This window comes from Panicum virgatum, chromosome 3K (assembly GCF_016808335.1).
Source record: "Panicum virgatum strain AP13 chromosome 3K, P.virgatum_v5, whole genome shotgun sequence".
Taxonomy (NCBI): domain Eukaryota; kingdom Viridiplantae; phylum Streptophyta; class Magnoliopsida; order Poales; family Poaceae; genus Panicum; species Panicum virgatum.
In genome coordinates this window covers 31,532,531-31,604,619 of record NC_053138.1, presented here as the reverse complement: position 1 = coordinate 31,604,619, position 72,089 = coordinate 31,532,531, and the positions used below count along the sequence as shown (strand labels likewise).

Here is a 72,089-nt window from a genome sequence, read left to right as displayed (position 1 = left end):
TTCTGATCTTCAGTGGTATGGCCTGTTCCTCAACATGTTAGTTGTAGCATGTAGTAATGCATCATCTTCTCTCACTCTTTGCACACATGACCACACACTTTAAGCCATTTTCTTGATCCATGTTTGAGACTATCTATCACTCACACTCGCACCTCTATTTTCACATCAAAATCAGTGTGTTTTCATGGCACATGCATCCACTAGAATATTTTGTTTAGGCTCAATCCTATCCTTGCTATGCTTAGGATATTTCTCATCTCTAGCATATGATCTCGTATATTTATTTATATATATATATATATCCCTGTCTTACTCTATCATCCTCCATCAATTCTCTATAGCAGATGGCAGGTGACAGAAAGGGCAAGGGCAAGGCAGTTGAGCAGCCAAAGAAGAAGCGTAATCGTGAGCAGCGCGATTGGGACCGTGCTCTTAGAGTGCCAGATACTCAGGGGCAGCCACAGTAGTCGCTTCAGATCCATGAGCGTCCTGCAGCAACTCAGGGAGAGTCACGGCTAGCTGCACCTCCCGCTCAGGGCACTCCACCACTACACCACTCAGGGCGTACGCACACTTCAGGGATTGCACCACAGATTCCTGCTCATTCTAGTCTCCGGACCCAGGGTGGTGCCACTCAGAGGACAGGAGCCCATGTTAAGCAGCAGTAGTAGTCGTCTAGTAGCTTAGACTCGGATGATGATGATGATTCAAAGCCACAGGTTCCACCACGGTTTATCCGTGATGTGAGAGGGCTAGTAGGGCCCAAGGTTAAGAAGATTCGATATGTGGAAGAGGAACAGTGGTTTCCAGAGGAGAGGGAACCAAATGTGGATCACCGCTTCTTCACTGTCTGGCAGGAGTCGTTCTACTATGCCTATATCAACTTGGGCGTTCAGTTCAGTGAGCACAGACTTCTTCACTGGGGAGCTCTTCGTGTGGCAGCAGGTGGAGTTCTGATACTCCCCTGCTTTGAGAGATACCCAGGACTGGTTCCACTACTCAGTGAGCGAGCTCAATATGTCCGTGAGTGGGTCCGCATCTTCTATGCCACACTGTTTTTTGGAGATGAGAGAGCTTACATTCAGTTCATGTTCAATGAGACTCAGTGGAGGTTAGACCGCGGTGATATAGCCAGACTCTTGGGTGTGACCATTCCAGATGAGCCATCCTCTCTTCACTTTATGTCTTATGGTGATGCTAAGCCTCCTCGTCATGCTCATGACATGGACTTCCCTTCATACGAGGATGTCAGTATCTTGTTCCAGCAGCCGTTCTTGCTAGGCACACCGAGGACTCCAGATAGGCTCACTCCAGTTGCTTACACTATTAACTTAGCTCTGAGGAGGAGTCTACTCTACAGGCAGGGGTACAATTAGGGTATCACAGCTTTGTAGCAGTGGCTCCTGGTTTACATCTTGGGGGGCCTAGAGTTTGATATTGTTGATCTATTTATATGTGAGCTTGAGGATGCCATTATGGATGGGATGACAGTTCACCATCAGTAGCCATATGCTCACTGGATCAGCGGGATCCTTGCTCAGATGAATGACAATGCACACATGTGTCAGCTTGAGAAGTCAAAGAATCACTTCAAGGAGTATTCACCAACATGTCCTCGTGATGGTCGCAGGGGCCCGAGAGGCCAGCACAGAGCAGAGGAGAGTATTCAGCAGAGGACCGAGGCAGAGGCCGATCCTATGGTAGAAGAGACCGAGTCACTTGCAGCTGCAGAGGCTCGCCTTCCATACTACCTCTTCAATGACTCAAAGGACTCGGAGGACGATGAGGACTTCATTCCTTCTATTCCAGTCCCTCTAGCCGCTCATGAAGACTATGAGGCAGGATCGTCAGGAGCAGGCATTGCAGTTTCAGCACCGCCTCCAATCACGGCAGCTCAGGTCACAGCTCCAGACACATTGTGATTCTTTAGACACTCACAGAGCAGTAGCATCATTCTGATGAGACTCAGAATAGGTTCTTAGCTGAGCAGGCTCGTCAGCAGGAGGCCCAGATGGTTATGTTTCCGGAGATGAGGCAGCAGTAGGAGGCCATGAGGCTATAGCTCCTTCAGCAACAGCAGATGCAGCAGCAGATGTTCACCTTCTTCTCAGGCTGCTTTGGGAGTATCTACAATCACTTGGAGCTGCCTCAGCCTCAGCTTCCCACTACTCAGCAGCTCCAGTACTACCCAGCTGGCCCTCCTCCACCTGTTGGTGGCTTTGTGCAGACACCCTTGGCCTCGTTCCTGATGTCTCCACTACTTCAGACAGGGGTGTTTGCAGCTCCAGCACCTCAGCGAAGTCCGATGACCGAGCTGCAGCGTGCACGGTACCTAGCGTAGCAGCAGTTTCTTCAGCATCTTCAATAGAGCTCAGCTCAGACTAGTCTGCCTACTTAAGTTGTCCTATCATTGCCAGACACCATGCTCTCTTTTGAGTCACCCTCGCCGTCTCAGCCGATTCGTCCGACCGATGTCTGTCCTTCTCCATCGGACTCCATTCCCATCACGTCTGCACCTTTGGCGGAGTCCACGAGTTTCGCTTCAGAGCCAGCCACGTCTTCGGCTCCTTCTACTTCTGCTGCTCCGTCGATCACTCATGACGTGTCTTCTGACTCTGCCGATGACTCTTCGGATGACGACCCCGATGTTCGTCCTTCTCCATCGTACTCCGCTCTCGTCACATCTACACCTTTGACGGAGTCCATGAGTGTCGCTTCAGAGCCAGCTGCATCTTCAACTCCTTCTACTTCTGCTACTCCGACAACCACTCTCGACATGTCTCTCGACTCTGCCGACGACTCTTCGGACGACGACCCTTACTGCTTCTTCAAGAAGCCCAAGACGATGACCCCATCTTCTCTAGTCCAGAACTAGGTCGTAGCTCTAGCCTTCCTTTTTGGTGCATTGTTGCCAAAGGGGGAGATAGATCGGGGGAGTAGAGATAGGGGGAGCCGGGTGGTTTGTGCGTGTTTGGATCTTCATGGATATTGTGTATGGACATGTTGTTTGGATATTGTATATGCTCTTGTGTTGACATGTCCCTACATGTGCTCTTCTTTCAGTAATGCATGCTTGTTTAGTTCCTTGTCTATCTTTTGTCTTGCATGTGTTGTTATCTAGCGCTTTCAATTTCATATCTTGCTATCTCAACTTTGGGTTGCCATCAATCTTGTGTTAGTAGCTTCACCTAGCGAAAGTTGGCCTTAGAAAGTTACACTTGATCAAGCTTAGTTCTAGAAAGCTCAAAGAAGTCAAATCAACACTTGGAAAAGGAAGAAAATCGAAGATGAAATCAATTCCAAGTCATTTGCACATGGGGCAGAAAACACGATCGGTTAAACCGACGCTCAAGCATCGGTGCAACAAGCACTGCTTCTGGATGACAAATAGAGGAAACCCTAAAGTGCCGGTTAAACTGCTGCCTGAGCACCGGTGCATTGACCAGCGCTTTTGGAGGTCAACTCAGAATCTCTGTAGCATCGGTTAAACCGACATTCACATTTGACATCATCGGTGCATTCATGCTGCTATTGCCTAGAGAGCCTATCCGACAGGATTGGACTTTCTTCAGCACCGGTTAAACCGACGCCACAACATTTGAACGATCGGTGCATTACATCAGCAGATTCCAATCAACTAGATTCCCTGGTTGTCTCGTGTCCTTTGCATTTACAGTCAGTATTTCAATTCCTTTGTGCTTGTTCTTTGCTCTTGTTTGCTTGTGAGCTGTTGACTAGGCCTTATTCTTGTTAGTGTATTCTTCAGCAGGTAAGATGAGCATGTTAGTGTGGTTACCCACCTAAGGACACTTTGTTAGTGTACTCTAGTTGATAGGAATCAAATGCATAGATTGGGCAACAATAGTGATAGGTTAAGGACTTGGTAGAAATTGAAAGAGTCCCAAATCAACCCGCCTTCTTGGGCAATGATCCTTTCAACATGGAGTACCTAAATAGTCGCATTGTCTTGGAGCACCAACCGCTGTTGAGTTGTTGATCAAGGCAGAGTTGGATCACCTCATCCTTCTTGCTAAAGCATTATATGTCTAAATGGCAAATATTCCAACAACTCCTCAGTGGTGCAATGGTAAGTCATGCACCAAATGAGAAAGGTCAGGGGATCGATTCCTTGTCACTCCATCTTTTTTTGTCGCAGTTTTTGGAGTATAAGAAATATCATTGCCAAATGAAACACAATCAAAGGACTAGTGCAGTGGTATGATTGCTTGCCAAGAATGGCCGCTCCCTATGTTCGAATCTCTCCCGCACCATCTTTTTTTTACGCAATAGTGATTGTTCAACTAATGAAAATAACGCCATGTATATCATGAATGAATGCATTGCCCATTATTTCAAGTTTAAATATCCCTGCCCTCATGTTAGGTTAATGGTCTATACGTCCACTGATCAAACGAGCTGTGAGAGTGTAGGTTTAGTAGCTGTCATGCTACGAGTACTAGTCTAGCCACTCAGACGAGACATGAGAGTGATCGGTTGACTTTGTTATCGCATTAATAGCCTGTTAGTCCACTCGGAGTCTTCATAGAGTGATCATCACATCGAAGTTTATACAACCACAAACGTTTTGTTTCTCATATATGAATGTTTATGACCAAAAATAACAAATTTAGCCTAACAACTGGACCATGATTCCCAACATGGATCATAATTTCATGAAAGCCACGTGTATTGGAGTGATCTCCAATATATAGTGGGTACCAAAAAAGATTCTTGAGGCCGCAGATAGAGTCGCAAGGATGAAAACCATATGTATGCACAAGGTTTGTAACACTCTAAGTTTCAAATTTTGAAAACACGTAAACTCTCTACAAAATATTTGAGTTTATTCGTAATTATCCTAATTTCATAAAAAAAATTACCTAAATTTATTTTATTATGTTCAATCTCGCTTGCTCTTGTTTGAATTCAAAATTGTTTGAATTGAATTTGGAATTCTAATTGAAAAGAAATTAAAAAAGCAAATCATGTCCCCTTCTCTCGTGGGCCATCGGCCCAGCTGTCCCGGCCGCCCTCCCTCTCAACCTGCCGCCGGCACCCTTCCCTCTATTCCCCGCACAATCCCATCCACGAATCCCTCTCTTCCCCTCCAATCCCGCCGCCGCGCCGCGATTCTCTCCCTCGATGTCCGCGCCACGCCCCAATAAATATGAGAGGCGCGCCACACCTTCTCTCTCTCTCTTTCTGCACACGCACACCTCACCACGCACCGCCGCTCCCTAAACCCTAGCCGCCGGGCAGCCATTGGAGCCGACCTCCAAGCCGCCACCGCCGCCGCCGCCGCCACCATCACCGCCGCCGCCCGCCGTCCACACCAAGATTCGACGCCAAAGAACACCATGATGACCACCACGACCTCGCAAGGAATGCCACCGGCCGGTTGTTGTCGTCCACCGTCGCTCCTGACGTCGTGCCGGCATCGCCGGACTCCGCCGAAGAAGCCTCACTGACGAGTGTTCCTTTTCCGGCCATCTTGAGACGTCGCGTGCTGTCTGATCTTCACAACCAATGTCCTTTTCTTTATTTGCAAAATTCACCAGGGAGGTGGAGAAGAGCAATAATCTTGTCACTGTCTACAGATGAAGCCAGGAAAAGCATCGGCTGCGAAGAAGATCGTTGGGGGCATCAAGAAGGTGTCCTCCTTGGCTGCAAAGAAGGAGCGCCCTTTCTGATTCAAAGAAGGACGATGTGGAGATTCGAGTTCAGACGAGGACCTGTCAGACGACAAGGTAGAGAACTTTTGTTATGTTGCATTTCTCTTTGCTGAAAAGAACCAATGTCATTACAGTAAACATGATTGATTGTGTATCGAATTGGATCTTTCTGATTGCAAGCAACTTGATTATGGCTGAATTTTTAAATTGTGTATGAATTAGATAATACTTTGAATTGGATCTTTCTTGGTTTGTTAGTTTACAGTGTTCATGATTTATGCTTTATTCTATCAGGACAGTCTTTATGTCGGTACTAAGCTGAAATTCTTTGTTTAGCATGTGCTTTATGGAACATATAGCATCTATTTAATAAATAATAAAAGCTTGCAACATTATGACTTTTAGGTGAAAGTACCATTTATTTCACTATTGTGGCAAAAATGAACTTTATCTCGGCAGTCCACACTCATTCATGAATGCACTTTATCTTCCACAGTTATCGCCTAGCCGATTCGTTCAAGAACTGAAGATCGAGGAGCTCCAAAAGCAAGTCGATGCCATGATAAGGGGGATCAAGAACCTGCAAAAGACGGTAGTCGCCATATCTAAGGAGATCCAGGATCTGAAAAAGCATGTCCATGCCAACATTGCCAAGATTTAGAAGCCTTAGAAGCCATGTCTAGCTTAATTTAATTTCCTTGTGGCTATGTTCTTGCAGTTTCCGTATACACTTAGTTCAAAGAACATTGCACTCTCGGTGAGATGGTGGCATCAACGTAATGCGCTTTAAATTATTTTTGCCATCAAATTGCCTGTGATGTGTCCAGATTAATTATGTTCAATGTTTTATTTATTCTGGGCCTCACTTAGTACCTGTGCATAACTCGAATTTGCATCAATCCTACTTGGTGCCTTACTCATCCCTGGACGAAAGATTCAGTCAGCAAAGTACACGGCCTCTGAGCACTACTTCTGGATGATAAACAGAGGAAAATCTTCAGCACCGGTTAAACCGCTGCCCAAGCACCGGTGCATTGACCAACACTTTTGTAGGTCAACACTGAATCTCTATATCACCGGTTAAACCGACGTGCACCTTTGACAACGTCGGTTCATTCATGCTGCTATTGCCCAGAGAGCATGTTTTCAGCAAGATTGGACTTCTTCAACACCGGTTAAATCGACGCACCATAGTTCAACCGTCAGTGCATTACGTCAGCAGATTCTTTGAGTCAATACCAACGGCTTCTATTTGGAATCAGATAGACTGGTTAAACCGACGCCCAACCACTGTGTGTTTGAGGAAATGGTAACTCTGATAGTGCTTCAACTCACTGACTTGTGTCTGAGGAAATGGTGACTCCCATAGTTCTTCAACGTTTTTGCACAGTAACATTGGTGCATTTAGCATTGTAACCTCTCTGTTTGTTCATAACAATAATAGTCGCTAGTGTGCTACTAATCCTCACCCACCCCATGTTTCAGTAGCTGTTGTTTTTTTCTTTCTGAACATTGGTTTTCAGTCATGAAGTGATTAGGATCATAGTTGTATCTCTGAACATTCCAGAGACCTATCTATCTGCCTTGTGCTGGCCGGCACGAGCAAGCAACATAGTATCTCTGAGAAGCAAGAAAATTCATTAAAGGAGCAACAGAAAAGTACATGCACTCCAAACCAACAAAAATAAAGCCGGTGCAACTGAAACAAATAACCCAGAACTTTTGGACCTGTGCAGTCAATGTGATATTGCAGCGCTTAACATAGAAATGGTTCCATCAGACACGTTATATCGATATATCACATGACACCTAACATCAGGCCAAAGAACAAGCCAATAAGTAACATTACAAAGCCACAACAGAATAAACTACACCTACTCCCTGAACTAAACTTGTTAGCCAGGAGCACTAATTGCTTATTCTTCTCCTCTAGGTCCTTCTCTTGTGCCTTTAGGACTAAAACCTTCTCTTTATTCTCACTGGACAGCAGGTCATTGATTTGCTTCAGCTCAGCAATCTCCAACGCTTTACTCCTCAATTCCCAAACAGCATTATGGAGATCCAAACTCATAAATGTTGTGTGCTCAGGATCATACCACACATAGAAGCCACAGTCCCCATCAGTCTATATAGCAGATAACAAACAAATCAGATGCCAAGTCAAATTGGACATGCACCAAAGCAAAATAAGCTAATTTCTTACCCTTGCTCGGCTGCATCTGTAGTACCTCCGACCAGGATTATCATCACTCCACGAAATCCACCGTGGTGCCTTTCTGTTGAACACACACCATGGTGGGCTCATAAGCCAGAGGGCCTTCTCTGTAGGGCACTAGTGGTCGCGACCTCGGAAGGCCACGGACACCACGACTGCCTGCACCCATCCTGGAACCTTGCGAGCTTGATTCTTGTGACATCCCGGCCCAACAAAGGATAAATTTGAGCCCACTAGTAGCCCAAGTGTGAGTGGCATGGCATGTGGGTGGGGAGTTGTCCCACCTTGCTAATTGAAAGTGAGTCTCGCCAACATATAAACCCAAGTGCCAAGTGCATTTAAACCCTGGGTTAACCCTTTTACGCGGAGCGAGGACGAAAGCGTAAGCGGTATTGGTGTGAGTGCGTGTCTTACTCAACGTGAGAGTAGGACTTAGCCATATTTGGGACTGGGGCGTTTACAATTGGTATTAGAGCCAACCCTCACGGTTACACGTGCGTGTGCGTGCTAGGGACACGGACATGTGGCGCATGGCGCGTGTGGATCCTTGTGTGGCCGCACGGCATGGCATATGTGCCGGTTCTAGACGGCGTGTGCTAAGAGGGAAAGTTCCTGGTCGACTGCCCTAGTGTGTGCGGGTATGTTGCTGAACGTGAGAGTAGGACTTAGCCATATTTGGGACTGGGGCGTTACAATTCTGCCATGACTGCAATAGAAATCAACAAAATAGCACATGCAAGTACTAACACAATAATTTTACACATGCATGAAAATAATTTGACATGCTTCTGCAAATGATATGGGGACACTATTTTTCCTTAGGAATTTTTTAACAATGTCATCAGCAGAGATACACAGGAGCACATAACATGACAACAAGGACATTTCCTAAAACACATCAAAAACCAACATTGATATACTGAGGATTTTAAAAGAACGTGATAAAATGAGATGAGTACTACCAGTGGAAGTACACAAACCAGAATTCAAATTATGTATCCATGACCACAACATCCTCCCAAACCATAGAACAAATTGACACAACCAACAGTATAATATTCACACTAGGAATGGGACATACAGCCCCTCATTCAGTCAGATGAAATCATACCAGATTTGTCATACAGCCCCTCACACTAGGAACGGGACATACAGCCCCTCATTCAGTCAGAACAAATCAGACGAAGAAGAAATGATGGCAGCATTAAGCACACAAAATGGATGATCCAGATAGAATTATTATCATGAAGTGGGCATGCCAAATGGATTTCTGTAACTAGCAAGTAAGATCACACAGTGCTAAGTAAGGCATAACATCACTATTTCACTGCGATCCAAAACTTTTGCTATTCAGAAGAGGAACCAGACACGGCACAATAGGGCCAGCGCACACCTGTAGACATGCTTGGGCTGGCAGCCGGGGACGAGCCACTGGGAGCGGGCACCATGCCAGGGACGACTGAGGTAGCTCGGACGGAGAGGGGCAACGGAGGTCCGCCACAGCACAGGGGCAGGTCCGGCGGCGATGGCCAAGGCAGCTCGGGCGGGGAGGGGTGAGACAGGTCAGGCGGCGATGAGCGAGGGGAGGGGCCAGGCAGGTCAGGCGGCAACGGGCGACAAATCGAATCGCCGGTCGACGGCGCCGCAGATCGAATCACCGGCGGTTAGGAAGGAACCCTAAGAACGATCATCTTTTCTTTTTCTTTAAAACAAATATTCATCTCACTATAGTATAATTATGAATTTACCCTTTTACCCTTGATTAAAAAACATAACTGCAGAAAAGGAATTGCCATGAATTTCCAAGAATTTCTAATCCTCTTAACTTTGGAGGCATTGGGAGGCGTTTCGGCACATATAGGCCCACCGTCTATAGACGCATCTAACGTCTGCCAACGCTTCCTCGTTGATGCCTCCAACGCCTTCAACTATATTGGGCCCACAAATCATAGACACATGAAACACCTCCCTACGCCTCCCCAAGCATTGTAAAATTTGCCATTTATTATACCTGCATACAAAAGTTCCTTTTGTGAAAAAATTCATGTAGACACAAGTTAAAGTTTTGTTATGTTATCTCTAACTATATGTGAACCAATATAATTTGCTGCTAAAAAATAGGAACACTTGGATGCTGACATAGCATGCTAACATGGCAAGATACATAGAATGAAGGACTAAATTGAGCTGTATACCTGTATGAAAAAGGTTGAGGACTGAAATGAACATTTTGAAAGTTTAGTGATGAAAATGACCCTCGACTAAAAGTTTGGCGACGAAATAGGCTATTTTGCTAAAGAAAACCCCATCTTTCTTTTTACTTTTGCATTGATATTCTATAGAAATTTAATCTATTTTTATCAACAAATTATACACTATGCATTGGTTTTCATTTTGTTGAGGGGGGCCATCACACCTGCCAGCCCCCTTAGTTCAGCCACTGATTGTGGGCATGAACTTATCACCTGCAATATATTACCATCGAAAAGGAAGGTTATGAAGGTTTCCCCTAAAAAAATTATATGCATGTAAAGGATATTTCAGGCTATACAAAGCCAAAATCATAAGAAACCAACGTTGATCGATTTAGACATTATGCAGCCTCGTCCAAAGCAAAGTTGAAGAAATTAGGGCGCGGAAGAAAATCAGATACTAGGTTACTCTTTAGTGCTAGATTAATGATCGAAAAGCGAGGACTAGGTTTAAAAGATTTGACAGGGGTTTTTAATCTGTAAGAGTAATGATCCATTGAATTATTTTTTAGTAAGAGTTGCAACTTTGAAAATATCATTCTTTATGTGTGATTGTTTCATTGACAATAATTATATTTATTCTTGATACTGTGCATGCTGTACTATAACTCAAATGTAATTTATTACTAGTGACATCTGCATGATCCGCTTATGTAATTGATGTATTTCTTTGTAGGCTCTGAATAGAGTAATCCAGGGATTCCCCATAAACACAATGACAAAACATAGAACATTAGACAAGCCAAAGTACGCATTTGTGCGGCAACAAGAATCTCTGATTATAATTTGCTTATATTTACAGTCAGATAATGTTCACCATCGACTCAGTACAAATGTCTGTTCATATATAATAAAGAAGTAACATTTATAAAATTAGAAATACATGCATTTAACCTTGGCTCCTAAGATGTCAGGTAATATGTACTTGCCCCAAATAATGAGTCTGTCAGGGTCGCCCGAGTGGAAGTTTGTTCTGCATCAAGGAAAGCATGTTGAAGCTCATATCTGCTGGCCTTAGCTGCACTGGTAGTGGCATGTTGCCACTGAGATAGTGCATGACTTGCCTCATGTTTGGCCTTGCATTGATAAACGGGTGTGAACACAGCAATCCTAACTTTAGTAGCAGGCATGCCTCATCAGCATCGTATGCACCTTGAAGCTTAGGATCCACTGCGCCAGTGAGTGATCCTTTATGCCAAAAATTTAGGACCCAATCAACCAACATCAGCTGCTTATTACTATCTTGTGCAGTTTGCTCGGTCGGTTTTCGCCCACATATGACCTCAAGAAGAAATATACCAAAGGAAAATACATCAGTACGTGGTGTTGCCTTGCTAGTGCGTGCCATTTCTGGAGCTAGGTATCCAATGGTACCGACAACATGTGTGGTTTGAGGATCCGCACCATGGTCATATAGTCTAGCAAGACCAAAATCACCTAAACGTCCATTCATTTCATCATCGAGGAGCACATTGCTTGGCTTGATATCCCGATGGAGTACTACTTTCTCCCATTCCTCATGGAGGTAAAGCAAACCAGAAGCAATCCCTTTTATTACTCGGAATCTTTGCTCCCAACTCAGGGTAGGCTTGTCTTCATCATATATATATTTTTCAAGACTTCCTCTTGACATGTACTCATACACTAAAATAAGCTCACCTTTTCGACGACAATAACCTAGTAACTGCACAAGATTACGATGTTGGAGTCGACCAATGCTTACAACCTCAGAAACAAATTCCTTTATGCCCTGGTTTGAGTCATGCGAGATTTTTTTCACAGCAACCACCTGTTTAGATATAGGAAGAACTCCCTTGTAAACCCTTCCAAAACCCCCTATGCCTAGCAGATTTTCGTTCTTGAATCCTTCAGTAGCACGAAACAAGTCCTTGTATGAAAATCTATGTGGTCCAAACTCTACTTCCCAATCTTCTCGTAGTTCAGCATACCTTAGTTGCCTTCGAATGAGAAGAATGAGAATGGTTCCTGCAAGAATGGCAAATGCAGCTGTGGCTATTGGCAGTACGATATTGAAAACCTTGGATTGAGGTCTGGGTCCTTCACGGGGTAACTTTGGCAGCTTGGTGATATCAATAGGAGGAGCAGGTCTATTCATGCCAAAACTCCAAGCAAGCACATATTGCCGTGCAATGAATGAACCTGTTGACGATGAGAAGCCGATATATACCTTATCTGTGAGAAGTACTCTTAATATGTTGTAAGTAATAGAGAGGAGTGGTTTGATTGGTTTGGCCATGTTCAGGGGAAGCTAAGGTCACATTGACCTGTGTGGTACCCCCATCATATTCCACCCACACCTGCATCATTTTGTAGCTTGCTAAAGTCAAGTTGTGGAAGTTACCGCTATTATCGTCGTAGTAGCCGGCGCTGCTGGAGTTCACAGAGTTTAGCCCATTGATGTCGACTCCAACATGATTGTTGTTTATGTCATAGAACTCATCATTTTTGTTGGTGTCGAGCTCAACAGCAAAGAAGTTGTTGGTTGCGTTGCCATTGTTGTATCCATTGGCGAGACCCATGTACTGGGCCTGCAATGCATCCGAGAAGTTGTTTCTTGCAGCAATGAGGAACGCAATGCCATGACCACAGATGGCAGATTGGATGCAGTAGATGGCAAATACGTATGTGACAGAAAACGATTGCACTGTCCCATTGGGCTTCTTGCGGAAGTGGAATGGAGTTGGGTGGAACGCATGGCCTTTGAGACAGAGGGTGCCATTGGTCAGTTGAAGTAGACCATTTGGTGTGATAGAGACCATACTATCGAGGGTGAGGTTAGCACCAGTGAAGCCGGAGTAGACAAATTGGTGCTTGCTGTTAACAAATGATGGAATGGTAAAGACAAAGAAGAACAGGACGTGAAGATTCATAAGGCAAAGCAAGGGATTCAACTCAGATATGAGTATTATAGTAGCTTGATGAAGATGCAAGGACGTAGGCTTGAATACTGAACTTAAATTGGCTTGAGAAGTTTATAGTTTCGCAGCGGATCAAGGCAATTTGTTACCAAGTCTAACACGGCATGGCATACTAGTAGTCAAAATCAAGAAACAAAAGTTAAACAGCTCGTGGAGCAAAATCAAGAAACAAAGAAAATAAAAAAGATTACACAAGATTACCCAATCAAAGAAAATCAAGACATAGAGGTTTTATATCTAGCTTTTGCTCTCAGAATAACTAAGGCAAACTCTCTCTTGAAGTGTTGCAGACAAGAATCTTGATTGGGTTGAACTCCTTTGAAGATAAGGTCATTTCATTGCATCCAAATACACCAACTCATGAGGATAATGACCTCAAGAATGGCACTCCCAGTTGCATCTTTAGACGTTCTAAAGTGACAAAAGGATCATCAATTCTACCTGAATTAAGTGACAACTCGATCTAACCATCTTGTACTAGTAGAAACTGGATATAAGTTGGGGAGAACAATTAACATTATGTTGATAAATTCTTTAGTTCCATTTTTGAACTCCTTTGTATGGACCTTTTTGTCCGACGTCTGCTTGGGTATCATAAGTTCCACAACGTTCCAACAACATAATCTCACGATTTTAACAACGCTGGAGAAATTTATATGGTCCCTCTTTTTTTCTTTAACAACAGACAATAGTTTGGTACCGATTAGTACCTAAGTACCTCTTGGTACCTCTTATGACTCAGATGTCGATTTCATCCTAATGGACGATCCTTGTTTGTTTCAACTATTGTAAAATTCCTCTTATACGATACAAAATCGTAGTAGTAAGTGAGTTTTTTAAATAAGAATATGAGGTATGATGAAATTAAATTTATATCACAAAAAGTATGTATTAATAAAATAATTCTTTGTCGGAGGCTTATCCTAACAAAAAAATAAACCTTGTATTTTTTTAAAAGAAGGGAACACTACCCTTCTCGGGCAGACAACTTGTCTGACTAGAAACACAATGAGTATTCTTCTATTTACTCTGGACATTGACTGAAAGGGGCACGCACTTTATTGTTCCACCGCCCTGATGTCACTACTAAAATAATATTTATAGAGGCGGATAAAAACACATTTTTAGGAGCGGGTAGCACACCTATTGTTAGTTTTCGCTACTAAAAATAGCTATTTGCAGGGGCGGGTGAGAGGGTGACCCGCCCCTGAAAATGGGTTCTCCTTTCTTGCGTGATTCTCTGCAACTTGAATGAATTTATTAAGTTCTTCACAGAAATAGGCGTCCGTCCTTTTTGCATTGTACATCCATATCCTATTCATCTCTGAACAGCAACAAATAATTTAAATAGAATAAATCAAATCATTTTCTTGAAAGAAATAGAGTCCTAAATTCACATAAGTATATACTTCTATATATGTATAGGTGTTGGAAAAAGTCAATTAACTATTACTAAATAAAAAAAGTTGATTTCCAACCAATTATTGTACCACTAAATATTGGAAAAAAAATCTAATATGCATGTGTGTAAAGATAGAAAAAATCAAATCTTTTAACTTGTACTAAATATATACTTCTATATATGCATAGGTGTGGGAAATAAGTCAATTTAACTTGTACTAAATAAAAACAATCAAAAACTCAACATATTATTTTACCACTAAATGTTGGGGGAAAAATCTAACATGCATCTTTGAAAAATAGGAAAAAAAATAAATCTTCTTCTTTCTCCTCCATAGATCTAGGGAGTTATTTACTTAAGAATGATGCTAAAAACTGTAGATCAAGTCAAAATAATTAAATAATCTTATTCTCCTACTATAATAGCACAACTTCATCCAAAAGTTTGAGCCAAATAGTGTCTCAAATGGCTAATCCAAACCATGTAGATTTAGAGCTAGTTAGAGGCAAAGAGAGCTCCATTTGAACCATAAATCTAACAAAAGAGCTTAGAAATGATAAGGAATTAGAGTTAACTTACCTCCTAGAGCCCCCAACTCGAAGGAAATCAAGTTGAAAAGCTCCCCCCCCCAACTCCGGTTTTTTTTTTCTCGGCTCTTGGAGGAGCTCCTCTCCCGAGCAAACAATAGAAGGTCGGGATGAGGAAGAAGGTGCCTAGATTTTTACAGATATTTTTAGGGGAGGGTTGGGGGTGAGCCGCCCCTAAAAATACCATTTGTAGGGGTGGCTCACCCTATCAGCCGCCTCCGAAAATGGGCGCCATTTTGAGGGGCGGATGGGGGGAGATGAACCGCCCCTACAAAGTTTTTTTTAGGGCCGGCTCAACCCCCGGCCGCCCTGAAAATGGTGCCCATTTGCAGTACCGGTGCTCCATTTGTAAGAACGGATGATATTTTGGTCCGCCCCTAAAAAAATTCGAGGTGTTGCTGCAAATCATTTTTTGTAGTAGTGTGTACTCCTATGTATTGACTATATACAGAGATATCGTTCAAGTTGTGGCTGATGAAGTTGCCTGAACTTAACCTGAATGCTCAGGCTAAATGCCATAATAATGTCATTGACAAGGATATATCAGTATTTTACTATTTCCATTGGTTCTGTAGAATCCTGATAGTCTGATGTAATCTCCTCTAGGTCATAGGACAAGGACCTAAGCTCCCAAGCATATTCTCTATATTGACTGCCTATATGTTGAATGACTTTCGAGTTGTGGCTGATGAGGATTACCTCGGGTTTATGAAACCTTGAATGGTCAGGCTGTTTACAAGTGCTCGTATTGTAACCACATTATTTCTCGCGATAATGTCCTTGACAGGGATACTTCGATATATGTGATCTTCTCTAGTTCTCTGGTCAGGTTTATTTGGTCATCAGGAATTCAGGATTACCCTCTGCTCTTACTTCATGTAGACGACAACTAAATGAGGCCGGAATAGAGGCACGACCTTGCCATCAGAACAGTGACATATCAGGTGTCAGGAACAAGTCGCCCGTTCGCGGCACCAATGAGATCAATGCAGTCATCAGTACGCTCCCAACCTGAATTTTCATATTGTCCTTACTCTTTTATTCCCTGATATAAAAAAAATTAATTTTTTAAAGCCACAAAAATCAGCCTGCGGGTATCAGTTACAATAACAATTAACACAAAATGTAAAAAGTTTTATGTTGGTCGAGGACCTTCCATTAGGCATCAGCTCATCTTTCATAAATTCCCCAAACTTAGGGTAACTATCTTCAAGTCCTTGCAGTTTTCGTAATTTGCCATAATATCATCTCTAGGCCTGTTGCACGTTAAAATCATGAGTTGTTTCATAGTGCATATATTTTCGTTTAACTCTTCAATTGAAATTTCAAAAGCACTTCAACAACTTCATAAAGTTCGGAGATGATGTAGCTTCTGCATGTTCAGTTTTAAAATGTTGTCGGACACGTTATCCAAGTTTCTTCACATGGATCTCTTTTGGTTGAGCTGACCAATGTCCAGTTAGGTTCAAAGAATTTAAAAGAATGCAATAAATACTTAAACAACGGCGGGTACTGCCAGCATATATAGAAGAAGCAGCGTAACCCCGGCGGTCTGGCCCATTAATTTGGCCCAATAGGGGTACTCGGGACTGGGCCTGATTGTGATTTATTACACCATACTTAGCCTGGCTAGATATCCATAGTTTCAATAGCACTAAAAACTCTGCCACAAGAAATCATGTCTAAGCGAAGGGATAGGGAGAGAAAAGGATATAAAAAGGAGAAATCTATTTTACAACCAGCCACAGCTAGTGCTTAGAGCGCGGCCTGCTGCAATCCAGGAGGTGAGAGGTGGGCTGCCGTGGCCCATGCACAGTTTTCTTTATTCCACTTCTAAAAAATATGATTACTTTCTTATATAATTTCCATTTTTAATTATGATCGCACCACTACATTTTTCATGATTAGATCTACAAAATAAGACCTATGATGTATATATTTTGAAATATTTTTTTATGTATTGGCAACTTATATTAAACGGTTGTAGCTACTTATATGTTAAGTATGTAGCAAATTATGTGTAAGTATCTTAATAAATTATGAATATAAATTGCTACAAAATAATATTTACCCTCATGTTGTTTACCTACATGATGTCCAAATAAGTTGGCACATTGACTCTACATAAGTTGACACTAGGTACAGTATATAAATTTTCATACTGTCTGAACACAACTTGTCACATAATTCTATAGATAAGTTGATATATTTATTTTCTTATAAATATCCTACTGTGCAAGTAGACATGAGATTATATGTTACTATGTAGTCATAAGTTAACTTATGGTATAGTAGTTGACAAAGTATTTACACAAATTGATACAAAATATCTATATAAGTTGCTAATACCTCTATATATAAATTGACGAAGAACATAAAATTATTCTAAAGATATGTAAAGTAGGGCTTGTTTCTTAGATAAAAATGTAAAGAATCTAACGGTGCAAACGGATTTGAAAACAAACGCTTAATGACAATGTTATCACCAATCAAAGAAAATAGAACAAAGTATCCTCTTAAGATTCCACTGTATGCACATGATTTGCTCTGGATAGGCACATTCTAGGATTTCGCGTTGCATGCATGCAATTTGCTCTGGAGAGGGGTTGTGCGATCGCCTCCAAGCATGATTGGTCGCGCATTAACGCGGTCATCCAATGATAATTTATTTGGACATGGTCAGCACAGTTTGTTCTTCATGTTCACTTTCTTTTGCAATTCCTTGAATCTCTACTTAATTAGTAACTGAATTTAGTAGGAAAAGGGTTTATTTAGATGTAAGTTGTTGTGGAGAATTATCAACTTTTTTGGAACACATTTGCTATTTTCTACTATTTAATTTAATTACTGCATGATTATGGAAAGAAATTCTAATTTGAACTACATGTGCCACCAAATTGATTCAAAAATTATGTAAAATTCATATTCAGTTGTATTCCATTTGTTGTAGCCCATTTCGTTTATATATATGAAAAAATTTAACTTCCATCTAGAGGCAATTCAAACTTATATCCCCAAACCATAATCCAATAATTGCAGTAATATTTCAATTTGCTTAGAAAATTGTAAATTTTGGCATGGGATCATGTTATGGATGGAAAAGCTTAACAAAAAAGTTTCACATGATTTCACAACTTTTTGAATATACATTGTTCACGAAAAGAACATGTGTTCATATTGTTGCATATACTTCAACTTAAACTTTGAAGTTTGCACATCATAGTTCATTTCTTTCCTCATATACATTTCAATTTTGGGTATTGCCTTTCCTTTTCCATACTAATGATATTTATGCATTTAACATTGCCACCTTTTATGAAAAAATCTTTTTTTTCTATTTATTAAAAACCATTCCAAAGCATAATGTGGCTAACCTGGAGTATTCGGGCTTGAGCCCGGAGTATCCGAGATTGGGATCGGATATACGAACCCTTGTCTGGAGTATCCGGACTTAAACCCGGAGTATCCAGGATTGGGATCGGATGTCCGAACCCTTGTCCGGAGTATCCAGGCATGGGTATGTGGATATGCAAATATGCCTTTGCAAATAATAAACCACTGTAACTTTTATATCAAGTCAAATATGTCTATGAAATTGCTCACGTGGCTGTGCCAAGGTGTTCTTTTAAAAAAATAATTTTTAGTTTATGGCCATCACCTTCCATTAATTTCATCATGTGATATTGTCACAAAGTTGGAGAAAAAATATTTTTTAATTTATGACGATCATTTTCGATCGCTTTCGTCATGAACTATTGTCACAAAGATTGTAAAAGGTGTATGGTGACGGTTGTTCATGACTAAATCACATCTTTGTCACAAGCGCTTGTCATCTAAAGAAAAATTGTCATAACGCATCAGTTCTATGACTAAAAAGTGCTTTGTTATATGAAAATTATCATAGAAGGCCTAATTTCTTGTAGTGGTAGGCGCAGCGCCATGGTAAGGATTGCACGTCTTAGTCTTGAAGACCACGGTTCGATGCTTGTTAAGCTCCTCATCCTATCTTTTTATTTTCCACAAATTAAAATATGGATTTTAATTGTATAAAAAGAATTATACCAAGCACATTCATGAATGATGCCGCAGCATACTGGTTTGGTGTGCTGGTCTGGTATCGAAGGTTCGAAGGCTTGATGCCCTTTTTTTCGCCAATTTTTTCTACCTTTTTTTCACCATTTTCCATTTTTTCTCCCAATCGCAGGCATATTACAGGGACATATTTATTTTGTTACATTAAAATTATGGTTGCGTATGGTGGATTCTAAATTTAAATTTATCACAGATTACATAATTTTTTATAGTGGTTCTATCTATTTTGGTACTGATTTTTGTCTGATGGACGATCCTCTTTATTTCAACCATGATAAAATTTATCTTAATATATATATGTTTCGATAAAAAAATAGCACACATCGGGTTTCCTGACAAATACGAGCAACTGTCACCGTTGGATCAAAGTGGACGGTTGGATCACGGACCGGCGTGCCCGGAAGCTGCGCTTGTGCGGCGCTCCCTCCGCTTCTGGCTTTCCTCCTGCTTCTGTTATCCGTTTGTCGCCTCCTGCTTCCTAAACAAAAATCAGGCACCGCCGCCTTGCGCTGCGCGCCGATGGGCGCCGCCGGTCTCCTGGCACCGGTATCCAAACCTCTTCCTTTCTCCTTCCGGCTCCCTTTCCGTTTCTTTTGGTTTTGTTCGTGGGACTCACAAGTAGCAGGTTTATTGGTTTTTTTTCCGTCTTCATTATCTTTTTATTTTTTGAGGTTAGAATTCAAGCCTTCTCGGGCAATGGAGCGCAAGTTTTTATTAGTCTTGATTCGGGATCGTAGGGATTATATTTGATAAGCTTAGGAATGAACAACTATTCTTTTCCAATATCCTTGATTTTGCAATCTTGCAGTACTTTATTCAGGCAATAAGCTCGTCATTGAACATCAGAACATGACTACATTGCAGGGATGGGTGCAACAGTTCAGACATAGTGATGATATCAAATCATTTGGTTCAAAAATGACTCTCCATGGAACCCACAAGGCATTCAGTTTTCGATGCTTCGCTGCCAATGGGCGTGGCTTTGGCGCGGATTCGACTAACAAGAGAAAAGTAGGCAGCTTCAATGCTCCATTTCCCTCCCTGTTTCCTTCCATCTGCAGCATACTACACGTCTGACAAGCACTAGTTTGAGTGCAAAGACAAATGAAACCATCTTCCAACACGAGTAGAGATTCTTAATTCCGTTAAATTTCAGTGATGAAGTTGTACATCTTGTCCAGTAATTAGGAAAGCCAACTTGCATTGTATCTGAAGGAATTGGAGTCTCTGATGGTCTGTTATGTCTTCTCTTTTCTTCCAGATTAAAAGCAAGAGGAGGCCAAAAGATGTTGCGGTGGAACCGAGGTAACTCACCTTGGGCATTCTATTATAGGATTTATTTTCTTCGCATTAAAAATGAAGTCTATTTTTATCAGGAACTTTATGGTTTGATGATTGGCACATTATTTTTTAGAAGAAAAGTGTGTCTTATATTTTGCAACAGCTCATATGGTTATGTGATAGATAAGTGAATCATGCATCTAAATCCAGAATTTTTAATTTGTTTTTTGTTTAATGGTATTAGTTATTTCCTTTTTTTCTTATAGTATGTTGCTCGATTGCTCTGACTAAGGATTTCAGAAACTCTTTCATCAAATCCGTTTGCTCGATGCGTTCTAACTAATTATGTTACTTGCTCATATGCTTTTTAGAACTTTAAAGTACTTCTATGTTGTTTTATACATATAACATTATTTGTTTCATTAGTTATCAAAAATTTTATTTTCATGCAGTAAGGTAATATCTGGAAATCCAAAGAACATGGACCAATGTAAGTTGACTTCAATTTTCAGTTAACTTCATGTACTGTGGTACTAGTCCCTTGCTAATAAGTTTTTTTCTGCATTATCCTCATGATGACTAAGTTTTTCCTGAAATTGCAAAAGTATTTGATCACTGACAAAAGTTCATTTAGGCTTTATCTTATCCATCTTATTCGCCAGATATAGAGAGGATGATACAATTGTTGATTGACTCGCTTGGATTATTCCCCTACTAATATGCATTCATTGATCATGACACCTTTGTTTTCCATTAACCTGAACCACTAAGTTGTAAGATCCTATATATATGTTGGTTTATCTTTTTTTTCATTTAGCTTATATGAATAATGACTACAATCATCATTGCTAGTTTTATCATGTGGTTGTATCTCATTGACTTGTTTAATGTACGCGAATTCACTAGTATTTCATAGATTGGCAAATATTTCTAAAAGCTGTTTGTCATCCCTGATTGTTTTGATGCACTCATGTGCATATGCGTCTGTAAATGCAGCTCCACAAAAATGAGAATTTACCGAAGGTCAACCATTAAGATTTAAAACATGTTTCTGCTTTTAACTTTGATGTTTCGTAGATATGTCTATTTTTTGTTATCTTACCTATTTTCACGTTTTCTCTATGATGAACTCACCTAATTTTGCTTTTACCAGCTGTATTTCTCAATATTTGGTCATCCATTGTTCTTAGGGGTGCCAGAATTAAGAACTGGAAGTGAAAATAGATCTGGTAAACAAGTCATGGATAAGAAATTTCTGCAAAAAGTGGAAGCAGTTAGAAGGTAATTACATAAATCATCAATCAACATGCTACATCTAGTGAAAAGAAGGTTCACTTGTCATAGGATTAAGTTCTACAGCTACAGTACTAGCTATTTTTGAAAATATAAGTACAAATGTTGCTCATTCTTGATGATTTATATATGGGACTCATAATGCTCATCTAATATATTACAAATATTTTTTCTCTTTCTTGGTATATATAACTAGAAATGTTTCTGATTATTAACAATCTAAAAATGGGACTCAGAAGGCTTGGATAATTTATTACAAAATATAAAATAATCATGTCAGGTATTTGCCTGAGTATTCCACATTTAATCAGGCTCATCGTGGCATGTTGCGCCCTTGGATGTCTGACATTTGTATTGTCAAGGCTTCGACTGCACATGTTCCAGTTCTGCCTAGACGTCCATAGGACCAATGCCGCTTTGTATCTTTGAGGTTCAATTGGAAACTTCTTCAGTTTCTATGACTTATTCAGAAACATTCCTTACTTGAAGGCATGTGTACATCAATGCAATTTGGATAGTATATATCATAATTTGCATCATAGGTCCTAGCTTGTGATAATAGCTACACTCGTAGTTACTAAATAGGCGCTGAAAATGTATTGTTTGGTATACTGCTTGTAAGCATTGTTGTACTTTAGCAGTTTCTGGTGTTCTCAGCTAGGTTGCTTGTGCTCTGTTCTTTTATGTTCTGTATAGGTCTGCACTTGAGAAAAAGAAAGCTGAAGAGAACAAAGATTATCAAGCTATTGATTATGATTTTCCAATTGAGTCAGATAAAAGTACAATGGGCTTTGGTACAAGGGTTAGTATTTGTTCTATGGACTTTCTCATGTTTCCTGTATTATTTAATCTTCGGATCATATGTTTATCAGAATTCTCTCAGTAGGTCGGAATTGGCATTGCAGTTGTTGTCTTTGGACTAGTCTTCGCTTTTGGGGATTTCCTTCCTTATGGAAGGTAAATCTTCATCTACTACACAAATGGGCCACCAATAGTCTGTTCCTTCGTTGCCGTTCTCTCCATAGCAATTGCATTTCATATTAATTTTCTTATTTGTGCGGGTTATTATGTTCTGCTATACTAAACATTTTCATGTAGCAATTTTCACTTGCCAATATAGTTCAATTCATTATATAACTGGCATTCTGTCCTTATTGAATGTCTTAGGACCATGCAGAATGGTGGTGTTATAATATTCTGCTACACATTCAAGTCATGTTTCTTATTTGGTGAATTTTCTAACAAAATAGGATTATGAACCTGGGATGTTCTAATAGAAGTTTTCAAAATTGCAATTGAAGTCAAATTTCTGAACATAAAAATTCAAAATTGTTGATTGGAAGTTCCAACCTCAGTCTGATGTTTGACCTACTGTTAGAACCTCAGTTGTTTTTTCTTTTAAAGTCAAACCTGGATGATTTGCATAAGAATTGAAGGGGAAGGGCGTTGATTCTTAAGGCAATCAGCAGTGATTGTAGTAATGGAATAGAATATAGATACACATGTAAATGAATATTTTTTTGCACATGTTATGACTATCATGTAACTCCTACACTCTTCCTTTCAGTGTGAGTCCTAGCAAAGAAAGTGCAGTAGTTAAACAAAAGCTTTCTCAAGAGGAAGAAGCAAAATTTAAGGTAACATTTTCCCCAAATATTGCACATGGTTCTCAAAATGCTACCATGTTTTGCTTCTGATGTTATGATTGTTTTAGAATTGAAGGACCAAAGAACTCTATTCCTTTGGATTGTTATTCAGTTTGCTTTTTGATAATTGTTATCATATTATGATATTATCAGTTTTCTTACTAGAGTGAACTACAAGGTTTTGAAGCAACACTGAGTAAGTCACCTAATGACCCTACCGCTCTTGAGGTGAACTGTCATCCCTATGACTTATTGAACTGTCGACCTTTTTGTTAACATATCAAATTAGTACTCCATGATAGATAAATAGTAGTTGTGATAGCCATTAGGATGTGAACAAAACACAATTACTCCATGATTCGTTCTTGTTCAGATTCTCTCTACTAGAACTGTTACCTTCATTCAATGATAGCCATTAGGATCTAATTCAATGAAGGGTTTGAGTCTCGCATTTTCTTAAATCAAAGAGGGAGTGCAGTCCACAACTTCCCATCCAGTTTTTTTTAATCACTATAGGTTCTTCCTATCTCCACGATTGATTTGTCCTTGGGGTGATGTGTGTCACTACAACTGGTTAATTTCCAACCGGTTGTGATGGGCAAGGAGTGATGCTAACTCTTCAGTTACTCTTCTCCATTCCAAAATTTAAGGTGTTCTAGTTTTATCAAGCCAAACTTCTCTAAGTTTGTCAAAGTTTATAGAAAAGGCCACCATGAAGTTTCATTAAATCTACCATAAATTATACCTGATATATAGTACATTTATTTGGTATCAATGTTATTGAAAGTTGGAAAATTTGACTTAGGAGAAAATAAAAGCATCTTACATTTTGGAGGAATATTGAATTGGAATCTTGACAGCCAATTAAGTGGCTATATAAAAACTTGGCAATAATATCAATTTTGCTTCAATGGCATGGAAACCACATCTTGTGGAACTGGAGAGAAGATACAACATATGGAATAGCCAATTTCATCCTTAAATTTTCAGCCGAAGCTTAACTTCATCCCTAAATTTTCAAAATAACCAATTTAGTCCACAAACTTCTCCATGGGGCTCAATTTAATCGTTCATCCTAAGTAGCATGCTATGTTGGCACGCCTTTTCACATCTAGTCAGCTATGGTTTATAAAAAAAATTAACATTTCTATAATGTACAGTTTTTTTATCATTATAGAAGTTTCATCTTGACAAAACTAAAATAATGTACAATTTTTAAGGAAGGGAATTGATCCGAATATATTTATTTAGAGCCCTTTTACAATGCTTGGAAATACTTCCTAACGCCTCGCAACGCCTCCCAATGCCTACGCAAAATAGTTATTTTGGTTGATTTTTTCACCCGGGGGCAGTATGGTCAGTGCACATCCTCAAATAAAAAAGGGCACTACCGTCCGGCGCCCGGTCCATGAACGCTCGCATGTCGCGGACGCCTTGTCCTCGCCCTCTCATGGTGATCGCCGGCCGCCTCCAGGACACCGCCTCCCTCCGCGCTCCCGGCGGCCTCCTGCAGCATGCCTGCCTCCCTCCAGGCTGCTCCGGCCGGCCTCGAGGATGCCGCCTCCCTCCGCGCTCCCGGCGGCCTCCTCGAGGCTGCTCCGGCCGGCCTCCATGACACCGCCTCCCTCCATGCTCCCGGCAGCCTCCTGCAGCACGCCTGCCTCCCTCCAGGCTGCTCCGGCTGGCCTCAAGGACGCTGCCCCCCTCCACGCTCCCGGCGGCCTCCTCCAACACGCCTGCCTCCATCCGGGCTACTTCGGCTGGCCGCCAGAGCACTGCCGCGTGGTCACTTGGTGATCTCCCGCGCCCCAGTCCCCTGCACCATCACCTGGTACGCACTCATCCCTCCATTAATTTGCATCCTGAACCCTAAAATCAGCAAGCCCTAATTTGCTTCTCTATGATTGTCGTATGATACAGTTAGTATTTGCTAATTATTGTTCAATTGCATTTTTTCCTGTCACATGTAATTTGCTATTCCCCTGCACCGCCCATGGTAATTACACTTGTGCATTAGTAGTGTTAAACCATTTACATGTAAATTGTTTGATGCCATAAAATAGTTTCAAGAAAAACAACAAACAACATATTCAATCTAGTAAATAAGCACTGTGTGTGAAATTTAGACCTCCAAATGAAATGTCATCTCTGTCCAGATAGGCTGGGCATGCTCATTTTGCATGATATTACTGTTGTTGGTTATCATGTTTGTTGTGCCTTACTCAAGAATAAAATATACCCCAATCAGGGTGTTTTCCATTCCTCTGAATATGTCTACTCTTATGTATTTGTTTGATACCTATAGGATCCAATTTTATTGATGCAGGAGGGAATGCCGGGTCTTGAGTACAATGAAATTGTTAGGAAGGTGTTTCACGATGAAGAACAAGGATACGAGTTTTATAACAACTACGTTAAGGGGAAAGGATTTTGTATCAGGAAAGACTATTGTGAGTGAGACATTGACCACAATGAGAGGATTCTTCGGCATTTTGTTTGCAGTTATGAAGGTTTCCGCGAAGAGAAGGAGCTGAAGAGTGAGAATAAGAAGCGGAAGCAGCGGAATATTACTCGTTTTGGATGCCCTGCTAAACTTGTGATGCTCAAACAGTCATCAGTTACCTGACAGAATGCAGACGTAGGGATCCTGATTTCTTCTTTGACTACAAGACTGATGAGAAAGGGCACCTCAAGGTACTGCTCTAGTGTGATACTCAAAGTCTGCTTGATTATACAACATTTGGTGATGTCATAGTATTTGATATTACACACAAAATGAACCGGTACAACACGCCCCTTGTTCCTTTTATCAGGGTAAATCAGCATGGCAGCACAGTTCTTTTTGCTTGTGGAGTTACTTCCAAGGAGACAACTGAGTCATATGTGTGGATGCTTAACACATTCTCTTATGCCATGGCTCAGAAGCATCCGGTTTCTGTGATCACTGATGGAGACCTTGCTATGCAGAGAGCAATCGGGCTGGTGTGGCTGAGTTCATCACATAGGCAATGCATATGGCATATTGAGCAGTGCATTGTGCGTAATCTTCACAATGATGATATCAAAAATGATTTGATGCATTTCCTTTATGATTGTTGCTCCATAGAAGAGATTGAGAGAAAATGGCTCCAATTCTTGAATAAGCATAACGTTACGGATTCAGAGTCGTGGCTGTATGAGATGTATGAGAGGAGGCACGTCTAGTGTGCTGCGTATCATGTTGGTAAGTGCTATTTAGGACTGCATAGCTACCAGTGGAGTGAGAGCCTAAACTCTAGGCTTCAGGTAAATCTGGATTTTAAAATGACACTATTTCAGCTGGTAGAGCACTTTGACTACTGCCTTTCGTAGCTGCGCGTTAATGAAGCGATTCTAGACCTTGTAGCATCGAGTTCTTTGCCATACTTAGAACCAGATGCTTCAATTATTGAGAAAGCAGCTGCGAAATCATTCACACCAAGTGTTTTTGCCACGGTGCAGTTCAACATAAAAGTAGCCACAATGTGTTTTGCAAGACAAATTGAAGATGATGGCTATGATACGATTAAGTATATTGTTTGCAGGAAGGATAAAGGAGACATAGAATACTATGTGGAATGTGAGATATGTGTTGATGAAAGCAACCTGAAGGGAATTCATTGTTCTTGTCTTAAGTTGCAGTCCCTTGGAACTCTATGCTCACACATCTTCTTTGTATTGGGTGATCTTAAAGAATGACAGCTTCCAAACTGCTGTGTTTTAAAAAGGTGGACAAGGGGGGCCAAGAGTGCATTTCCTCCTATAAGGAATAGTAGCATGTATGACTATACAGATAGCCTACAAAAGTACCGTGAGCTATGCAATATCGGTCACACTGCATCCTTTGTAGCATCTCGTTCACCCGAAGCATATGAATGGCTCAAACGCATTCTGGAAGAGGAAGCTGCTATGATCCTACCAAATGGAGGAGAGAACAGAGGCAAGAGGTACGGTCTGGTGCTTCTGCAAGCCCTAGATGTTGACTCTACCGAGTCCAAAGATGTCTTGGATCCCATGTATGTTCCTAGCAGAGGGGCCCTGAAGAAAAAGTTGAAGTCAAATAAGAATAAAGCTAAGAGGAAGTGTACCCTGTGTAAGGGTGAGGGTCACAATCGGTGAAAATGCTACATGAGAGAAGAGGTAGTAAAGAGTAATGTTTATCTTTCCTAAAAAGTGCCTCTCTGTGAGGATTATCTAGTTATGGCTAATGTTACTCTTTATTTGTAGGAAACAAATCTCCCTGAAGATGTGCCGGATTTATGATTTGCCAATGACTATAACTGTATATCAGGTTTCTGCACTATCCATGAAGCTGATTTGTTCACTGTACTATCACTAATAAAATCCACACTGGAGATCGGTAATAATTGCTGCATTTGACATTTGCACACCGATACTATTGTTAGAGAGCACCTGAATGAACAAAAAAAAAACAAAACGGTGGCCAAACTACTTGATAAGAACTTAGCATTTAGGGCGAGGTCCAAGAGGAGTTTTTTGTTGTTTGAAAACATTCTTGTCCTAGTGTTCCTTTATTTAAATGGCTCCCCAGTCCCTGATAGTCAAAGCAAGTCAAGTCCCTAATAGTCAAAGCAAGTCAAGTTCTTCAAGTATGACTTAATTTGTAAAATGAGGATCTATTAGTAATAATAGTGTATGATCATTTGGTTGACAACCTAGGACAAACAGAGGAACTCCTTCAGCACCAGTTAAACTGCTGTCCAAGGACCGGTGCATTGACCAGCTCTTCTGGAGGTCAACTGGGAACCTCTGTAGCACTTGTTAAACCGACGTTCACCATGGCAGCATTGGTGCATTCATGCTGCTATTACCTAGAGAGCATGTTTTTAGCAGGATTGGACCTTCTATAGCACCAGTTAAACCGATAGGCCAACGGTTCAACCATCGGTGCATTACATCAGTAGCGTCTTTGTGTGAGAGTTCCAACGGCTACTATTTGGAATCAGAGAGACCGGTTAAACCGATGCCCAACTAGCTTTGTAACCAACGCTCCATACTTTTTGCTGAGTGACTTGTGTTTGAGGAAATGGTTACTCCGATAGTGCTTCAACGTTTTGCACAGAAACTTTGGTGCGTTTAGCATTGTAACCTCTCTGTTTGTTAATAACAATAACAGTCGCTAGTGTGCTACTAATCCTCACCAACATCGTCTCCAGATGCCTCGCAAGCTCAAAATTGTTCAATCATGTAAACAATAATTCAAGCATGCAAGGAGTTCAGAAACAAACATCCCAAATTTGTTCAAACATTGTTTCCACATGATTCTTTCACCACCTTACAACTATAAAAATTGAACGCCAAAAATGAACTACTTCAAGTCATATACATGCATAGAAACTACTTCCATGAACAGAAAGTTGCCAACTTTAACCATTCAGGCCTCGAAGCATAGCATTTTTCTTCCTAAGATGTTCCAGCAGTTGTGCCCAATCTGGAAAAAAGACAAGAAGTTGATGTCATTCAGTGATGGATCATAACCAAACCTCTAGGTAATATATACTACAAACATGCCGACCTCCAGGAGCATTCCAGGGGAAGCCAAATATGAATCTGATGATCACGAGGATTTATGCAAGGGCTTAAGTTTGGTTGTAGATTATCTAGATTACAAGATGATATTCAATGGAATTAACAACGAGTGCAAAACTTACTCATCAGCGCGTTATTTCTTCATCACAGGAGACATGTCATCTTGTTCAGGTACCTCCTCAATGCGGCCATCGACATTAGACTGCCATGGACGGCCTTCGTCATCAGACTACCATGCATAGCCATCCTCAGCATAAAATCCAGCTCCATTCACTATGTACAGATGAGATATCTTTGTCTTTCTTTGAGTATGTGCATCGACCATTTTGTCTACATCTTCTTGTCCGTCAATCTGTACTAATGCAATTGATGGTTCACTACCAGGAGCAGGATTGAGGTAGTACAACAGTGCGCCTCCTCTATATCCAAAATATTTCATCAAATGATGTAAGATGCTGAAATACTCAATGGTGCTTGGCTCTATAATTGCTAACTCTGACAACTCTTCTCGACTGTCATAGTACTTCTCTAGATCCGAATAAATTTCTTTCACTCCGTGAAGCTTAAACCACATTACCACATGCTGCATGTAATGATTAGATGAATAAGAATCATTTTAGCACAACGAGTAACAAAAATTATACGATAATTTCATATACCGGGCCACATTCGTTATGATTTATTGGAGGCATGTATCTCCATGGTATATGGATCATATCTTCTTCCTGAAATCCAAACATTCGAGGCGTTCAGATGGTTATCTATATAATATAAAATATAAAAATAGTACCATAGTTACCTCTACATTCATGTTGGCACGGGCCTCCTCTCGTTGGATCAAGGACTCAATCAGGGTCTTCAACTTTAAGCGCTCATTGTCCAAGTCCTCCAATTGTGCCCTTGCCTGCTCAATCCTCGAATCAAAGTTTTCTCGCTCGTTCTTCAGGTTGGCATCATTTTCTTTACGGGACTTTTGTAAGGCTTCATTTGAGAGAGAATGCTCTTGCTATATCTTCTGGTCATAAGTGGCACGCAGATCATTTAACGGTTTGTTCAGCATGACAATCTGTTTTGTGCGCACTCTTTTGGCCAATTCAAAATGCTTAGTCTCTACCACTTTGTCAAACTGGGCACGCTGAAGTGATATGTAGTTGTCATATTCACATCGTTGTTCTCTCCTCCTGATGTCAGCTTCAACACGATCTTGCTGCATATCTAAAACCATTTCGTGCCGATCTGCCTTCTGTTTGCTAACCATTTCCTCCACCTCTTCCAGGGACCTCCGAACTCGTTGCATGTCATTGCTACGATCCATGACACCTAGGGTTTAAGAAACAAGAATAAGATGCTACATTCAAACCCTTTGAAGGTATGAAATCATGCTATGCTTGTACAAGCGTTGTATTAATAACTATACAAGATTATAAGATTAACAAGCATAAATATTCAAGCAGCATGCTCATCCATGAATGGATATAGTAACATAAGTATATTGCCACAATATGGAAAATTCTTCTTGTCTAGGTTAATTGTTAACTACCTTGGAAAATACCTGTAAACAATACGCACCTACCATTGAGTTTCTAGTTTGTACCATTAAGTTTTAGTTTCAGACCACAGGTGAAAATTGAAAAATATCAGTACTCTTGAGTATTTATCACTATCAGGTACCAACTGTTCAAATATCACAAAACAAATTATTCCAGTAGATAGGATAGATAAAATACTGATTAAAGATCCGCCATGAAACGATCAGGTTTATCATTTTCTTTCCCTATAAATCAAACATTTTGTTGATTCCATCTGAAGATGCTAACGTACATTAGATATTTTTTTCTCCAAATAACACTTAAGGATATGCCCTCAAAATATCAATATCATGCAAGTTAAAGGTTATCATGATATTTTGTTTGGAATCAGTAGTATGGTATCATGCTAAACAATCCTATAATGAAGTAATTATAATACTGGAGAAGCATAAAAGTTAAGCCACATACGTGCAGGGTAGCATTAGATGCGAGATTTTCAAATCAACTAGCAACTCAAATACCATGGTCTCAGTCTACCAATTCAGTGATTAATCCCCAGCTGATGAATGTGACCACGACAGCCTCGCTCACCCTCCAACACGAAACTTCTGCACACGGTTCCAGCTCCGCGTGAACCCCGCAACCAAATCCCCACCCAGAACACCGCTATGGTTTTGATGGCGCCTTACCTCGTACAGGATCTCGGCGACGCACGCCAGGGGGTCAGGGGCGGCTCGGCCGCTTGGGGGCTCCTCGCGAAGGGTGTCTGGGATCTCTTGTGGACAGAGGCGGTTAGGCACGGCGCAGGGTGGCGGCAGCCAAGGAACAGAGGTGGTGGCTGCGACTTACCGATGCGGATGCGGGGGCGAGCTAGGGGTGCGGCAGCAGGGTTGACCTCCCTTAAATACGGCAGCGGGTTGACCTACGGGTGCACGGGCGGCCTCTTTTGGTGTGCGGGCTCAGAAACAGGGGCGGCGGCGGCGGCCTTGGTTCGGGGCGCGCGGCGGAGGTGGGCGCCGATGGACGGACCCCACCCGCCAGCGAGAACGGGGTGGTGGGCCATCGCGAAGAGGTAAGGAGGGGGGGAGAGGAAAGAGGCCGGACCGGATTGAAGGCCGGCAACCCAATAGAGAAGGAGGGGTTGGCCATTTTTGTTTCTTATGAATTAGAAATCTAAATTCAATTCAAATAGTTTTGAATTCAAACAAAATCAAGTACGATTCAATACAATAAAATAATTTCTGGCAGAATTAATGCAATTAATATGTTCTTACCTTATATTCAATAATATTATACATATAATATTGTTATTTACCTTTATGAAATTAGGATAAAATCTAGAAAATATAAATAATTTCTAATAAACTCAAATATTTTGTGAATATTTTATTTAGTATCCAAATTTGTAACTTATAGTGTTACAAACCTTGTGCATACCGATGGTTGTGATATCCTTGCGACTCTATCTGCGGCCTCAACAATCTTTATGGGTACCCCTATATATCTGAGATCACTCCATCACACATGTGGCTTTAATGAAATTATGATCCATATTGGGAATCATGGTCCAGTTGTTAGGCTTAATTAGGGGATGAATGGACTATGACATAGTGTGAGACACATATCCATATTGAGACATATCCGTGTTGATTTTCATACAGCTATTGAATTAGATGTGGTAAAACATTGTTCCTACTAAATGCTGTAGTGTGCATATCAATTAGCATCCAGCAGGCATGGTAAAACAAGTGCATCATGGAATTACTTATGGCAAAAATAACATTGTGGATGTAGAATTAGAAAAAAAATAACATGAGATAGAAATACATTGCCTTTCGGAGGGGTAAGAGCCCAACCGGAGCCGCCGTCCATCTCTGTCTCACGGTGAACTATAGCTTCCCACGGCAACTTTGGCCAATAAGCCACTATTACAAAAATGATTTGTAACAATACCCCGATTTTTTTAGGGGGCAGCCCAAAAAGTCTCCCGTTCTTACAAATGGCTCTACATAAGTATACATATATAAATTAATTTTCCATTTCCTTCATTTTAAAACAGGGCTTACCAGTTCTACGTTCATAAAGGAGGAGCTCGTCCCGCCGTCAAACCATAGGAAATGACTATACGCACAAGGTTCCCGTGCCACAAGCAACCCGCAGATTCTGTGTACTGTGGGTACTACATGTGCGAGCATCTGAGGGTGCAAGGGAGATATACTACTGATCCCGAATGTGTAAGACGCTACTCTTTATTAGGGAAATATGCTTATGTGTACATTGTTTTTTACTGTAACTAGTACTTGGTTGATTAATTTTACTATGGATTCAATAATTGCAGATTCACCCATAGGCACACGGTGGCCGGCTCCACGAGGAACAACTTCTAGATGTAGTCGATGATTTATGTCATTTCATTATGCATGAAGTGGTCAATGTGAGGGGCAAATATTTTCACGAAGCACAAGATTTGGCAATGGAAAATAAATACATTGGACTTCGTAAGTGGCACAATCAAGAGCACCGTGCCGCCTCTAGTAGCATTCCTAGGGAGGAATAGAGGAAACACAATGTGCACTTTAATGATGTACTCTAATGATGTTTGATTTTCATATAATTTAATTTTGTATGCATAAGTATATTTGGTTACCGAACATATTCCACGTCTCGATCTCGAACTAGATTGAGAGATCAAAATTGGCGGGAATACAAATCGCAAAAAATAGCGGGAAATATAATTAAAAATTTTAAATTCAAATTAGTAGCGGGAAATATAATTAATATTTTCAAATTCAAATCGGTGAATTGTATTGGCGGGTGTGAACTTATTTCCAGGGGCGGGTCACCCCCTCGCCCGCCCCTGGAAATGCCTTTCTAGGGGCGGCTCACCTCCCGAGCTGCCCCTACAAATGATTTGTAGGGGCCGCTAGGGGGGTGAGCCACCCCTACAAATCCATTTGTAGGGGCGACCGTCCCTACAAATCAATTTCCAGGGGCGGGTAACACACCCGCCCCTGCAACTAGCTATTTTTAGCAGCGAAAATTAGCAACAAGTGCACTACCCGCCTCTAAAAATGTATTTTTATCTGGCTCTACAAATGCTTTTTGTAGCAGTGAGCTGTGCCACGAGCAAGGTCTCATCTCACTGATCGGCATGCTCTCTCCAGTATTGGGTGAATCGCCGCCGGTTGCTGAGAACGTGACCTCACCGCCGCTTATCGTGTCGCCAGGGTGGCCGCCTCTGTTCTGCTGCGTTACGGTCTCTCCTGCACACCAACCATGGATGATACGGCAAAAGATGCATCCCAGACCCGAACTCCGATGCAGGATATTGATGCTACGGCACAAGATGGAGGCCAGCCCTGTACTCCGACTGCAACCGGCAACCAGGTTCAAAACGAGTCTCATACATGTAATTGATGCATCCGTACTTCAGATATTAGATGTATGAATTTGTGTGTGTTCAGGCACACTAGGATAGGTGAACTACCACCACATTCACCACTAATGAGATGCACACTAATTTGATGCAGAGACCAAGGGTACCAACCGTAGTTCTAAAAAAGAGCGAGATGGCAGCAGTAATCAAGTAATCTCCATATCTAATTCCCAGTTTTTCTGTAAGTTGCCTCTACGTTTTTAGAACCATATCATCAACCAAATGTTTGCTGCAGGATGCATCTTTTCGTTTAATACACTCACCTGTTAGATTCGAAAAAGTCATACTAGATTTATCAGAAGAACGCAAGGAAGCTATTAAGGATATTGGATTTGGGGGGCTGCTTAGAATGCCAAAGATGACTGTCAGGAAATCCATGATAGTCGACATTGCAAAAACATACCAAGTAAGCAACCGAACTTTCAAAATATGTGATCAAGATTTTCCTATGTATCTAGAGGATGTCCATGATATACTGGACTGGAAATTAAAGGCACTGATGTAGACGAATATATACAGCAAATAAAGATCAGTGAAGAGAAAACTGTGCAAACTCCATTGTATCAGAGGTTTGCTGATGCAAACAACAAGCTCGGCCTAAAAAGGCTGGAAGACATGATTCGTGACAAAAAAACTCCAGATGAAGACTTTAGAAGAGCATTTGTTCTGTTCACAATTGGTGTCATTCTAGCACCAACTACAGTGCCCAATGTCACTTATAGTTACATACAAGTTGTTATTCATGTACCACTCATCCAGAAATTTAATTGGGGTCAATTCGCTCTGAACAATTTATTAGACTCGTGCCAGTCTTACATCACACAAGAAGAAGCCACCCTAAAGGGCAATTTGGCTCTGCTACAGGTCAGTTCTATATGGTACAACCAGCAACTATAAACACTATTTATTTGCGGTCTTACATGTTTTCTTCATTTTATTCACAGTGTTGGTACTGGGAGTGCGTCATTATTGAGATGAGTACATGAAAAATTCACCTGTAGTAGAGGAGGGTCTAAGCCACCAATAAGTAAGTATGGCATCTATTTATGTGCCCAACCTCTGTGCATCTAATTCTTTATTTTCTAATTATGTAGATGCAAAGCCTACAAGAATGGAAGAAAGACATAGAATCAAGCCTTTGACTGTGACTGGAAAAAAATATGATGGAATACAAACTAGGTAGTAAAATAATATCACAATTTGAGGAGTATCCAAAGTTTAAAAAAGAAATAAGATTGGAATGTTCTAGGGTGCGTAAGGTTGAAGCTGAAAATGCACAAATCAAAATGGAAATCAAGGTAACCAGCGTCAGAGTACTCATTCTAGCTACCTATCCATGCTTCCTTATCTAACAACGTGTCAATAATAGGAACTCTGACAGCTAGTGCAGCTTATTATTCAGCCTACCCCTACAACTGCACATGTTCAGCCACCTATACGTGCATCTCCAAAAGTTCAGCCAGCTATGCCTACATATAGAACTGGTCAGCAATCTTCTATGACTACATCGCCTTGGTTGCAGGTATTACATCTGCACAAGTTTAGTTATGACTAGATCAATTCTCATGCTAGAATACGTACTTTGGAATTTAACAAAACAAATACCAATTGCAGGATTCACCCCACAAACGTTTCGGCAAGGCGTTCGCAAGAATAAATTCAGATGCAACCACTCCAAGAAATGCAACGACGGAAAACAGCAAGCAGCAGCAAAGCTGAGCCCATCAAAAGCTGCCCCTCTACAAAATTTGAACCAGGGAAGCCTATTGTCGGCAACGCCTCTACACATATCAAACCAAGGTAGCCTATTATCGAGAATGACTACTATTTGTCACAGATTGACAATGAAGCTGCCTTCTTTGTCCTATCAAGTTACAAACATTCTTCGGTTGTAAGCATAGATGTCCATGTTCTAACAGCAGGACAGCTGCGCCCAAATGTCAAAGGGGGCTTTATATTAGATGAGATTAGGTACATGCCGTCAGTACAAACATGCGCACACATACTATGTAGTAACTCAACCTTTTGCTGGTCATAAATTCCTTTGTTCATTTATGCAATGTGGAGAATGATTCGGCATGGTTTATAACAACATTCCAAGCCAAGTTGTTAAAAGAAAATAAGATTGGTCCAAAGGGACGCCAGGTTCTCAGGGAGACAATTGCCGAGAAATGTGAAGGAAGGCATTTTGTACATAATACTGATCTCGTGTTCTACTATGAGTTTTGGAAATCATGCCAGTTTGGATTCTAGCCATGCACTCAATAGCTTTCAATTATTTTTCCAGGTTTTTATACCGATGCATATTAACAACAACCACTGGGCTCTCCTACTGTTGAACTTTATAAAGACAGAGGTATAAATCCTTAACTCTATACCAGAAATGCGAGACATGGACCAAGAGAAGGCATTGGTAAGTACAGATCCTCTGCGTAACACGTACCATCTATTGAGTATTGAACTACAACTACAGCTTTACATGTATCTCACCATCCACTAGGTGGAAGGCATACAGTCATCCATTGAGTATTCAGTCAACAAAGAATTGGTTAAATTTGTAAAACCAATTAACTTGCATGACTGGAAGATAGTTCCCTATGACAACAGACTGCAACAAACTGACAAGTACTCCTTTTCCTTTTTATATTAGTGTTTTACTACAATTACTTATGTTTATGTTCCATTGCAGAATTTCATGTGGGGTGTATGTAATAAAATATATACTAGCATGGGACGGAGATCGTATGGCTCATGATTTCACACCGGTGAGTCTTAGAATTTTTGTCACTTCCAAATTGCTAATATTGCAATAAAAACTGGTACATGACATGCTCTGCTTTCGCTTGTATAGAAGGAAATGAAAGGTTTTAGATTCAGAATATGCACGAGGCTGCTCCGTTCTGAGCGCAAACTGGAACACTTACCCTCAGACGGGAAACCTATCACGGTCTATGCTTTTACTGATTATTAAAATCTTCTAGTTTCAACATCTTGTTCCACACTGCACAAATACAGCATCAGGAGGATCTGTTGAGGTAACAGGAGCTCTAAAGAGGAAAAGAGGACGACCCCAATGAGAAAAGTTGACAAAACTCCTACTAGCGCAGATGAATTGAGTAGCGAATCTATTAGTAAAAAACTCAAACGGAAGAGGTTTCCAGGAAAACAGCTAACCAGCCCTTTTAAGTCTTTTAAGCCATGTTAGAACTATGTGCCGTCTATTTTGTAAGCTGTAATTGATCTTTAATTGGTCCAGATGGCTAAAATGATGTATGTTAAGACCTAAATGATGTACTCAATGATTTTATTTCTACAAAATAAATATTGGTACCTATGCATCAGAAGGCAATCTCTAGCTAGTATAAATGTGCTGCATTACAGTTTAAACCGACATAGTGTATGTATAACCGTTGGTTCAACCGGTGCTACTCTCTTGGAAACCCAGCATATACAACGTCTCTGAGTAATACCACGATACTTGCACCGATGGACTCCGGTTCAACCAGTGTCATGTTATCGGTTTAACCGACCTTTTGTTGACTGCTTTGAAATCCTCCTTATCTAGTCAACATTCCACCGGCGCATTGCACCGACAGTGTGACTCTTGGCTATCGGTTCAACAGGTGCTACTCTTGTTCGTGGGCCCGCTCTGTCAGTTATCTCTCTTATCCTCCTGTGGGCCCAATTCGCTAATCTCAGTGCCCCTTTCCTCTCCCAAATCACAACCACCACCGCGCCCAACTCCTCGTGTCACCGCCCGTATGCCCACGCCGCTACTCGCGCGCACCACGCCGCCACAGCCGCGTCCTGCGCCGCGCCAACGCGCATGCGCATCGCCGGTTCACCTCTGAACTACGCCTACACCGACGTCCGACCTGCGTGCCGCCACCCGTACATTGCGCCACCCCCTGCACGTACTACGCTGCTGCCGCTCGTGCTCCCTGCGCTGCCACTCGTGTTCCCTGTGCCGCCACCACGCTCCGCGCCGCCACCGTTGCACGCCCTAGCGCCGCCGCCGCCGCGCCCAGGCTCCTGCCCCACACCGACCTAGCCACGCGCAGCACTGCTAGCACCACCTTCCTCGCAGCCAGGCCCGAGCCCTAGCACTCCTCTCCTTCTTCCTACTCCTGGCGCCCCCAAAGTGTTCGCTGAATTGCCTCTGAAGTGTTTTTCATCATTTTTCTTCTGATCTTCAGTGGTATGGCCTGTTCCTCAACATGTTAGTTATAGCATGTGGTAATGCATCATCTTCTCTCACTCTTTGCACACATGACCACACACTTTAAGCCATTTTCTTGATCCATGTTTGAGACTATCTATCACTCACACTTGCACCTCTATTTTCACATCAAAATCAGTGTGTTTTCATGGCACATGCATCCACTAGAATATTTTGTTTAGGCTCAATCCTATCCTTGCTCGACTTAGGATATTTCTCATCTCTAGCATATGATCTCATATATTTATATATATCCCTGTCTTACTCTATTATCCTCCATCAATTCTCTATGGTAGATGGCAGGTGACAGAAAGGGCAAGGGCAAGGCAGTTGAACAGTCGAAGAAGAAGCGTACTCATGAGCAGCGTGATTGGGACCGTGCTCTTAGAGTGCCAGATACTCAGGGACAGCCACAGTAGTCGCTTCAGATCCGTGAGCGTCCTACAGCAACTCAGGGAGAGTCACGGCTAGCTGCACCCCCCCCCCCACTCAGGGCACTCCACCACTACACCACTCAGGGCGTACGCACACTTCAGGGATTGCACCACAGATTCTTGTTCATTCTAGTCTCCGGACCCAGGGTGGTGCCACTCAGAGCACAGGTGCCCATGTTAATCAGCAGCAGCAGCAGTCGTCTAGTAGCTCAGACTCGGATGATGATGATTCAAAGCCACAGGTTCCACCATGGTTTATCTGTGATGTGAGAGGGCTAGTAGGGCCCAAGGTTAAGAAGATTCGATATGTGGCAGAGGAACAGTGGTTTCTAGAGGAGAGAGAACCAAATGTGGATCACCGCTTCTTCACTGTCTGGCAGGAGTCGTTCTACTATGCCTATATCAACTTGGGCGTTCAGTTCAGTGAGCACAGACTTCTTCACTGGGGAGCTCTTCATGTGGCAGCAGGTGGAGTTCCACTCCCCTACTTTGAGAGATACCCAAGACTGGTTCCACTACTCAGTGAGCGAGCTCAATATGTCCGTGAGTGGGTCCGCATCTTCTATGCCACACTGTTTGTTGGAGATGAGAGAGCTTACAATCAGTTCATGTTCAATGAGACTCAGTGGAGGTTAGACCGCGGTGACATAGCCAGACTCTTGGGTGTGACCATTCTAGATGAGCCATCCTCTCTTCACTTTATGTCTTATGGTGATGCTCAGCCTCCTCGTCATGGTCACAACATGGACTTCCCTTCCGACGAGGATGTCAGTATCCTGTTCCAGCAGCCGTTCTTGCTAGGCACACTGAGGACTCTAGATAGGCTCACTCCAGTTGCTTACACTATTAACTTAGCTCTGAGGAGGAGTCTACTCTACAGGCAGGGGTACAATTAGGGTATCACAACTTTGCAGCAATGGCTCTTGGTTTACATCTTGGGGGGCCTAGAGTTTGATATTGTTGATCTATTTATATGTGAGCTTAAGGATGCCATTATGGATGGGATGACAGTTCACCATCAGTAGCCATATGCTCACTGGATCAGCAGGATCCTTGCTCAGTTGAATGACAATGCACACATGTGTCAGCTTGAGAAGTCAAAGAATCGCTTCAAGGAGTATTCACCTACAGGTCCTCGTGATGGTCGCAGGGGCCCGAGAGGCCAGCGCAGAGCAGAGGAGATTATTCAGCAGAGGACTGAGGTAGAGGCCGATCCTATGGCAGAAGAGACGGAGTCACTTGCATCTGTAGAAGCTCGCCTTCCACACTACCTCATCAATGACTCAAAGGACTCAGAGGACTCAGAGGACTTCATTCCTTCTATTCCAGCCGCTCATGACGACTATGAGGAAGGATCGTCAGGAGCAGGCATTGCAGTTTCAGCACCGCCTCCAATCACGGCAGCTCAGGTCACAGCTCCAGACACATTGTGATTCTTCAGACACTCACAGAGTAGTAGCATCATTCTGATGAGACTTAGAATAGGTTCTTAGCTGAGCAGGCTCGTCAGCAGGAGGCCCAGATGGTTTTCTTTCAGGAGATGAGGCAGCAGTAGGAGGCCATGAAGCTACAGCTCCTTTAGCAACAGCAGATGCAGCAGCAGATGTTCAACTTCTTCTCAGGCTGCTTTCGGAGTATCTACAATCACTTGGAGCTGCCTCAGCCTCAGCTTCCCACTACTTAGCAGCTCCAGTACTACCCAGCTGGCCCTCCTCCACCTACTGGTGGCTTTGTGCAGACACCCTTGGCCTCATTCCTGATGTCTCCACAACTTCAGACAGGGGTGTTTGCAGCTCCAGCGCCTCAGCAAAGTCCGATGACCGAGCTGCAACATGCACGGTACCTAGCGCAGCAGCAGTTTCTTCAGCAGCTTCAGCAGAGCTCAGCTCAGACTAGTCTGCCTACTTCAGTTGTCCTGTCATTGCCAGACACCATGCTCTCTTTTGAGTCACCCTTGCCGTCTCAGCCGATTCGTCCGACCGCTGTTTGTCCTTCTCCATCGGACTCCATTCCCATCACGTCTGCACCTTTGGCGGAGTCCACGAGTGTCGCTTCAAAGCCAGCCACGTCTTCGGCTCCTTCTACTTCTGCTGCTCCGTCGATCACTCATGATGTGTCTCCCGACTCTGCCGATGACTCTTCGGATGACGACCCCGACGTTCGTCCTTCTCCATAGGACTCCACTCCCATCACATCTGCACCTTTGACGGAGTCCATGAGTGTTGCTTCAGAGCCAGCTGCATCTTCAACTCCTTCTACTTCTACTGCTCCGACGACCACTCTCGACATGTCTCTCGACTCTGCCGACGACTCTTCGGACGACGACCCCGACCACTTCATCAAGAAGCCCAGGACAACGACCCCATCTTCTCTAGTCCAGGACTAGGTCGTAGCTCTAGCCTTCCTTTTTGGTGCATTGTTACCAAAGGGGGAGATAGATAGGGGGAGTAGAGATAGGGGGAGCCGGGTGGTTTGTGGCGTGTTTGGATATTCATGGATATTGTGTATGGACATGTTGTTTGGATATTGTGTATGCTCTTGTGTTGACATGTCCCTACATGTGCTCTCCTTTCAGTAATGCATGCTTGTTTAGTCCCTTGTCTATCTTTTGTCTTGCATGTGTTGTTATCTAGCGCTTTCATTTTCATATCTTGCTATCTCAACTTTGGGTTGCCATCAATCTTGTGTTAGTAGCTTCACCTAGCAAAAGTTGGCCTTCGAAAGTTACACTTGATCAAGCTTAGTTCTAGAAAGCTCAAAGAAGTCAAATCAACACTTGCAAAAGGAAGAAAATCGAAGACGAAATCAATTCCAAGTCATTTGCACATGGGGCAGAAAACACGAGTATCGGTTAAACCGACGCTCAAGCATTGGTGCAACAAGCACTGCTTATGGATGACAAATAGAGGAAACCCTGAAGTGGCGGTTAAACTGCTGCCTGAGCACCGGTGCATTGACCAACGCTTTTGGAGTTCAACTCAGAATCTCTATAGCATCGGTTAAACCGACGTTCACATTTGACATCATCGGTGCATTCATGCTGCTATTGCCTAGAGAGCCTATTCCGGCAGGATTGGACTTTCTTCAGCACCGGTTAAACCGACGCCACAACATTTGAACCATCGGTGCATTACATTAGCAGATTCCTATCAACTAGATTCCCTGGTTGTCTCGTGTCCTTTGCATTTACAGTCAGTATTTCAATTCCTTTGTGACTGTTCTTTGCTCTTGTTTGCTTGTGAGCTGTTGACTAGGCCTTATTCTTGTTAGTGTATTCTTCACCAGGTAAGATGAGCATGTTAGTGTGGTTACCCACCTAAGGGCACTTTGTTAGTGTGCTCTAGTTGATAGGAATCAAATTCATAGATTGGGCAACAATAGTGACAGGTTAAGGACTTGGTAGAAATTGAAAGAGTCCCAAATCAACCCGCCTTCTTGGGTCACGATCCTTTCAACATGGAGTACCTAAATAGTCGCATTGTCTTGGAGCACTAACCGCCGCTGAGTTGTTGATCAAGGCAGAGTTGGATCACCTCATCCTTCTTGCTAAAGCATTATATGTCTAAATGGCAAATATTCCAACAACTCCTCAGTGGTGCAATGGTAAGTCATGCACCAAATGAGAAAGGTCAGGGGTTCGATTCCTTGTCACTCCATCTTTTTTTGTTGCAGTTTTTGGAGTATAAGAAATATCATTGCCAAATGAAACACAATCAAAGGACTAGTGCAGTGGTATGGTTGCTTGCCAAGAATGGCCGCTCCCTATGTTCAAATCTCTCCCGCGCCATCTTTTTTTTTACGCAATAGTGATTGTTCAACTAATGAAAATAACGCCATGTATATCATGAATGAATGCATTTCCCATTATTTCAAGTTTAAATATTCCTGCCCTCATGTTAGGTTAATGGTCTATACGTCCACTGATCATACGAGCTGTGAGAGTGTAGGTTTAGTAGCTGTCATGCTACGAGTACTAGTCTAGCTACTCAGACGAGACATGAGAGTGATCGGTTGACTTTGTTATCGCGTTAATAGCCTGTTAGTCCACTTGGAGTCTTCATAGAGTGATCATCACATCGAAGTTTATACAACCACAAACATTTTGTTTCTCATATTTGAATGTTTATGACCAAAAACAACAAATTTAGCCTGACAACTGGACCATGATTCCCAACATGGATCATAATTTCATGAAAGCCACGTGTATTGGAGTGATCTCCAATATATAGTGGGTACCAAAAAAGATTCTTGAGGCCGCAGATAGAGTCGCAAGGATGAAAACCATATGTATGCACAAGGTTTGTAACACTCTAAGTTTCAAATTTTGACATCACGTAAACTCTCTACAAAATATTTGAGTTTATTTGTAATTATCCTAATTTCATAAAAAATTACCTGAATTTATTTTATTATGTTCAATCTCGCTTGCTCTTGTTTGAATTCAAAATTGTTTGAATTGAATTTGGAATTCTAATTGAAAAGAAATTAAAAAAGCAAATCCTGTCCCCTTCTCTCGTGGGCCATCGGACCAGCTGTCCCGACCGCCCTCCCTCTCAACCTGCCGCCGGAGCCCTTCCCTCTATTCCCCCGCACAATCCCATCCACGAATCCCTCTCTTCCCCTCCAATCCCGCCGCCGCGCCGCGATTCTCTCCCTCGATGTCCGTGCCACGCCCCAATAAATATGAGAGGCGCGCCACACCCTCTCTCTCTTTCTGCACACGCACACCTCACCACGCACCGCCGCTCCCTAAACCCTAGCCGCCGGGCAGCCATTGGAGCCGACCTCCAAGCCGCCACCGCCGCCGCCACCATCGCTGCCGCCGCCCGCCGTCCACACCAAGATTCGACGCCAAAGAACACCGGGATGACCACCGGGACCTCGCAAGGAATGCCACCGGCCGCTCGTTGTCATCCACCGTCGCTCCTGACGTCGTGTTGGCATCGCCGGACTCCGCCGAAGAAGCCTCACTGACGAGTGTTCCTTTCCGGCCATCTTGAGCTGTCACGTGCTGTCTGATCTTCACAACCAATGTTCTTTTCTTTATTTGCAAAATTCACCAGGGTGGTGGAGAAGAGCAATAATCTTGTCACTGTCTACAGATGAAGCCAGGAAAAGCATCGGCTGCGAAGAAGATCCTCGGGGGCATCAAGAAGGTGTCCTCCTTGGCTGCAAAGAAGAAGCGCCCTTTCTGATTCAAAGAAGGACGATGTGGAGATTCGAGTTCAGACGAGGACCTGTCAGACGACAAGGTAGAGAACTTTTGTTATGTTGCATTTCTCTTTGCTGAAAAGAACCAATGTCATTACAGTAAACATGATTGATTGTGTATCGAATTGGATCTTTCTGATTGCAAGCAACTTGATTATGGCTGAATTTTTAAATTGTGTATGAATTAGATAATACTTCGAATTTGATCTTTCTTGGTTTGTTAGTCTACAGTGTTCATGATTTATGCTTTATTCTATCAGGACAATCTTTATGTCGGTACTAAGCTGAAATTCTTTGTTTAGCATGTGCTTTATGGAACATATAGCATCTATTTAATAAATAATAAAAGCTTGCAACATTATGACTTTTAGGTGAAAGTACCATTTATTTCACTATTGTGGCAAAAATGAACTTTATCTCGGCAGTCCACACTCATTCATGAATGCACTTTATCTTCCACAGTTATTGCCTAGCCGATTCGTTCAAGAACTGAAGATCGAGGAGCTCCAAAAGCAAGTCGATGCCATGACAAGGGAGATCAAGAACCTGGAAAAGACGGTAGTCGCCATATCTAAGGAGATCCAGGATCTGAAAAAGCATGTCCATGCCAACATTGCCAAGATTTAGAAGCCTTAGAAGCCATGTCTAGCTTAATTTAATTTCCTTGTGGCTATGTTCTTGCAGTTTCCGTATACACTTATTCAAAGAACATTGCACTCTCGGTGAGATGGTGGCATCAACGTAATGCGCTTTAAATTATTTTTGCCATCAAATTGCCTATGATGTGTCCAGATTAATTATGTTCAACGTTTTATTTATTCTGGGCCTCGCTTAGTACCTGTGCATAACTTGAATTTGCATCAATCCTACTTGGTGCCTTACTCATCCCTGGACGAAAGATTCAGTCAGCAAAGTACACAGCCTCTGAGCACTACTTCTAGACGATAAACAGAGGAAATTCTTCAGCACTGGTTAAACCGCTGCCCAAGCACCGGTGCATTGACCAACACTTTTGTAGGTCAACACCGAATCTCTATATCACCGGTTAAACCGACATGCACCTTTGACAGCGTCGGTGCATTCATGCTGCTATTGCCCAGAGAGCATGTTTTCAGCAAGATTGGACTTCTTCAACACCGGTTAAACTGACGCGCCACGGTTCAACCGTCAGTGCATTATGTCAGCAGATTCTTTGAGTCAATACCAACGGCTTCTATTTGGAATCAGATAGACCGGTTAAACCGACGCCCAACTGCTGTGTGTTTGAGGAAATGGTAACTCTGATAGTGCTTCAACTCACTGACTTGTGTCTGAGGAAATGGTGACTCCCATAGTTCTTCAACATTTTTGCACAGTAACATTGGTGCATTTAGCATTGTAACCTCTCTATTTGTTCATAACAATAATAGTCGCTAGTGTGCTACTAATCCTCACCCACCCCATGTTTCAGTAGCTGTTGTTTTTTTCTTTCTGAACCTTGGTTTTCAGTCATGAAGTGATTAGGATCATGGTTGTATCTCTGAACATTCCAGAGACCTATCTATCTACCTTGTGCTGGCTGGCACGAGCAAGCAACATAGTATCTCTGAGAAGCAAGAAAATTCATTAAAGGAGCAACAAAAAAGTACATGCACTCCAAACCAACAAAAATAAAGCCGGTGCAAATGAAACAAATAACCCAGAACTTTTGGACCTGTGCAGTCAATGTGATATTGCAGCACTTAACATTGAAATGGTTCCATCAGACACGTTATATCGATATATCACATGACACCTAACATCAGGCCAAAGAACAAGCCAATAAGTAACATTACAAAGCCACAACAGAATAAACTACACCTACTCCCTGAACTAAACTTGTTAGCCAGGAGCACTAATTGCTTATTCTTCTCCTCCAGGTCCTTCTCTTGTGCCTTTAGGACTAAAACCTTCTCTTTATTCTCACTGGACAGTAGGTCATTGATTTGCTTCAGCTCAGCAATCTCCAACGTTTTGCTCCTCAATTCCCAAACAGCATTATGGAGATCCAAACTCATAAATGTTGTGTTCTCAGGATCATACCACACATAGAAGCCACAGTCCCCATCAGTCTATACAGCAGATAACAAACAAATCAGATGCCAAGTCAAATTGGACATGCACTAAAGCAAAATAAGCTAATTTCTTACCCTTGCTCGGCTGCATCTGTAGTACCTCCGACCAGGATTATCATCACTCCACGAAATCCACCGTGGTGCCTTTCTGTTGCACACACACACACCATGGTGGGCTCATAAGCCAGAGGGCCTTCTCTGTAGTGCACCGGTGGTCGCGACCTCGGAAGGCCACGGACACCACGACTGCCTGCACCCATCCTGGAACCTTGCGAGCTCGATTCTTGTGACATCCCGGCCCAACAAAGGATAAATTTGAGCCCACTAGTAGTCCAGGTGTGAGTGGCATGGCATGTGGGTGGGGAGTTGTCCCACCTTGCTAATTGAAAGTGAGTCTCGCCAACATATAAACCCAAGTGCCAAGTGCATTTAAACCCCGGGTTAACCCTTTTACGCGAAGCGAGGACGAAAGCGTAAGCGGTGTTGGTGCGAGTGCGTGTCTTACTCAATGTGAGAGTAGGACTTAGCCATATTTGGGACTGGGGCGTTTACAATTGGTATCAGAGGCAACCCTCATGGTTACACGTGCGTGTGCGTGCTAGTGACGTGGACATGTGGCGCATGGCGCATGTGGATCCTTGTGTGGTCGCACGGCATGGCATATGTGCCGGTTCTAGACGGCGTGTGCTAAGAGGGAAAGTTCCTAGTCGATTGCCCTAGTGTGTGCGGGTATATTGCTGAACGTGAGAGTAGGACTTAGCCATATTTGGGACTGAGGCGTTACAATTCTGCCATGCCTGCAATAGAAATCAACAAAATAGCACATGCAAGTACTAACACAATAATTTTACACATGCATGAAAATAATTTGACATGCTTCTGCAAATGATATGGGGACACTATTTTTCCTTAGGAATTTTTTAACAATGTCATAAGAAGAGATACGCAGGAGCACATAACATGACAACAAGGACATTTCCTAAAACACATCAAAAACCAACATTGATATACTGAGGATTTTAAAAGAACTTGGTAAAATGAGATGAGTACTACCAGTGGAAATACACAAACCAGAATTCAAATTATGTATCCATGACCACAACATCCTCCCAAACCATAGAACAAATTGACATAACCAACAGTATAATATTCACACTAGGAATGGGACATACAGCCCCTCATTTAGTCAGATGAAATCATACCAGATTTGTCATACAGCCCCTCACACTAGGAACGGGACATACAGCCCCTCATTCAGTCAGAACAAATCAGACGAAGAAGAAATGATGGCAGCATTAAGCACACAAAATGGATGATCCAGATAGAATTATTATCTTGAAGTGGGCATGCCAAATGGATTTCTGTAACTAGCAAGTAAGATCACATAGTGCTAAGTAAGGCATAACATTACTATTTCACTGCGATCCAAAACTTTTGCTATTCAGAAGAGGAACCAGACACAGCACAATAGGGCCGGCGCACACCTGCAGACATGCTTGGGCTGGTAGCCGGGGACGAGCCACTGGGAGCGGGCAGCACGCCGGGGATGACTGAGGCAGCTCGGACGGAGAGGGGCAATGGAGGTCCGCCACGGCACAGGGGCAGGTCCGGCGGCGATGGCTAATGCAGCTCGGGCGGGGAGGGGCGAGACAAGTCAGGCGGCGATGAGCGAGGGGAGGGGCCAGGTAGGTCAGGCGGCGACGGGCGACAAATCGAATCGCCGGTCGACGGCGCCGCAGATCGAATCATCGGCGGCAGGAAGGAACCCTAAGAATGATCATCTTTTCTTTTTCTTTAAAACAAATATTCATCTCACTATAGTATAATTATGAATTTACCCTTGATTAAAAAACATAACTGCAGAAAAGGAATTGCCATGAATTTCCAAGAATTTCTAATCCTCTTAACTTTGGAGGCGTTGGGAGGCGTTTCGGCACATATAGGCCCACCGTCTATAGACGCATCTAACGCCTGCCAATGCTTCCTCGTTGGTGCCTCCTAACGCCTTCAACTATATTGGGCCCACAAATCATAGACACATGAAACACCTCCCTACGTCTCCCCAAGCATTGTAAAATTTGCCATTTATTATACACCTACATACAAAAGTTCCTTTTGTGAAAAAATTCATGTAGACACAAGTTAAAGTTTTGTTATGTTATCTTTAACTATATGTGAACCAATATAATTTGCTGCTAAAAAATAGGAACACTTGGATGCTGACATAGCATGCTAACATGGCAAGATACATAGAATGAAGGACTAAATTGAGCTGTATACCTGTATGAAAAAGGTTGAGGACTGAAATGAACATTTTGAAAGTTTAGTGATGAAAATGACCCTCGACTAAAAGTTTGGCGACAAAATAGGCTATTTTGCTAAAGAAAAACCTGTCTTTCTTTTTACTTTTACATTGATTTTCTATAGAAATTTTATCAACAAATTATACACTATGCATTGGTTTTCATTTTGTTGAGGGGGGCCATCACACCTGCCAGCCCCCTTAGTTCAGCCACTGATTGTGGGCATGAACTTATCACCTGCAATATATTACCATCGAAAAGGAAGGTTATGAAGGTTTCCCCTAAAAAAATTATATGCATGTAAAGGATATTTCAGGCTATACAAAGCCAAAATCATAAGAAACCAACGTTGATCGATTTAGACATTATGCAGCCTCGTCCAAAGCAAAGTTGAAGAAATTAGGGCGCGGAAGAAAATCAGATACTAGGTTACTCTTTAGTGCTAGATTAATGATCGAAAAGCGAGGACTAGGTTTAAAAGATTTGACAGGGGTTTTTAATCTGTAAGAGTAATGATCCATTGAATTATTTTTTAGTAAGAGTTGCAACTTTGAAAATATCATTCTTTATGTGTGATTGTTTCATTGACAATAATTATATTTATTCTTGATACTGTGCATGCTGTACTATAACTCAAATGTAATTTATTACTAGTGACATCTGCATGATCCGCTTATGTAATTGATGTATTTCTTTGTAGGCTCTGAATAGAGTAATCCAGGGATTCCCCATAAACACAATGACAAAACATAGAACATTAGACAAGCCAAAGTACGCATTTGTGCGGCAACAAGAATCTCTGATTATAATTTGCTTATATTTACAGTCAGATAATGTTCACCATCGACTCAGTACAAATGTCTGTTCATATATAATAAAGAAGTAACATTTATAAAATTAGAAATACATGCATTTAACCTTGGCTCCTAAGATGTCAGGTAATATGTACTTGCCCCAAATAATGAGTCTGTCAGGGTCGCCCGAGTGGAAGTTTGTTCTGCATCAAGGAAAGCATGTTGAAGCTCATATCTGCTGGCCTTAGCTGCACTGGTAGTGGCATGTTGCCACTGAGATAGTGCATGACTTGCCTCATGTTTGGCCTTGCATTGATAAACGGGTGTGAACACAGCAATCCTAACTTTAGTAGCAGGCATGCCTCATCAGCATCGTATGCACCTTGAAGCTTAGGATCCACTGCGCCAGTGAGTGATCCTTTATGCCAAAAATTTAGGACCCAATCAACCAACATCAGCTGCTTATTACTATCTTGTGCAGTTTGCTCGGTCGGTTTTCGCCCACATATGACCTCAAGAAGAAATATACCAAAGGAAAATACATCAGTACGTGGTGTTGCCTTGCTAGTGCGTGCCATTTCTGGAGCTAGGTATCCAATGGTACCGACAACATGTGTGGTTTGAGGATCCGCACCATGGTCATATAGTCTAGCAAGACCAAAATCACCTAAACGTCCATTCATTTCATCATCGAGGAGCACATTGCTTGGCTTGATATCCCGATGGAGTACTACTTTCTCCCATTCCTCATGGAGGTAAAGCAAACCAGAAGCAATCCCTTTTATTACTCGGAATCTTTGCTCCCAACTCAGGGTAGGCTTGTCTTCATCATATATATATTTTTCAAGACTTCCTCTTGACATGTACTCATACACTAAAATAAGCTCACCTTTTCGACGACAATAACCTAGTAACTGCACAAGATTACGATGTTGGAGTCGACCAATGCTTACAACCTCAGAAACAAATTCCTTTATGCCCTGGTTTGAGTCATGCGAGATTTTTTTCACAGCAACCACCTGTTTAGATATAGGAAGAACTCCCTTGTAAACCCTTCCAAAACCCCCTATGCCTAGCAGATTTTCGTTCTTGAATCCTTCAGTAGCACGAAACAAGTCCTTGTATGAAAATCTATGTGGTCCAAACTCTACTTCCCAATCTTCTCGTAGTTCAGCATACCTTAGTTGCCTTCGAATGAGAAGAATGAGAATGGTTCCTGCAAGAATGGCAAATGCAGCTGTGGCTATTGGCAGTACGATATTGAAAACCTTGGATTGAGGTCTGGGTCCTTCACGGGGTAACTTTGGCAGCTTGGTGATATCAATAGGAGGAGCAGGTCTATTCATGCCAAAACTCCAAGCAAGCACATATTGCCGTGCAATGAATGAACCTGTTGACGATGAGAAGCCGATATATACCTTATCTGTGAGAAGTACTCTTAATATGTTGTAAGTAATAGAGAGGAGTGGTTTGATTGGTTTGGCCATGTTCAGGGGAAGCTAAGGTCACATTGACCTGTGTGGTACCCCCATCATATTCCACCCACACCTGCATCATTTTGTAGCTTGCTAAAGTCAAGTTGTGGAAGTTACCGCTATTATCGTCGTAGTAGCCGGCGCTGCTGGAGTTCACAGAGTTTAGCCCATTGATGTCGACTCCAACATGATTGTTGTTTATGTCATAGAACTCATCATTTTTGTTGGTGTCGAGCTCAACAGCAAAGAAGTTGTTGGTTGCGTTGCCATTGTTGTATCCATTGGCGAGACCCATGTACTGGGCCTGCAATGCATCCGAGAAGTTGTTTCTTGCAGCAATGAGGAACGCAATGCCATGACCACAGATGGCAGATTGGATGCAGTAGATGGCAAATACGTATGTGACAGAAAACGATTGCACTGTCCCATTGGGCTTCTTGCGGAAGTGGAATGGAGTTGGGTGGAACGCATGGCCTTTGAGACAGAGGGTGCCATTGGTCAGTTGAAGTAGACCATTTGGTGTGATAGAGACCATACTATCGAGGGTGAGGTTAGCACCAGTGAAGCCGGAGTAGACAAATTGGTGCTTGCTGTTAACAAATGATGGAATGGTAAAGACAAAGAAGAACAGGACGTGAAGATTCATAAGGCAAAGCAAGGGATTCAACTCAGATATGAGTATTATAGTAGCTTGATGAAGATGCAAGGACGTAGGCTTGAATACTGAACTTAAATTGGCTTGAGAAGTTTATAGTTTCGCAGCGGATCAAGGCAATTTGTTACCAAGTCTAACACGGCATGGCATACTAGTAGTCAAAATCAAGAAACAAAAGTTAAACAGCTCGTGGAGCAAAATCAAGAAACAAAGAAAATAAAAAAGATTACACAAGATTACCCAATCAAAGAAAATCAAGACATAGAGGTTTTATATCTAGCTTTTGCTCTCAGAATAACTAAGGCAAACTCTCTCTTGAAGTGTTGCAGACAAGAATCTTGATTGGGTTGAACTCCTTTGAAGATAAGGTCATTTCATTGCATCCAAATACACCAACTCATGAGGATAATGACCTCAAGAATGGCACTCCCAGTTGCATCTTTAGACGTTCTAAAGTGACAAAAGGATCATCAATTCTACCTGAATTAAGTGACAACTCGATCTAACCATCTTGTACTAGTAGAAACTGGATATAAGTTGGGGAGAACAATTAACATTATGTTGATAAATTCTTTAGTTCCATTTTTGAACTCCTTTGTATGGACCTTTTTGTCCGACGTCTGCTTGGGTATCATAAGTTCCACAACGTTCCAACAACATAATCTCACGATTTTAACAACGCTGGAGAAATTTATATGGTCCCTCTTTTTTTCTTTAACAACAGACAATAGTTTGGTACCGATTAGTACCTAAGTACCTCTTGGTACCTCTTATGACTCAGATGTCGATTTCATCCTAATGGACGATCCTTGTTTGTTTCAACTATTGTAAAATTCCTCTTATACGATACAAAATCGTAGTAGTAAGTGAGTTTTTTAAATAAGAATATGAGGTATGATGAAATTAAATTTATATCACAAAAAGTATGTATTAATAAAATAATTCTTTGTCGGAGGCTTATCCTAACAAAAAAATAAACCTTGTATTTTTTTAAAAGAAGGGAACACTACCCTTCTCGGGCAGACAACTTGTCTGACTAGAAACACAATGAGTATTCTTCTATTTACTCTGGACATTGACTGAAAGGGGCACGCACTTTATTGTTCCACCGCCCTGATGTCACTACTAAAATAATATTTATAGAGGCGGATAAAAACACATTTTTAGGAGCGGGTAGCACACCTATTGTTAGTTTTCGCTACTAAAAATAGCTATTTGCAGGGGCGGGTGAGAGGGTGACCCGCCCCTGAAAATGGGTTCTCCTTTCTTGCGTGATTCTCTGCAACTTGAATGAATTTATTAAGTTCTTCACAGAAATAGGCGTCCGTCCTTTTTGCATTGTACATCCATATCCTATTCATCTCTGAACAGCAACAAATAATTTAAATAGAATAAATCAAATCATTTTCTTGAAAGAAATAGAGTCCTAAATTCACATAAGTATATACTTCTATATATGTATAGGTGTTGGAAAAAGTCAATTAACTATTACTAAATAAAAAAAGTTGATTTCCAACCAATTATTGTACCACTAAATATTGGGAAAAAAATCTAATATGCATGTGTGTAAAGATAGAAAAAATCAAATCTTTTAACTTGTAGTAAATATATACTTCTATATATGCATAGGTGTGTAAAAAAAAGTCAATTTAACTTGTACTAAATAAAAACAATCAAAAACTCAACATATTATTTTACCACTAAATGTTGGGGAAAAAATCTAACATGCATCTTTGAAAAATAGGAAAAAAAATAAATCTTCTTCTCTCTCCTCCATAGATGTAGGGAGTTATTTACTTAAGAATGATGCTAAAAACTGTAGATCGAGTCAAAATAATTAAATAATCTTATTCTCCTACTAAAATAGCACAACTTCATCCAAAAGTTTGAGCCAAATGGTGTCTCAAATGACTAATCCACACCATGTAGATTTAGAGCTAGTTAGAGGCAAAGAGAGCTCCATTTGAACCATAAATCTAACAAAAGAGCTTAGAAATGATAAGGAATTAGCGTCAACTTACCTCCTAAAGCCCCTAACTTGAACGAAATCAAGTTGAAAAGCTCCCCCCCCCCCCCCCGGTTTCTTATTCTCGGCTCTTGGAGGAGCTCCTCTCCCGAGCAAACAATAGAGGGTCGGGATGAGGAAGAAGGTGCCTACATTTTTACATATATTTTTAGGGGAGGGTTGGGGGGGTGAGCCGCCGCTAAAAATACCATTTGTAGGGGTGGCTCACCCACCTCCATTGTGGCGACTGCGGCGAACCCGGAGAAGTCGAGCATGAGCGCCCGCCGGGTGGTCACGCTCGCGGTTTCTAGGAACCCCAGCTCAAACTCCCTCAGGTGCAGGCCGGAGCGGAGCTGGACCGAGGCCAGTGTGGTCGCGGTGCCGCGGCCAGCACCCAGGGACACCGCCACCTAGATGCGGTCCGGCAGGGCCCGGAGGCGGTCGGTGAGAAGCGGCTCCTCCGCCCTCACGATGCGGACGACGCTGAGTGCCGCCATCGAGAGGGCCTCGCGCTGATCCTCCACGTCGTTGAGGTGGCGGCGTAGCTCCTCCGCCTGGTGGCGCACGGCGCCCAGCTCCTCCTCCAAGCCTGCCAACGGGAACAATATGGGCGCATCGACCTGGTACAAAACAAAGAACCACTACTAGTAGGGCACAGCCGTGGAACTCACCGACAACCCGGAATAGCGCGTCTGCAGTCTCTGCGCGTGCCGCTACCGTCTCTTCCTCCGCTGCACCCAGGGCCACCTCGAGGGCATTCGGGTTCCCTCGCAGGAGCCCGATCTCCACCGTAGCGGTCGAGTACCGACCGCGCGCCGGGTTCACCTTGCGAACCAGGTCCGCCACGTCTGGGTGCTGCTCCAGAGGGTCGGAATCTGACGAGGAGGACGAGCCGGACCACGGAGGCGAGCCCGGGGCGGCAGTAGCGATATGTAAAAGATCTATGCAATAGTGTGGAAATTTCAAAATAAAAGCACAACTAAATGGAAGATAGGGATTTTAGATAAAATTGAGAAAAAGAATAATCAAAATTGGAGTTTCCATGAGGGAGAAATACCAGTTACAAGTTCTATGTTCGGATTAAAACGAAAAAATGGACAATTTATGACCTTTTATGCATGTGAACAAATTACGAGCTACCACGTGGACCAGCAGGCGAAGCCCGTCCCACCCACCGCATGGGTGGCACGTGTCCATTAAAATTGATTTGTATAAATTTGTATGCCCAGACATTAAAAGCCGAGCCGTTGTTCCAGTGGTTACGATGTTTAATCTGAACCTTGTGGACCTGTGTTCGAACCCTATGTTTGCCTCTTTTGCCTCCAAATTTTTTTCCCTTTCCAATTGTCCAACATGGATTCAGACATACGGATTCATCCACACGACAAGTTAAGACAAACCCACATGATTAACCAAATATAGGATTATTAAATGTTCACCATACATACGATCTTCTCTAGCATTAGGGACACAAAATTAACACCAACACCGATAATGATTAAAAAAAACTAACACCAACACCCAGTTTTTGCTCTCGATTTCCAAATCTCAACTTCATCTTCGAGGACAGCAATCTTGGCTTGCGCTTTTGCAAGCATCTTGCTCTTCTCATACAGTTCATCACCCATTTGATGCATGTGCTTCCTCATGAACTCCAGTTCGTCGAGGGAGTCGGATGAGTCATCGTCGCCGGAGGAGACGTAGTCACAGGAGGCCAGCCTCGAGCCCCCGGATGCCGTCTTCTTCGGTGGCCTACCACGGGGCCATTTAGCCGGTGGCGAGGCCCTCGACGGAGCTCCGCTGGGTTGCTTTTCCGGCGACGAGGCCGTGCAGGGCGCCAAAGCCGAGGACTTAGCCGCATCCTTCCACATGCGCCCACGGGGGCACTTATCTACCGGCGAGGCCGAGGAGGGTGACGCAGCATTTCGCGGGCACCCACGGGGGCGCTTGAGCAACGGCAAGGCCGAGGATGGCGACTTAGCCTTCCGCGAGTGACCGCGGGGGCGCTTGGCCACCGGCGAGGCCGAGGAGGGCGCCACAGCCTTTTGCGGGGGCCCACGGGGACGCTTGACCACCGGCAAGGCCGAGGATGGAGACTTAGCCTTTCGTGGACGACCGCGAGGGCGCTTGGCCGCCGGCGAGGCCGTGGAGATGTCCTTCGAAGTCGGTGCGAGACAATGGGGCCGCTTGGCCGGCTCCAACAGTTGCAAGGCTGTCGTCAGATCGGCCGTCGGTACAGGGAAACCCATGCCGGATTCGGAGCCGGAGTCGTAGTTTACCTCAATGAGAACCATACCGCTCGCCAGGCTGGTGGCTGGTGCTAGTGCTTGTGCTGGATACAGATCCATTCAGGGAGGTGGGGGAAAAGGGGAAGAAGGGGGAGATGCTTAGGGGCATGTAAGTAATTTCCATCCATTCAGGTTAGGCGTGACCATGCGTTCAAGACTAGGTTGTTGACATGTCTCGCCGCATCCCATGACAAATGACCCTTTTGTCCCTGCCTTATCCTTTAGAACAACCCAAGAGCCCGGACCCGAGCCAAATGCGCCTCCTTGCCACTACTCTGTTTGCCGCCCGCCATTGCCGCTGAAATCAGACTGGCAGAATCACAGCTCTGAGTAGATTCATCCTACGCTCAACAAATCGAGGCTTACCATTCTTCAAAGTCTTCTGAAGCTCCAGCAAACTCGAGTGGGGAGAAGATAAGAGAAAGGCCTTCCGCAATTTGAAAGTATATCTTGGTGACATGATCAAAATGACTTCGACAGATCCCAAAGGTCCATTGTTACTATACATTTCCGCATCATAAACAGCTGTCAGTGTAGCTCTAGTCCTTGGAAGGACAGTCGAAGGACAACAAAAGCAACTCCCAGTATACTTTGTCTCCGAGGCCCTCTCAGGCTCCAAACCCTTCTATTTTGAACTCCAAAAAATTGCCTACGTGGTCATAATATCTGCTCGCAACCTTCACCTTTACTTTGAGAGTCACATAATCATAGTGGTCACAAGCCAACCTCTCCATGACATGTTCCACAACTGGGAAGATTCTGCCAGAATGGGCATCGGAACTTACGGAGTTTGTGGTGGATTTTGAAAGAAGAACAACAATCAAATCCTAGGTCTTAACAGACTTTATCACAGACTGGGCTGACACGTAATATGGGCTAGAATTGTATTGTAGTTGGGTCGAAAAGAATTTGAGCCAATTGGCCTGATTGTAATTGCAAATAAAAAAGCCCATTGCTATATGGGCCGAATGTGAATTGCCATGTCATTTGCCACATCACTTGCCTTGTCAGCTGCCACATCACATGTCATCATACACGTGGCATAATTTGGTTCAATTTGTTATGACAAATTTGTCTCGTCATTCATCAATGATAGCAGAAGTATCGTCACTATATCAGTGACGATGTCCTCGAATGGTCACAGAAGCCGGTTAGTGACCCACCTTCTGTGACGACAGCCACTTCGTCACTGCAAACAGGCAGTGGCAGGAAACAGGCTCTGTTCATCATATTCTGATTGTCATTGAAGCCCAAGACTCTTGTAGTGTTGTCAAATCTGATTCGAAGGTCATCACGGATCAAGTCGAAAAGGATTCAGAGGCCAGGAAGCTAGAAATGAAACTGTATCTTGATGCAGTCAAGGACATGGACAAACACTTTAAAGGATTCACTACCATCCATATTCCCAGGGCCAAAATGATGAGGTAGACAGACTCGCCAAGGCAACAGCAAGAAACCAAGCCTTACTTTCAGATGTCTTCTATGAGGAAGTTATCAAACCTTTGACCAAATAGAAGAAAAACAAATCACAAATCAACGCCATGTTCAGTGAGGACTGCGGAGCACCCATAATGGCATACCTTCAAGGCCATTTCAAACCAGCCGACGAGTTGGATGGAAAAAAGAATGGCTCAAAGAGCCAGGGGCTACACCATCTCCGAAGGTGAGCTCTACAAATCAGGCATCATAGCACCATGGCTAAGATGCATTCCTATAGCTCAAGGAAGAGAGCTACTAAAAGAAATACATTCATGGCTTTGCGGGTCCCACATAGGAATAATACCACTAGTAGCCAAGCATTCAGTCGAGGCTTCTTCTGGCCTTAAGTACTGAAAGATGCGGAACTAATTGTTAAAACCTACAAAAGTTGCCAAATGATGGATCCCAAATCCAACAGACCTTCGGGTCCGCTGCAACTGATACCTCCAGCATGGCCACTACAAAGATGGGGAATGGACCTCGTCCGACCCCTCTCGAAAGCACAAGGCAACTACAAATACACAGTGTAGCTGTTGAATACTGCACCAAATGGATCGAATCAAAACCACTTGTTAACATAACCTTGAGAGCAGTCCGAAAGTTCTTCTGGCAAAACATCATTTGCAGATTTGGGGTGGAAAAAGAGCTGACATTAGACAATGGGAAACAATTTGACTCCCAGCTCTTCAAAGAATTTTGCCACAGCATGGGCACGAAGGTCATGTTCGCCTTTGTCTACCATCCCCAGTCAAATGGGGCTGTCAAAGGAGCAAACGACCTCATCTTCTCTACCATCAAGAAATGCATGTTTGATCAGAAAAAAGGAAAACAGGCAAATGAACTCCCGATGGTTATCTGGTCTCACAATACTTCTGAACCCAGACCCACCAAATTCACACCATTCAGACTCATCTACTGGGGCCGAAGCCATGACCCCGGAAGAACTCAAATACCAAAGCCTCAGAACGCAATGCAAAACAACGAACCTTCAATATGGAAGCTGATCTCATCGATTTAGACATCTTGCAAGCTTCATACAACCTTAACAACTACTAGCAAGAAACCGGAAATGGAGAAATAAAAAAGTTGTCGACAAATTCATCTCTGCCGGAGACAAGTTCCTCAAGAGAAATCCAAATTCTGAAACCATCAGAAAGTTGCAATCCAAGTGGGATGGGCCCTACCTGGTTCTCTACTCTAGTAGGTCAGGCTCCTACCATCTTGCAGATCTCGAAAGAAATGAGCTGCAGCATCCATGGAATCCTGACAGTTTAAAAAATAATATGTCTAGAATTATCTTGTATGAAAGGTTTAGCTGCAATATAAGCAGACTCAAACCTTCGTGTCATGTGTACCCTTTTTCTTTTTGTTGTGTCAATGGGCCGCACTCTTTTCCTCACAGAAGAAAACTCCACATCGGAGGTGAGGTTTTTAATGAGGCGGACCCAATGTAAACTCTAAATTTGAATAAAGAGTTCTTTCTCTTCAACATTTGTCATGGGACAAAGCAACTACGGAGTTGCAAACATCAACCAACGCATCTAACGCATGCTAATTCGTATAAGCCAGCAAAGTTCACAATCATCATAAACTTTACATAAGTGCACAATGCACTAAATTGCAAAGGGGCTACCGACCCAGAAAGGATCGAAGCCAAAACTGCTGGTGTTTTTATCGCTAGTCTACCTAGGGATGCCCTAGGTAGGAGATTATTTGGGGATAGATCGCCAGATCTGGAACTTGAAGGTAAACGCAAGGACACAAGACACAAATTTAGACATGTTCAGGCCTCCAGAATAGCGTAGTGCCCTACATCCTCTATGGTGGTTTGATACATTGTGCCCTAAGCTCGTTGTTTTGGAGGGATCCCTGCACGCCCTTATATAGTCTGGAGAGACAAAGTTACATGTAAAGTCCTAGCCGAATACTAGCAGAGTCCTACTCCAATAGGGTCGATTAATTTCTTTGTATGTCGATTAGTCCTATGCCTTAATCATACAAGAGGACAAGGTACATGCCATGCGTTATCTCTTACTCTAGAATATTCTGCGCCTGTTAGCAGTTTCGCTGCCCCGGGTCTGACAAGCCCCCGAGCTCTTTGTGTAGAATCCTGCAGGCGCTGAGTACTTCTGAAGACATTGCCGAGTGCTTCAAGTGCTTATGGGATCCTCCAATGCTTCATCAAGTGCTTCGAGTAGTCTTCCAAGTTCCTCCTTGGCTGCATCGAGGCTATGAGGTGCTAAAGCCCCGAATCTTCTTTTATATGGTGTGATGAACTCGTGCTCCATACGGAGTAGCCCCCGAGTCTTAGGTTGAATCGCAGAATCAAGCTGAGGGTCAAACCAATCTTCAATCTTCTCGTTTTTATCTTTCAAAACTTTAAAAAATAAGTCATCGATGACACGTGCCCTGCAGCCTCCGAGACTTGAATCCAAATTACAAGATTTGGAATTAAGAATCCAAAAGTCGTAGCTCACGGTGTAGAATTTTTCTTGCCTCCAGTTTTCATATGAAACAGTATCAAGTAGTTTTGCGACGTCCACACCCCAGCTTGTGAGCTAGGCGATCTGTAGAAGCCACATCAAGTAGTTTTTGTGTCTAGCCCCCGAGCCGAAGAGCTGGACATGCTCAGCCAGCATCATTCTCCAAGCCCAATCTTCTGTAAGACAAATATAGAAATATGTTGTAAAATGATATACATGATTACAAGTTGTGAGCGAATCCCAGCATTGTAAAAAATGCATGAAAAAGAACAGGAAGCATTATAGAAATGCATGCGATGATATCCTCCTTTTACTCTTACTAGTAAAATGTACGTGCGGCACGCACATGTTTTGGAAAACCTTGGACACCGGTGGGTCCATGGTACCTATAGTTAATTAGGTCCATTTCCGCAAAACAAACCTATAATTTGATTATTTTGATCAAGAAAACTTGAATATGACAATTCTCCTACACTAAACTAAACAAAAGATTAGTAGCTTAAAAATTTCTTACCCAAAATAGAATCTCACTGAGGCCCTGTTTAGTTCCCAAAAATTTCCTACAGTACTCGTCACATCGAATCTTTCGACAAATGCATGGAGCATTAAATGGAGTTGAAAAAAATAATTAATTATATAGCCTAACTGATTAGCACGAGATGAATCTTTTAAGCCTAATTAGTACATGACTGGACATTATTTGTCAAGTAACAACGAAATGTGCTACAGTACCAAAACCCAAACTTTTCACCAACTAAACACACCCTAATATCGCAAAGCTGCTCAAAGTAGACTGCGCACCCCCCCCCCCAGCATGATCACTAAATGGCTTTCTTTCTTGAATGATGGGGTTTTTGTTTCTATTTATAGTATAGAATTGCGTTACGTAAGAACTGTAAAGAAAAAAAAGGCCACAAGCCTTATTATTAGCAGGTAGAAAAAATCAACAAATTCAGACAATTCAATTGTTATTTGCAGCTTTTTAATACATCTAATCTAATCTGAAGGTAATAGTGGCCTTTTCTTACTCATCTTCCTGACCCCAATCCTGAAAATTCCCATGATCTTACAGAGAGAAGATATAGAGAATGACATGGTAACCGCGGATGTAGCATTTTGTTCCCGTGGTCAGTGTGGCAGATGACTTCATCTAGGAATATAACACGACATCTTAATCTAAATTCGTTAAATCCTGAAATATCAAGCACATCATTGAGAAAGGCACACCCTGATGCTCATGAAAAACCGAGGATCCATGAAATTATTAGGCAAAGATAAGAGAAGATGAGAAATATTATTAACAAATTTTATTCAGACAACTTAACAAATTTCAAGACCCAAAGAAAAAGAGGACAGAAATTATCTGTTCATTTGCAAATCAACAATCCACAAAAGTGATCCTGAGCTATGAGCATTGCAGTGTTAAGTAAAAGATTGAGGAGGCATTATGGGTACAAGATGATTTTCGGTGACAATAGTCAAGGTGGAAGTCTGTGTTTCAGCACAGTATCATGTCATACAAATAAAAAAGAACCACCAAAGTGGCCGACATCAGTTTATTACAACTTCAGAAAATTTAATATCCATAAAGAAGGAAGACAAACATTGAGATTTGAAATAAAAGAGTTTATGTAAGTTACAACATCAGAAAAAAGACTCAAGAATTGAAGATGATCTTTTTATATGGATTCAATTTGTTTGATCCTTAAGAGAATAAATAAGCAGTACTACAGAATAGGCCTTTTGTCCTGGTTGGGAAAGGACTTTTATCCCGGTTTCCCAACCGGGACCGCCAAGGCGGGACCCTTTTGTCCCGGGTCAGGCAACCGTGACAAATGAGGACCTTTGGTCCCGGTTGGTGTTACCAACCGGGACCAAAGGCCCCTTTTTTTCCTGTTTATTTTGGGTTATTTTTATTCCATTTTAGATTGAATTTTGTATTAGAATTTAAGTGGAGTATGAACTGCAGCAATATAAATATAAATATATATTTATTTACTCATATAAAGTGCAACACAAAAGTCAATTACATACAAAGTGCAACAAAAGTTTTACTTAATTTTGTCATATTTACTCCTATTATCTATGTTTGACACGCCGTCATATTAGAATTCTCCTGCCGAGTCCAGGACCTCGTGAACAATAAATCCGCACATGGCTTCTTGAATCGCCAGGATCCTTTTCTCTGGTATGAGTGTGTCTCGCATTTGAGAGAGCTGTGGAAAAGTGAGAATATTAATTACAACAATTTATAAAACGAGTTGCACGCAAGCCAAGTTTGATAAAAATTTTTACTTACATCCTCCTGCCATGCGGTAAAGGTCTTTTGAGGTCCTATTAGAGTATGGACATTCTCTATGACATAGTATGTGCATAAATTAGTTCCTTGCGCCAGCCTCTGACACTTCAAGAAAAATAAAAGAACTAGTTAGCTAACAATGTATTCATATATACTAAAGGATATGAAACATGCAAATAAAGTACAATCCCACCCGTACCGGAAAGTTTTTTCTCCACTTTAGTTCGGCATTGAAATTATTGCCACTATGCTTTCGAATGAATTTCTTCCAAACTCTGAACACGAACCAAAATGAATAAAGATAGTTGTCGTTGATTTCAAAGCAATGGTGATTGAGGTGGTATGACAAGAATAAATTACTTGTTCAACATGTCGGTCATGTCTTTGTATTGGTCCGGATCTCTGCGCAATGAGTCCATAACAATCGCTAAGCTCTTGTCAGGATATATGTTAATTAATATCCAGTGATCTCTGCAAGATTTCATGTAGAGTTAATAAATTCAGTTATATAGAACTAAAATAGTTATATGGCAGAAAAGACTTACCCAAAGTTGTACGGAAATGCAATGGTCGCCTTATGGTGTTGAACACTTAAGTACTTGTATAAGTTTTTGAATGTTTCAGCAGGTTTGCTCCGGAGAGTCTTGCAATTCACAATTGTTGGGTCCACGAAGCCGATGTGATAATACCCTTTTTTGCGGCATGTTTGAATCTCCATAGTACGGGATACAAAATGAAGTAAGGAATCTCCATCCTTAGTTATATATGGTAATGAACAAGATTTAAAGAACACACTTACAGAAGCCACAAAGTGACCATAAAGATGTCGAAGGAGTCCTGAAGGTATAGTTGGTACACTTCTTCCCAATCAATCCATATGATGGCTTCTTCGCGAAAGAAATCTTCATCTCCAATCTTTGCGCCCTGCATGAAGTTGCAATCTCTCATCGCCTTCATGTACAAGTTATGTAGCCTTCGCATTTGCATTGGAAGCAACTCCACAATATATGGGGGGACAAGGCTGGTGCCCTCCTTATATGGCCATCTGACCACTGGAGCTATTGGATACTCTTTAAGTGGATCTAGATCTTGATTCGAAGCCCCTATTATCTGATTAGTAGTGAGCTTTGCTGATTGCAAGAACCCCAAAAAGCCTTGTTGTTCCTGGTTTAGAACAACTAACGGTTCTATTGACTGTTTTTGTTGGGCCCCTAGTTGTGAAACACCGGACGATGACGACCCTGATTTCCTCTTGTCGTATGATTTCTTAATCGAGCGGTCGTAGTCCGAAAGCAGCGGTGGGTTAATGAACTTTCTCCTATTTGATTCCTTCATTCCAATAAAAAATTTTAATTTCACAGGGTCCAGTGGTTTGTCATGATTCTCTGGCTCCGTCTTTTTTCGCTTCTTTGGCGGTGATGGAGGAGGTGAGCCAGGAGATGGCGGCTCGGCAGGAGTAGTCAACGGCTACCTAGGAGATGAAGACGAAGGAGAATGTTCTGGGGTAGGTCTCGAAGACGGTGGCGGAGGAGGTGAACGACGATCGGGTTGCGGTGATGCCAGCCTTGATTCCTGATCGGTAGGCTTGAGGATGATGTACCGCTTGTCCTATAATATGTAACCATGAACTGCGTCTGCTAGTGTTGTCTTCCCGTCACCTCCAGGAATATCAAGCTCGAGATTCTTCCAATCATTGCACACCTCCTCGACCCCAACTTTAGCATATCCAGTCGGGATCTCCTGCCCATGGTACACCTCACCTGGTGTGCTTGTTATGGCGGAACCGTACGCTACCGTGAACCTTAAGTTCTTACTGCAAGTTTGAAGCGCACAAGGTGTCCGCTGGGTGATCTCATCCACTGGATAGTGCTGCTCGGTCGTCGTATCAACAGCGGCGATTCCCGTATCGGCAGGACGGCCCGTGGAAGCGTAGCTGCTTTTACGTTGAGATAGGCCGGCTGCATCGACAACAGGCTCTGTAGGCACCGCTTGGTATCACTACTGCTGGCTCATTGCTAAGGCCACCTGGCATTTAACCGCTTCTGCCATTCTTTCATCTTGTGAGAGGAGCTGTTCCTCCAGCCTTCGCAAGTGCAGGCGCGCCTCGTTCTTCCTTCTATCCCGGCTTCTATATGTATCGATGTAATCTCTGAAGCCGTATTTCTACGCAACCACTCCCTTGCCCCTTGTACGCCCCGGATGTTCTGGGTTCTGAAGGGCGTATGTCAGTTTGTCCTTTTCTCTATCGGGCTTGAATGTGCCTTGGCTAACTGCTTGTATGGCCTCCTGTAGTCTGCGGGCCACTTGATGAATTTTCTGGCCAAAGATGCACTCACCCGTCTCGGGGTCCAATGTTCCACCATGAGCATAGTACCAGTTCTTTGAACGTTCAGGCCAGGTAATGGTCGCAGATGTGATATCTTTGTCAATCAAATCCTGCTCCATCTTCTCCTATTTTGGTTTTTCCATCTTGTACCCACCTTGCCCTAGAGTGTGATGATATACTTTCTTGGAGGCATTCTCCTTGGCTTTTTCCACGTTCCGAATCCTAAGCTCTGAAGACTTATATGCCACAAAGGCATTCCAGTGGTCCTTCTGCTTTGCGAGGTCTCCAGTGAAGTCTGTCGTTTTCCCTTTTTGATATAATTCTTTGTCAGATTCTTCTTAAATGTCTGAAGTTGTTCGGCCATCTTGCTCAGGGTCCAGCGCTTAGCAGCTTCTTCTGATTCAGCCGGAACCGTGAAGTTCTTCTTCAGCTCCCGCCAGAGCCACTCCATTTCTCATTCAAGCACCTAATCCCTTTGCTCGCTTGGATTGTTAGCTTTCCATAACCTGAAGCTAATAGGGATGTGGTCTTTGATAAGACAATCACATTGCCTAATGTATTTCTTTGCGGCTGCTTCTAGAGCGATCGGTTCGCCATCTGGAGCCACTTCTATTATGATAAATCACCCTTCCAATTTATTGGTCGGGCCTCGCTTTGTTTTTTTGCCTGACTTGATGATCCAGATGGCTTAAAAATCATATATATTCATGGTGATTACTCATTGTAAGACGACAAATGAAAAGAATGATCGATGTTAAGATATATACGTTTGTTTCCTAGTCATCAGCATCAGCTGTTGGTTGATCAATTTCGTCGCCACCGGACATATTGAGGTATATGTGGGTATTGGCGGCATCACCGGTGCCGTCGGCATGACCAGCCGCCGTGGCGCTTCCGGATGCAATCATATCCATTAGGAACTGCTCATCATCCATCGCATCACGTCGCGGGTCCATCTGAACTAACTATTGAATATACAAATTATTTTGATCAAATTATACACATATTTATCCAAAATATTCAGAACTAAATTTCCATCTAAATTTCGAAACTAAATTTGCATACCAAATTTCCAAGGATCAAAATTTCCATATAAATTTCCATCAAAATTTCCAAACTAAATTTCCATCTAAATTACAAACAATCATTTCCAAACTAAATTTCCATTCTAAATTTTGAAACTAAATTTCCATCTAAATTTGTATACTAAATTTCCAACGATCCAAATTTCCGTCAAAATTTTCAAATTAAATTTCCATCTAAATTTCCAAAGATCCAACTAAATTTCCATCTAAATTTCCAACAATCATTTCCAAACTAAATTTCCATCTAAATTTCCAAGGATCCAACTAAATTTCCATATAAATTTCCAACAATCATTTCCAAACTAAATTTCCATACTACATCTTCAAACTAAATTTCCATCTAAATACATCCAAATTAAGGATAAATTACAAACAAAATAATGCACTAAATAAATTAATGTGAATCACAAAAAATTAACTTCAATTACAAAACAAATTTACTTGAATTACAAACAAATTAATGCACTAAATTTGAACCTCAAATTAATCCAGAAATTAATGCAACAAATTGAATAATAAAAAAATAGTAGCCCTCAAATTTGAACCTAAAATTTGAACCAAGGTTAGTTCAAATTTTAGGTTCAATTTGGGGCAATTGTTCCATCAAGCTAGCAGTGCCCTGCAGGGCCGCCCACCGGCGTGCAATGCCGGCGTGGGCAGGGGCGTCGGGGTGTAGCTCACAGCAGGGGACGACGGCGCGGTGGCGCTCGGGGCAGACGCTGTGCTGCGGCGCTCTGGGCAGATCGGATGACTACGCGGAGCGGCGCTCGGGGCAAGACGACGTGGCGGCGGTGCGGGCTCGACGAGCTGAGGACGTGGCTCGGGGGGTCGAGGCGGCGGCGGCGCGGTGCTCCAGGGGCCGGGGCCGTGCGGGGGACGTCGCCGCGAGGGCAGTGCGTGGGGTCGATGACGCGACAGCACAGTGCTCCGGGCTAAGGACGACGAGGTGGCGGCGCTCCAGGGTAGGGCACGACGATGGCGATCGACCGGTGGCGGCTGCGGACGAATCAAGAAAACCACCAAGTGTTGGGGAGGAGATAGGGGAGAGGGGGCGCCGGGATATATAGGAGGGGGGCCTTTGGTCCCGGTTCCAGCCACCACCCGGGACCAAAGGGTCTTTGGTCCCGGGTGGTGGCTGGAACCGGGACCAAAGGGTCTTTGGTCCCCGGTAAAACCACCACCCGGGACCAAATGGTATTTTGGCGGGCCGCAGCAAAAATGCGCCTGCGGCCCACCTCTAGTCCCGGGTGGATCTAATAACCGGGACAAATGAGGCCCGTTTTTCATTCTCGCGCCAAAACTTTGAGCTATCAGCTTTTTTTGTTTCTTTTTTATTTGTCCTTTTAAAATGGGCATAGGCTTTTAGTTGCGTAGAAAAAAATATTGTGTCCAAAAATTATCAAAAAAAGTTTTTATATTTATTTAGATTCTATATGTCCAGCAAAAATATTGCATTTTATTTAAGTGACAGGACTCATAATTTATATAACTTTATACATATTATAATTTTTATTTTGACCATGCAAATATGTATTAGATAATAGAAATATTTCAAACTATTGGCTTTCGAAATAAAATGAGTTTCCTCAACACATTAACATTAAAAAAGTGATTTTCACATATAACTTAATCAATTCATGTTATTAGTCAATGTGTTATTTTGTGAGGAGTTTGTGAGTGTGAATGTGCGGGAGAAATTGATGCAGGACATATATAAATCAAAATTTTCAAATTCCCCATCACATTTTAATGAAATATTATATAATAATTCTAATACACAAAGGATCAGTAGGTACTGGTACGTAACAGACTTCCTCTTCACAAATGCCCCTTGATTATGATCACGGCGCAAGTATGGAGCATCCTCATTGGCCAGCAGGATGCATGGATTAGCGTTGACTGTGAAAGGTGGAATGTCAGCAAAGTTATTATAGTCCTCTGACAAGTCTGTACTATCCTCGACTCCAACGATATTTCTTTTACCTGAAAGGACTATGTGTCGCTTTGGCTCATCGATTTGCTTGTTGATCCCCTTCTTTGGCTTGCTAGACATGTCCTTAACGTAGAAAACCTGCGAAACATCCTAGGCTAGGACGAATGGCTCGTCTCTGTACCCAAGATTGTTAAGATCAACTATTGTCATACCGTATTGATCTTTTGTTACTCCAGTCAGCTTCACCCACTGGCACCGAAATAGAGGCACCTTGAAATTGGGACCGTAATCCAGTTCCCATATCTCTTCAATGTAACCGTAAAATGTCTCCTTTTTTCCATTGTTGTCTGTGGCATCCATACGCACACCACTATTTTGATTTGTGCCTTTTTTATCTTGGGCTGCCATGTAAAATGTGTTCCCATTTATCTCGTACCCTTGTGTCGTTAAGATATTCCAAGACAGTCCAATAGACAACAATAATAGTTATTCACCTATATCCATGTTATGCATTAGATGTCTCCGCAACCAGCTGCCGAAAGTGTCGATGTGTTGACGTGTAATCCAGGTCTCAGACTTTTCTGGGAATTCCAAGGTTAGAATCTTCTTATGTTCCTCGATATACGGATCCACCAAGGACGATTGTTGAAGAACCGCGTAATTTGCTTTCTTGAACGAGTCATCATATGTGCAGACATGAGATTTTTTCCCTAGTGTGCCCTTTCCATTTAGTCTCCCCTCATTCCGCGATTCAGGGACCCCAATCAGTTTAAGATCATCAATAAAATCAACACAAAAGTCAATAACCTCCACTGTTCCGTACGCACTGGCGATGCTTTCTTCTGGACGAGCACGGTTACGAACACATTTCTTTAGTACACCCATGAACCTCTCGAAGGGGAACATGTTGTGTAGAAATACAGGTCCGAGGATATCAATCTCTTTCACAAGGTGCACTAGAAGATGTGTCATAATGTTAAAGAATGATGGTGGAAATATCAGCTCAAATCCAACAAGACACTGTACCACATCGTTCTGCAGCTTTGTCAGATTGTCTGGGTCAATTATCTTTAGAGAAATTGCATTGAGGAAGGCACATAGCTTCACAATGGTTAACCGCACGTTCTCAGGCAGAATCCCTCACAGCACAATGGGAAGAAGTTCAGTCATAAGCACTGGCTGTCGTGAGACTTTAGGTTTGTCAATTTCTTCTCTTGCAAATTTAGGATTCCTTTTATATTTGATGAGTATCCAGATGGGACCTTGACATTGGTCAAGCATTCAAACATGCTTTCCTTTTCTTCTTTGCTAAGAGTATAGCTGGCGGGACTTAAATAGTGTCGTCCATTGTCTTGCTTTTCAGGATGTAGGGCATCTCTGTCTTCCATTCATTGCAATTCCTGACATGCTTCTAGTGTATCTTTATTCTTTCCGTACACTCCCAAGAATCCTATCAGGTTGACGCAAAGATTCTTTATGAGGTGCATCACATCAATTGCATGGCGAACATCTAAGACTTCCCAATATGGTAGCTACCAAAAAATAGACTTCTTCTTCCACATGGGCGCCAATCCGTTGTCGCTCGGAACAGGTTGGCTACCAAGTCCCTTTCCAAATACTACTTCTAGATCTTTGACCATTTCCAAGACGTCGCTGCCAGTATGGTGCTTCGGTTTTGTTCAGTGGTCTGCCTGCCCTTTGAAATGCTTTCCTTTCCTTCGTACCTGATGTCCGACGGGAAGAAACCGACGATGACCCATGTATACACACTTTTTGCAGTGAGTAAACCATATACTATCGGTATCCTCCAAACAGTGTGTGCAGGCTCTATATCCCTTGTTCGATTGTCCCGACAGGTTACTAAGAGCAATAACAACAATGCTCGTAGGTTGAAGTCCTCTTATTTGTATTCGTCCCACATCCGTACACGTTCTTTATGCCATAGCAATAACAGTTCCTCGACCAATGGTCTTAAGTACACATCGATGTCATTTCCGGGCTGCTTTGGGCTCGGGATAAGTATAGGCATCTATTAGCGCCTACCAACATCACCAGCGATTACGCCCGCAGACGCCAATTTGGGGTGGCAGTATTTCATGAACCACGAATAAATCCGCAAGCGCACGGAATACCGCTGTAGCATTTTACTCGGGAGTATACCGGGGTGTCATTTATATTTCGGCAGGGAAGGTGGTGAGTGAGAAGATATATAGATTAGTTGGTGAACTCTATCTAGATTGGATATTCTCATGCATAAACTGGGGTAAGATAATAACATGGTAGGAGGTAGTGTGACACACACACAAACTACCCTCTCGGATAAATAAAACATAAAAGAAAGATAAAAGATGCTTCAAACCGGGATCAAGGTAGAAGTCAGAGCTCAAGTCAACTATGCTAGGCTAGCTATATCTACACTTTCTCATTGGTTAGCTCGTCAGAGATTAAACTAAACAACAGGGAGATCGCTATCGAAGCAACGGGAGGAGCCCGTATACCCCGGCGACTTTATGTACCTCCTGCCCCCCATACCGAACGTGGAGGATTACTCGGGCTCGGACAGGGCTATCACCACGTGCCGGCTACCTCTACAAATCGTGGGTATAGTTGACATCCAGCAACACTTAGCTAATCTAAACACCATGTCTACACTAGTAAGGGATACTCTAGTGTCCCGCGCGGAGCCCCCCACCATCCGGATGGACAGACATCACACTAGAGCAATCATACGAATACTGGAGCAGTTAATATAGTTCTAAGAACAAAAGACTAACCATCTCCAGCACAGGGCAATCATACAATGCAAGCATTGAATAATAACGCAACCATGACAAGAAGCATATACCCACTAACTCAGAATATAATTCAAGCAGATATCGGTAACCATAGTCTAATTCTATTACAAACGACCGAATATTACAAGAGAGAGCTAGAGATGAACCCATACCAGAACTCTCGAGCAACTCCGGCGACTCGATGACTCCTAGACTTCTCCTAAACTCCACTAAGCCTAAAGACTATGCAAGAAATGCAAGAGATGAGAGATGTGAGGTGTGTGTGTGGTGTGTGTGTGTGTGTGTGTGTGTGTGTGTGTGTGTGTGTGTGTGTGTGTGTGTGATGATCTCTACACCCCCCTTGTATTTATAGTAGGGAGCCACGGGGTGAGACTACTGCAACCGACTTCAGCAACCAGTGGAGAGGCGACACGTGGTGAAGTTGAGGCGGTGGGGCCCATGGGCCAGGTCGGCCGACCTGTAGGTCGGTCGACCTGCCAGGTGGGCCAACCGACCCCAGCTTCGTCCAGCAGGCTGTCTTGGGCCTCCTTGTCGGGTCCACGGTGGTCTTGGCCTGTCTTGGCTTGTCTGAATTGGGTACTTGCATCACTTTTGGTCCATCTGAGACTGAATCGGTGCTCTGATAATTTCTGTGATTTTATGTCGGGCCAAAGTGTGCTTGTAACCTGTATATTAGCTTGAAAGCACAATTTGCAAATTCTAAAAGGTAAAGTGTGGTTTAGGGACTTTATTGGATAAGGATGCGTGTAAGAAATGCAAACTCTCATGATTTTATGATCAAGTTGACGCCTGGAAATGATCGTTAGTGAGCATCAACAAGATCCCCCCAAGCTGTCCTTTGCTCGTCCCGAGCAAAGTAGGACAAATCAAGTGGTTGATCAGAAAATGACTTTGACTCGTACCTTACCTGTCATGTCATAGTCTGAAGCAAAGGGATTCACCAATAAGTCTAAATAAGTCGGTTAGCATACCTTTGCTCAATTAACTTACTCCTTCATGGGGCTTTTTAGCTATCTCCTTGTCTTGGGCTGTTGAGAGTTAGAACAGTGCATAGAGTAGTACTTACTTGTTCATAGATCCGCAATCCATCTGGAGGTAATTTTTGAAAGATTTTTGAAAATATGGCAAAGCTCCCAGGATAACTCTCTCTCAAGGCACTCATCTTGTATTCCCTTACCAGGGCAGTATCTGCCTTTGATCTTTCCTACTACTACAAGCCTTTGTGGAGCTCAAGGTAGGATAAGAACATGGCACACTTGTATTCTATTTATTGTAAAGTCAAAGAGAGGATCCATGGAGAAACAAGTCATGCAATCTCGATCAAAAGGTGCAAGTGTATGAGTGGATAGATGAATGGATGGATACGGCTTACTCCTTGAGGTAATGGCTTTTCTCTCTCGAATCATCCTTGTCTCTTTTTTTTGAGACATGGTTACCCCTTTTTTCTCTCTTTTTCTTTATTTTTTTTGAGCCATGCTTCTTCGGCATGCCATCTTTTCTTTTTTTGAGGCAACCAAAATCTGACTTTATTTTTTTCAGGGATGTTCTCCGAGAGAGATCACCAAGACATGGAGAATTTACTATGTGGAATGGATGGATGATGATGCCAATTCCCAGTGTAGGAATATAGCAAATGGAGGGGATGTGTACGTGCTTATGATCGAGAAAGCTTGAAGAGTATCTCACTAGGGTCATACAATTTGACAAAACTCAACAGGACAGCAAGCAGCATATGCGTAAAGGTTTTTCATGGAATATGACATATGGCTCTGGTAGGACATTGCATATCACTGGGGAACTTTCCTCTCTTTTTTTTAAAAAAAACAACTCCAGACTTAAAGCATCACTAGAACAAACTTGCACAACCTTATTTACCATATCTGAACTCATTAGACTCGGATCAAGCATATGCAACCCACGGAACTTTCAGGTTCATTGACAAGACATTTGTATAACCAGCGAATTTAAACTCAAGCGAACTCTTATTTTTCAAACTAGGCACAACAGACATGATAGAGCAAAGCAAAACTCATCCTTTCAACTTATCAAAAGGAGTTAAAATATTCTTACCGCGCATCACGAAAAAAAGAAAATAAAGCAGTAAATCTTTATTTTGTTTTTTGAAAGTTTTTATCAAATTTTATTGAAAGCAAATAAAGGAATACAGTTGACTTAGGGGAGGGAACCTCCCCGAAGCTAGCTCTTGGTTTAGGGTCCGAAAAGCAGGACCTTTCTCCATACCTGATCAGGTTGAGGTCGTTTTGTCTGTACCTGGAGAAGTAGCAGCGGTCGATGACGTC

General features: G+C 42.5%; 2 protein-coding genes, 4 long non-coding RNA genes and 1 pseudogene across 8 annotated transcripts; 2 read left to right on the top strand and 5 right to left on the bottom strand.

The window, feature by feature from the left end:
* Window positions 1–5,406: 5,406 nt before the first annotated feature.
* On the top strand, window positions 5,407–6,525 carry LOC120701408. Its single transcript, XR_005686088.1, has 2 exons — window positions 5,407–5,747; window positions 6,169–6,525. It is a non-coding gene; the product is annotated as an uncharacterized LOC120701408 (long non-coding RNA).
* A 766-nt stretch (window positions 6,526–7,291) lies between these two features.
* LOC120701406 lies at window positions 7,292–9,675 on the bottom strand. The gene is made up of 2 exons (XR_005686087.1): window positions 7,876–9,675; window positions 7,292–7,797 (listed from the first exon to the last, which is right to left on the bottom strand). It is a non-coding gene; the product is annotated as an uncharacterized LOC120701406 (long non-coding RNA).
* Window positions 9,676–10,887: 1,212 nt separating this feature from the next.
* On the bottom strand, window positions 10,888–13,199 carry LOC120698975 (annotated as a pseudogene).
* Window positions 13,200–13,934: 735 nt separating this feature from the next.
* Window positions 13,935–15,526, bottom strand: LOC120698976. Its single transcript, XR_005685152.1, has 2 exons — window positions 15,060–15,526; window positions 13,935–14,402 (listed from the first exon to the last, which is right to left on the bottom strand). It is a non-coding gene; the product is annotated as an uncharacterized LOC120698976 (long non-coding RNA).
* A 4,467-nt stretch (window positions 15,527–19,993) lies between these two features.
* On the top strand, window positions 19,994–23,929 carry LOC120698974. Of its 3 annotated transcripts, none has more exons than XM_039982790.1 (8): window positions 19,994–20,170; window positions 20,421–20,464; window positions 20,893–20,896; window positions 21,594–21,721; window positions 22,430–22,535; window positions 22,620–22,690; window positions 23,301–23,370; window positions 23,545–23,929. In XM_039982790.1, exons 1-8 carry the CDS (start codon window positions 20,009–20,011, stop codon window positions 23,653–23,655), a joined length of 696 nt encoding a protein of 231 aa, XP_039838724.1. In that variant the 5' UTR covers window positions 19,994–20,008; the 3' UTR covers window positions 23,656–23,929. The 3 variants fall into 3 exon arrangements, with proteins under 3 accessions (XP_039838724.1, XP_039838725.1, XP_039838726.1); XM_039982791.1 differs by having other exon boundaries at window positions 20,893–20,930; window positions 21,631–21,721; window positions 23,545–23,918; XM_039982792.1 differs by having other exon boundaries at window positions 23,533–23,693.
* A 21,521-nt stretch (window positions 23,930–45,450) lies between these two features.
* On the bottom strand, window positions 45,451–47,422 carry LOC120698973. The gene is made up of 2 exons (XR_005685151.1): window positions 45,945–47,422; window positions 45,451–45,866 (listed from the first exon to the last, which is right to left on the bottom strand). It is a non-coding gene; the product is annotated as an uncharacterized LOC120698973 (long non-coding RNA).
* Window positions 47,423–49,975: 2,553 nt separating this feature from the next.
* Window positions 49,976–51,256, bottom strand: LOC120698972 (L-type lectin-domain containing receptor kinase SIT2-like). The gene is made up of 2 exons (XM_039982789.1): window positions 50,291–51,256; window positions 49,976–50,067 (listed from the first exon to the last, which is right to left on the bottom strand). The coding sequence occupies exon 1, from the start codon at window positions 51,085–51,087 to the stop codon at window positions 50,386–50,388; it is 702 nt and encodes a 233-aa protein (XP_039838723.1). The 5' UTR covers window positions 51,088–51,256; the 3' UTR covers window positions 49,976–50,067; window positions 50,291–50,385.
* Between the last annotated feature and the right edge of the window lie 20,833 nt (window positions 51,257–72,089).

What these genes read in the sequence shown, in the direction of transcription:
- LOC120698974 (XM_039982790.1), top strand. Translation starts at nt 20,009, where the DNA reads ATGACTACATTGCAGGGATGGGTGCAACAGTTCAGACATAGTGATGAT. An exon ending in ATTCGACTAACAAGAGAAAA is followed by an intron (nt 20,171 to 20,420) that starts GTAGGCAGCTTC and finishes CTTTTCTTCCAG; the next exon opens with ATTAAAAGCAAGAGGAGGCC. An exon ending in GATTTCCTTCCTTATGGAAG is followed by an intron (nt 22,691 to 23,300) that starts GTAAATCTTCAT and finishes TCTTCCTTTCAG; the next exon opens with TGTGAGTCCTAGCAAAGAAA.
- LOC120698972 (XM_039982789.1), bottom strand. Translation starts at nt 51,087, where the DNA reads ATGAATCTTCACGTCCTGTTCTTCTTTGTCTTTACCATTCCATCATTT.